This window comes from Xenopus laevis, chromosome 4S (genome assembly GCF_017654675.1).
Source record: "Xenopus laevis strain J_2021 chromosome 4S, Xenopus_laevis_v10.1, whole genome shotgun sequence".
NCBI classification, from domain to species: Eukaryota; Metazoa; Chordata; class Amphibia; order Anura; family Pipidae; genus Xenopus; species Xenopus laevis.
Genome location: NC_054378.1, coordinates 126,411,274 through 126,483,362, shown reverse-complemented (window position 1 = coordinate 126,483,362; position 72,089 = coordinate 126,411,274). Strand labels below are relative to the sequence as shown.

The following is a 72,089-nucleotide window of genomic DNA, read 5'->3' as shown; positions in this document are numbered from 1 at the left end:
GTGCCACTGTTGATGAGACAGAACCAGATAAAATGGTACCTTCAAAATTTCAAAATTATGCTTATGTGCTGTATAAAATGTGTCACTGTGGGTAAAAACATGGTGCATTGTGCCAATATTTTGTTCTTTAGAAAAAAAAGTTGTTTTGCAAATGAGCCCTTAGACATTGGAGCTAATATTGGAGCACTAAGGGGTACACAACTGCACCTCTTAGGACCCATGTATGGCACTCTTGCATCCATGGGATTTTGGTGCAGGGTGTGCTTTGCATCATCTGGCAGAGCATTCCCCAACCTCACTGCCCTCCCTGTGAAAAAAACACCTACATTGCTTCAAATAAAGGTTATTTTCCTCTAGTCTAAAGGAGGGGGGCCTCTGCTGTGGTGGTCCATTTTATGAAAAAAATATCTCCTGCTATAGGTCTATAATGTCTAATGAACTTATAAAGAGTAATCATGTCCCCTTGCTCGTGTCTTTTCTCCAGAGAGAACAACTCCAACATTGGCAATCTACCCTCATAAGCTAAATATTCCATCCCCATAATCAGTTAAGTTGCACTTAGTCTTAAGAACTGGAGGTGAGGCCAGGTGAGGCCTTACAGGGAGCTACTGTATATAGAGGCAAAATTATGATAAAGAGACAAAAGCATTTGCCAAGAATGATTTAATAAATCAAGAATGAAATTTGGAGCTTCAAAGAAGATCATATACAATTGTAATTCTGACAAAAATGATGCTGACTAGCTATTCAGCTGCCTTATTGTTCTGGGCGAGCATGGTTACAAAATTTTTCCACTGCAATTTTTTCCCGCAGATTCATGGAAAAGTTTAACCATAGAATTTTACCGCGAATCCATCCCGGCCGAATAAATTTACTCATTACTACTAACCTGGCCTGGTTATGGAAAGGATTGACAGAGTGATAGCTCTGTAGGTGAAATGCAACATTCTACCTTAGGAATGTGGCAAATATAGGACTATCCTGTGTCTTACTTCCTCTGGGATACCTAGGTTCACATTCACTAAGGGTCGAATATCGAGGGTTAATAAACCCTCGAATTCGACCCTCGAAGTAAAATCGTTCGACTTCGAATATCAAATATGAAGGATTTACCGCAAATCCTACGATCGAACGATCAAAGTAAAAATCGTTCGATGAATGATGAAATCCTTCTAATCGAACGTTTAGAAGGATTTTAATCCATCGATCGAAGGATTTTCCTTCGATCAAAAAAAACATAGCAAAGTTATGGGGAAGGAACCCATAGGCTAACATTGTACCTCGGTAGGTTTAAACTACCGAAGTATGTAGTCAAAGTTTTTTTTAAAGAGACAGTACTTCGACTATCGAATGGTTGAATAGTCGAAAGATTTTTAGTTTGAATCAAAGTCGAAGGTCGTAGTAGCCTATTCAATGGTCGAAGTACCCAAAAAAATACTTCGAAATTCAAAGTTTTTTTACTTCGAATCCTTCACTCGAGCTTAGTAAATGTGCCCCCTTGATTCACTATTAAGAAGATGCACAAGAGGCTAGAGGCTGTTATAGGAGTTGTCGTTATAGCCCCCCTACCTCACATGAATACAATGCAGGCCAAAGACAGAAACACCTTTCATTGGAAACTCAATGGTCTTTGCCCTCCATTCTGAAACACCGACCACTGATGATGGACAAAATGAGAACAAAACGTGCTGAAAGTGTGTAGAACTGTAATTAAAATAAATGAAATCTCAGTTATTTATCAGATGAAAATTGTGTTTCAGCAACAATAGAAGTGTTTCTGTTTAGCAGTGCCAAGTGTTTATTTCTCTGTTATTATCCTACTGTGTCGCTAATGCAATGCAATGTTTTGTCTGCAAGATCTACTTACTCCAAATCTATACTTGTTTTTTCTTTTCATCTTGGAATGTCATTTCGTCACATTGATGCTGCCAATAATGAACATAAGCACATCCGAAACAATAGGAATGTGGCCACAGTTTCCCTGCCCGAGACAATTTGCATCAGCTAAGAAAGAAACGTGTTCTTGTTATACAAATCAACAGTATCACACCCCTGTCGTCACATTTCCGTATCTACGAAATGTACCCTGATTGTGTTTTGCATCTATTTAAATTCCTTCCGCCTAGGCTTTCAACAAAAAGATAATATAAATGCATCACTAATAGATAACCCCCCCCCCCCATCGAGTGTTATAATTTTGTCCATTATTCATTAGTCATTATTTTGGAATGAATTGTAGATAGGGATCTTTGGATACATGCTGACATAGAGAACTCGTTTACTAATTAGGGAGGTTAAGGAGTAAAGTTGCTCTGAATGGTAGCAAATATTAGGGATAAACCCTCACAACTGTGTGGAGCCAGGGTGTTGTACAACTGTATACAGCTCACAATAATTGGGTGTCAGTGATTTTTACAACCTAACCGTATAACTTGTTTATTGAAGCACACAATTCACATACGAGTTCAGTAAGAGATCAGCAGGAACACAGGACAGCAGTGAACATAGGTTGAAATAGATTATGTGTGTTTTTTTCAACCTAACTTACTGTGGGGTAAAGGTATTGAAGGATCTCAGCATGTGTTGTCTGTATGTGGACAGGTTGTTCTCAATAGCCTGCTACATGGGAGCTACTGACGCTATCCAACGGAGAGGTATAGGGGGCAGGTAGCGCTACCTGGGGTATAGAGCTCTTGGGATTTTGACTGTGTATTTACCAAGAGTGGAGTGTGGGACTGTGTCCTGAGTAGAGACTGTGCCAGGAGTTGGACGAGCACATGGGTATTCCAAAGTAGGATCTACATTGCATGGTATAATTGCATTTTGCCTTTTCCTTTTCATATAAAATCTATTTGTTTTACTGCAGTAGTGTGGTTAATCATTTGTTCCTAGTGTGGCCACCTGTAGGTATATCCCCGGACCCCACTAGGTGGAGACACTGCCATGGAGAGAAATTCAGAGTACCCTTTCATTTAGCAAAGGGGATTCAGGACCTGTGTATGTCCATCAAGTTCAACCCCTTACATGCATACACACACCCCTCCATACTCTCATGTGAATTATATACCCATATCCATACTAACAATAGAGTTTAGTATCACAATAGTCTTTGATATTATGTCTGTCCAAGAAATCATCCAAGTCCCTCTTATAGTCATTAACTGAATCAGCATCACAACATCACCCGGCAGTGCATTCCCCAACCTCACTGTCCTGACTGTGATGAACCCCCTACTCTGTTCCTTTAAATGAAACTTCTTTTCCTCTAGTCTGAAGGGGAGGCCTCTGGTACGTGATCCACTTTATGGGTAAAAAGGTCCCCTGCTATTTGTCTATAATGTCCTCTAATGTACTTGTAAAGTCTAATCATGTCCCCTCACAAGCGCCTTTTTTCCAGAGAAAACAACCCCAACCTTGTCAGTCTCCCCTCATAATTTAACTCTTCCCTCCCTCTAACCAGTTTAGTTGCACTTAGTCTCTGCACTCTCTCCAGCTCATTTATATCCCTCTTAAGGACTGGAGTCCAAAACTGCCCCCATACTCCAGATGAGGCCTCACCAGGGACCTATAAAGAGACATAATTATGTTTTCATCCCTTGATTTAATGCCCTTTTTTATACAAGACAGAACTTTTTTTTTATTTGCTTTAGTAGCCACAGAATGACACTGCCCAGAATTAGTTGTTATCTACAAAAACCCCTAGATCCTTCTCATTTAAGGAAACTCCCAACACATTGCCATTTAGTGTATAACTTGCATTTATATTATTTTTGCCCAAGTGCATAACCTGCATTTATCAACATTGAACCTCATTTTCCAGTTTGCTGCTCAGTTTCCCAACTGATAGAGAATACATAACTTCAACAGGAGTACTCCCAGCTCATAGCCTTATCTCTAAGTGGAGCTCCAAGGGTGTCTCTCTAAATCCTAGCTCTGTCATATAGGGGCCTATTTATTATGCTTTGTAAAATGAAATTCGATGAAAAAATGGTGTAAAATAAATGGAGTGGTGGAACCCATTGAGAAAGGTTGCGGTGAAAAAGAACTGCCTGAAAAAAGGAGAGAAAGTGTGGATGCATACAAATAACAGAGGTTAACATATCCCACAAAGCTTATATAAAGTGTCTTTGGTAAAAAAGGAATCCTACACTGGGTCAGGGTTATCACTACTTGGAGTAATACAGGACCTGTATGTAAAGCAATTTTATTCTACGCTACTGTATATACAACTACAAACTATACACTGCAGTGGGTTTTGATTTGAACAGCCTCCAGTTATGAGAATTAAATCTCTAATGACTGTATAAAGATTTTAAAATTGAATGCAATGGTTGTATGTTAGGAATTCCTCCTTGATTGAACTTTTAGTATTTGTATTACAGCTACTAATTCTTTTAATCAATGAGGTACATTAAGGTAGGCCAATTTGGTATTATATGTATGATAGCATGAATTGTTGTTACCAATAAAATTGTTTAAGTAATTTATTTTACACCATGTGAAGACCATATTTGCCACCCTTATTTAACACTGCTTTAGACCTAATTAAAGGGATACTGTCATGGGAAAACATTTTCTTCAAAATGCATCAGTTAACATTGATGCTCCAGCAGAATTCTGCACTGAAATTTGTTTTTCGAAAGAGCAAATTGATTTTTTATATGTAATTTTGAAATCTGACATGGGGCTAGACATATTGTCTGTTTCCCAGGTATCCCCAGTCATGTGACTTGTTCTCTTTTAAACTTCAGTCACACTTTACTGCTGCACTGCAAATTGGAGTGATATCACCACCCCCCCAAGCAGCCCATCAGCAGAACAATAGGAAGATAACCAGATAACAGCTTCCTCGTAGATACAGCACTCAATAGTAAAAATCCATGTCCCACTGAGAGACCTTCAGTTACACTGAGTAGGAGAAACAACAGCCTGTCAGAAAGCAGTTCCATAGTGCAGCACTGGCAAAATGATCTCAGATTAGTGATGGGCGAATTTGCGCCGAAAAATTCGCGAAATGGCACGGCGTGTCGTTTTTGATGCCGGCACCCGTATTTGATGCCGGCGCCCGTATTTTGATGTTTTCGGGCGAATTTTCACAGGCGTTTCGCGAATTTATTCGCTGGCGGTGAATCACGCAAATTCGCCGCAAATTCGCGCCTGCCGAATAAATTTACCCATCACTACCTGAGATGGTCCCTACACACCAATATTACAGCTAAAAAAAAATAAACTTGTTGGTTTAGGAATGAAACTATTTGCAGTGTAAACAGTGTCATTTAGAAATAAAAACTACACCAAAATCATGACAAAATCCCTTTAAGTTCCGGAGGGAGTTGCTCAAAGAAAAAGCTCCAAAAATTACCCATTTTTTATGCAGTTTTTTAAATGGCAATAGCTGGTGAATTTATTCTGCTGTATTTTACGCCACATAATAAATCTGCCCCTTAGTCCCTACTTCTGGGCAATTAGTTCCCCGGGATCCTAGTCCCACTCAACACTCCTAGTTGGAGCCTGTGCTTCTTGGCTAAATAGCCCTGACTATCTATCACTCCAAGAGTGATAATTTAAGTTAAGTAGCCTATCACTAGCCTTGTCTAGGTTCCACTTCACCCTTCCTGTCTGCTCAGGTAAGGACTGACAAAATAAATGTAGGGACCCATAAGTGTAAAGGCCCTTATGGCTTCATTCCCTTCCAGTGGCTCCTTTCCCTGTTGCTGGGATACACTCATGTAACATATTATACATTGTTTGCATATCCATTTTATTGGCTCTAGGGTGTGACCACATCCTGCAGTGCTGCAACAAAATGCTTTGCAGGGTGGGGCACTTCCTCTTTGGCCTGCAGCAGTTGTCCTGGGCAGTCGTTCCACTGAGCCTGGAGTCAACAAGGCCCCAGAAGTGTAAGGCCCTAAAGGGACAACCCCTTTAGTGAAGTCGGGGTACAGGGACCCCGTGAACGAGGTAAAGTCAGTGTATAGGATATCTCTTTTCATAGCACTTTTTAGTGAGAATGAGTCTGAAAGATTTAGCTAGCAAGAGCAGCTCAAGCTCCACCAAGGAGGATAGAAAGGGAGTAGATCTTCCCCCAGGCTCCACCTTGCCTGAAGTGAAGGGACCACAGTACTGACAAGGGAATTCAGGCAGTGTTCTTAACCCTGATCCACGTCTGCTGTATGGGATCCGGCCCACATGAGGTATTGACACCCTGGAAGGTGATCCTATCAACTCTCCATGCTATCTCTACTATGGTGCCTTCTATGCTGTGACTTCTAATCTGTGAATGCACCTGGCATGTGCTGTAATCATTTGTAAGTATTACCAACCCTGTGTCGCTTTGTATTGAATAAAGCCTGTTTCATTTGTTTGCAAAGAACCCCTGGTGTCCAACATCTGTTATTTTACATCTTTGGCAGTAGTGAGTTGTAGTTTAACAACATCAACACATGTTTTCCATATTGCGAAAGCCCATCCTGGCTGAGGGTCGCATGTAGCCAATGCTCTGTCATACTAGTGGGTATTTGTCTGGTTACAGCCAAATAGGTGCTACATACAGTAGACATGCAGATGTATGCTCAACTTATAGATTATAACACAGTGCCATCTAGTGGCTAAACCTGGTAGCCTAGCTCCTGTATAAACTAAGGGGTCCTCAAGTGGCCAAACCTTAGTGGATTGCACTATAAATGGAGACTACATTTAACAGTCCCCCACACATGCAAGCCCCTTACTTGTGTCTCAGTGGGTACTAGTGTGTCATGCTACAAGACTGATCACCTATGGGTGCAAAGCAGGCTCCCTTCTGGTCCACGTCATTGTACTCTTCTACTTACACCACTAGTACTAAAAAATCATGGGGGCTGAGTGATTTGTCATTTCACTGGAGTCACAACTATAATTTGCACCCATACTGAAGTAGAAACTTTAAAATTGTTTTTAACAAATAGGTTGTGAAGTAGCATCCCAGTTTAATAAACGAGCCCCTATATCTCATAAATTATACATATTCTGAACACATTCTTTCAAAGCTACAGTCCTAATAGGAATAGAAACTGTAACTCCCACTAGAGTTAACATTTCTCAAGTGTATTTTGAAGGCTTGCAGGTACCTGCTCATTAGTGGGAGCGTCTGTACATATTTTGGATGCACATAAATGTAGCAAAACCAGAAATACAATTAAAAAGATGTCCGTTTTTGCAACTGATTAGTTTGTTCATTAATCAAGATAGTTCCTTGGCTGAAGTTCTGTAAAATTCCCAGCCTCCTGCCTAAATATTAATAAGTTGATGTTTATTTCCAATGCAATTACAGATAAGCATTCCTTAGCCTTACCATTATTAGTGCATGGCTTGAATAATGTATAAAATCTTTTGATGCCAATACCACAGGTATAGAAAACGTTATCCAGAAACTCATTTTTCAGAATATGGTGAATTATGGAAAGGTTGTCTCCCATAGACTTTATGTTGATTAAATAATTCAAAATTTTAAAACATGTTTCCTTTTTTTCTGTAGTAATAAAACAGTAGCTAGTAAGACTAAGATATAATGAATCCTTACTGGTGGAAAAACAATCCTATTGGGTTTTATTTTATTTGTTATTTAAAGGAGAACTAAACCCTAAAAATAAATGTGGCTCAAAATGCCATATTTTATATACTGAACTTATTGCACCAGCCTAAAGTTTCAGCTTGTCAATCTTTGGAGACACAGATCTTTACTGCTAAAGGGCTGTGGTTGCCTTCGGCTGGTACAGAAGCACAAAACATCATGTACATCATTTATAGCTACTTCTTTAGTTAAGCTTTAGTTCTCCTTTAATGCATTCTGGATAACAGGGTCCATACCTGTACCTCCAGTGCTAGTCCAAAGTACAGCTATCGCATATGTCTTTTATGTCTACCCCTATTCCAGCTCTGACTACATCTGCAGTACTATTGAAATAATTATTATTATACTCCCTTTTTTAATAATAATAATTTGATCAGATTTAGATGCAAAATGTTCCTGTTTTTACTTGCCTCAAAATGTTCAAGACTGGTTCCCATGAATCCCTGTAGAGCCTATCCTGCAGCCACATACTTTGTGAAGGGAACCATTTAGAAGATTTTATAAAATCTCGGAACTATTTTTATTTCTTGATTGAAACGCATTTTAGAAAATTATAGATGAGAGAATCTGTCTTGTTTTGCCAAAAAGGTGTGAAAATTTGCTAAATTCATTAAACTAAATGGGTGGGTTTTTTTTTTCGGTGGCCCCGCAAACTTATTTTTTTACTGTGACTATTTTTGCACAATACATCAGAGTCTATGCATGTGTTTTATAATAGCGAAACCTAAGGGGTTATTCACTAAACTCCGAATGCAAAAATCACGAAAAATTTGTGATTTTTTTTAAATAAAATCACAATTTTTTTCAGAATTTATCAAACCCTGATGATGGAAAAGTCAGAATCTGAAAATCCGGCATCTCAGACCTATTGAGGTTGCATATAAGTCAATGGGAGAAGTCCCAATGACTTTTTGATGTGTCCTGGGTTTTTGTGCAATACCCCAAAGTTTTCTGGTGAAAATTCCAAAAAAAATCGTGAAATTCGTGAAAATCGGATGAAGAAATAAAAAAATAAAACGTGAAATTTTGGGAAAATGTAATAATAAATAAGCGTAAAAAACCCGAGCGGATTTTGTAGCAGAAAATATTGAGATAAATTCGGCACTTAACCCCCCTAGTGTAAAATTTCACTCATTACTATTAGAAATCATCTTGCCCCACAATCATGGACAAAAAGAACATTCTCAGTGACAAAAATATGATAAAGAAAAACATTTTCTGTTATTATTTATGTGAATTATGGCAAGACATGATACCAAAAACTAATAATCTTTCCAACAGTGTCTTCAGTCTGGTCTGAAATCACTCTCTAAACCAACAGCATCCTTTCAAATCTTAAATCTACAATATATACTGTCAGGTTAGGAATTCAGCACTCTGGTTATTAAGAAGTACCGTTTTATCACATAAAATGAAGGAGGAAAATGTTAAAAAACAAAGACATTTTGAACTAGTTTCCAGTTAAATAATAGATTTTTCCCAAATTTCCGCCTTGATTTCTAGGATCCAACTCTCTGTCACCCCCTTCATATATTTAAAAAAGAAGGCATTACCCTAATATAATTATTCTGCACACAACATTTTGTAGCACAATCCAGATTTTTACCATTGATGGTAAGTTATTCTTGGCGTATCTGATCCTCACCCACATGTCTTCATGAGTTTCATGGCTGGAAGCAAACAAAGGACCCAAATCCTACAATGCAGTAATGCTAACTATTTCGTTTTGGGCAATTTTAATATATTTAAATACATTTCAAAATAATGCATGGAATAAGGGCTAGTTTACAGACGTAAGAGACGTAAGACAAAGTGCAAATTGCCACCACCCTTTTTGCCAGCAAAGTAGCAAGTAGACAAAGAAAATTTGATTTATCTATGGAAAAACATCACTGCCCTACTCCCAACTGAATGGTGTCATCTCAATGGTAATTAACAGACCTTTGATGTTATGATTGGCATGTAGCAGATGTCTTAGAATCTTTTTCAGTTCCAACCTGATTAATCATCATGTCAGGTTATTAGTAGGGCTAAATATTTCTAAAGGATGTAGCAAGAGACAGACCATGATGCTTATTAGGTCACAGTTTATTGTTGACAGGAGGCATATAGATCCTGAAAAGTTTATAATGCCACTTACAGTAGTTTACAACTAGTCAAACCAATATGAAGTCAGATATCCCTAAAGAGAAGATCATGAGAGGACGTATTAGTAGGGAAAAGGGAAAACTGTAAATATAAATAATTTTTCCCTTTATGTGTAATGGTCCATGTTAGAGAAAAGGAGGAGAACAACAGTGGTTGTCATGATGTTTTGAGTTGCATTCGCAGAAACAAAACACATGGAACCAGAATAACAGGAATCGGGTGGGATTTCCCTTTGGATTCTTTTATGGTCCTTCTAACCCTGAAAACCCATGGTGATAATTAGTCCAGCAGCGATTACAGTAAGTAGCGTTTGCTTCAGAAACACTATTTAGATCCCATTTAATGGGAAGTCATAATAATAAGTCATAAAATTTTGTTTTTAAACTACTAGCCTCCTACAGATTCCTTAATGCGCCCTTAATGCCAAATAACCAATCAGTATGTTAGCGCTGAACTGCTATGTGAATTGGTCATGCAAGTAGATAGCTAAATACGATTTTAGGCTTAAAGAAGGATTCAATACATCTTAATTAGGTGAACACATGCCCCAAACAGTCAACCTTCCAAGAATCCTTAGTTGATAGTTAACAGGCTATCACAGAACTGAACCATCAAGGGTAAGTGGTTCAATTAAAAAAATGTATATTTCAATGAGAGAGCATTATAAAAAAAGAGAAAGCCTTACACGTTTCATGCCAGAAAGAAACAAAGAAACAACTGCAGGCCCTCTCACTGTCAATAATTGGCATCAGCAGTTTAGTTTAAATTTTAGTTTGAAACGAGTAATTGCTCTCCCCGAGTGTTGTATATAACCAAATATTTAGGCAGTTAATTTAAAGTCAGCCAAATTGCATAACAATTTTTAACCACACATGGCCAACTTAAGGGAAATGGCATTAATATCTAATAAGAAATTTAATTTATTGTTAAGGGAATGGTTTGACAGGAGCTTTGCCTTTAGAAGGGGGCGTAGTCATACAACTGGTCATCTAACATCTAGCAGGCAACAAATAGAGGTAACACCATCCTACACAATCCTAATGAATCTCATGATACCATCCAACAAGGCAGGGCACAGGGAAGATACCATTCTGTCAGGCAGACAATCACATGTACAGCTTAGTATTACACAATAGTAATGGGCGAATTCATGGCGAATATCCATGTTTCGCCACTGAATTCACAACTCCCGCGAAAATTCACTGACGTCAAAAAAATTTGGACGTGCGTTGGAAAAGTCACTCACATCAAAACCGTTGCGTGTCAACACTATTCCTTGACTTTAACATTGGCGCCAAAATTGACGTGAGTGTCAATATTTACAAGAATTGACGCTCGCATCAAAATTCAAGTTTCCCAAATTTTTCACAGTTTCCCGAATTTCGTGGGAAATTCACAAATTTTCCGGCAAAGAGAAATGGAAGAAATTTGCCCATCAGTATTACACAAATATAAAAGATGGTTTGTTGGGAAACTTGATTTTTGGAGATTCAAGTAGAAGAGAGAGAAAAAGAGGAGACAAATAGTAGAGGGATTTGGAGGAAACCTATGCCTTAGGAAGGAATACTTAACCAACAGATACAGTATATTATATTTAGTGCCCTATTAAATAATCTTATTAAATTGGTATGGTCACCTGACAGGAAATTATGCAGTTCTAACTGTAACAGGAAGGAGTATGGAAGTAAATCTATTTTCCTTTTTTTTGTTTTTACATTCATTTGAAAATTATTCCACTGGGTTGTTAAATGAATAACTATTGTTTGATTAATAATTATAATAAAATAATATTGAAGTAATTAACATTTTAGAGTGGATAAAACCATGTTACAAAAGCATTTTATGCAAATTAGAAGTGTTAATTATGCAAGACACTGGGCAATTTATAAAGCCGCAATGCACTTTCCTTTTGTTTAAGCTAATTGTAAGCAAAGAACTTCAGTTATGGGTTTTGATTATTCAATTTTGAATCAGACAATAATAAAAGCACTAAAGCATTTTGCACATTTGTTTTCATGACTAGTCAAACACTTTTTGAAAACATGGCACAAAATAACACTTTTCCCCTTTTATAAATTTCTTAGGGCTCGGCTAATGAAACAATGAGAGTTTTGCTAATGGCACTTTAATTTCCCAACACCATAAGAGCAGGTTTATTAGCAGGTTTATTAGCAGGAAGGATTATATGACTCTCTGACAATAATATAAACATTTGGGGATGGTAAAAGTTTAGATTTGTATACACTTACATGGATCCATATAGAAAGATCCACCTGTAAAAGGTGCAGTACAATAGGTTTCTTGTAAGTTGTGTAGATGTTGTGCTGTTAGTTTCTTGTTTGTGGCATCTTATTTTACCATTTTAATGAAATATGGTAGAAACTAGTGATGGGCAACGCTTTGAAGTGAATGGGTGTCTTTTCACGTTACTTTTTTTGTCTCTATGGGCATTTAATGGTGGTGAAACCTGGCAAAATATTTTGCCCATCCCTAGGGGCAACTCCTTCGTTTTAACCAGGAAATGAACAAGCCTGGGGCTGTGGTAGAGAAAGGGCTGTCAGAGCAAAAAGGTAGGTGGTAAAATATATTAATAATTATATAAAATGCAAAAGAGTTAACTAACCCTATGGTACAGAACGTCCCATTGAGGTGACCTATGACCTGTGGGAGGCAGGTATTCCAATTGACCCATGTGTATTAAGGGTATTCCCTGGATTCCGTAATCTATAAAAGAAGTTGAATATCTCTCTCTTTAGACTCTACTCAGTGAACAGGTGGATGTTGCTGGAGAACTTTAACCAGGAGGCCTCAGTGAGGAAAGCCAGGACCATAAGGAATGGAGAACACCTTAGTAGAGGTCAGGTGAAGAGACCATGTGAATAGGGATTTGTAAATCTTAATAGAATAGCAATAGTCTACTCTATGGACAGGTAGATGTTGCCGGAGGCAGGAGGCCTCCGAGAGATATGAAGAACACCTTAGTAGAGGATGGGTAAAAAGACCACATAAATATCTCTTATAATAATAACAGCTTGTATTGTAGAGCATTCTATGTCCTGGAGCTGACTCAATTCTCACACATTCTAGAAGTGCCAAATAGAATGAACATTGAAGAGTGACAATTCAAGGAGAGGGACATTCCTTTAGCAGACACTATTAGATGTCGAGTATAATGGGGCTCTTGCTTGTGATGAGTAGTGATGGGCAAATTTGTCCTGTTTTGCTTCGCTGAAAAACTCTTGAATTTCACGTGAAATATCGAAAAATTTGCGAAATGCAGATTAGTTTTTGCCGGCAAATTTTTGCAACAGTTTTGGGAATTTATTTGCCGGCGTGAAATGTGGGAATTCGCCACAAATTCTCTAGTGATGAGCAAAATCTGTCCCATTTAGCTTCGTAAAAAATTTGTGAAAATGCATAAAAATTCTCTAAACTGCGAAAAAATTCTTAAAACTCATTGAAGTCAAAATTGTTTTTATGCAACAATTTTTTCTCATTAAAGTCAATGGGAGTGTTTCTTGTGGCGACTTTTTTGTCTTGGAAATGTTTTGTCCAAATTCAATGGCTATTTTTTCCTGTGGCGACTTTTCTGTCTCGGCAACAATTGAGATTGTTGCAGCACTTTCGAGTTTTCATTTATCCAAATAATCCAAATTTTAAAAAATGATTACCTTATTTTCTGTAATAATAAAACAGTACCTTGTACTTGATCCAAACTAAGATATAATTAATCCTTGCTGGGGGGTCAAAACCAGACTATTGGCTTTATTTAATGTTTCAATTATTTTTTAGTTGGTTACGATCCATTATACGGAAAGCCTCAGGTCTCGAGTATTCTGGATAACAGATTCCATACCTGTACCTTCTTTCCCTATATTTGTGAGATATATTGTATCCTTCAGCATAAAGATTACAAACACTATGTTTTGACTGTGAGGGCCCATCTGATTTAGAGTTGCATGTAGCAATGCTCTACCTGGAAAGATCCTGGAGTTGAAGCAACCCATGTCCATACTGCTAAATAACAGTCAATTTAAAGGGATACTGTCATGGGAAAAACATTTTTTTTCAAAATGAATCAGTTAATAGTGCTGCTCCAGAAGAATTCTGCACTGAAATCCATTTCTCAAAATAGCAAACAGATTTTTTTATATTCAATTTTGAATTCTGACATGGGGCTAGACATTTTGTCAATTTCCCAGCTGCCCCGAGTCATGTGACTTGTGCTCTGATAAACTTCAAACACTCTTTACTGCTGTACTGCAAGTTAGAGTGAGCTCCCTAACACAAGATAACAGCTGCCTGGTAGATCTAAGAACAACACTCAATAGTAAAAACCCATGTCTCACTGAGACACATTCAGTTACATTGAGAAGGAAAAACAGCAGCCTGCCAGAAAGCATTTCTCTCCTAAAGTGCAGGCACAAGTCACATGACTGGGGGCAACTGGGAAATTGACAAAATGTCTAGCCCCATGTCAGATTTTAAAATTGAATATAAAAAAATCTGTTTGCTCTTTTGAGAAATGGATTTCAGTGCAGAATTCTGCTGGAGCAGCGCTATTAACTGATTTATTTTGAATTTTTTTTTCCCATGACAGTATCCCTTTAAATATGTGAAGCAGACTACATGTTTTATGAATGCAGGAAAAACATCAAGGCAACTTGCAATTAGCAGTATAGTTAGTTATTTATTAGTGGTTAGCGATGGGCAAATCTAACCCTTTTCGCCTTGCCGAAAATTTGCAAAACACCCGAAATGTATTGAAATCTACGAACGACAAAATGTTTTTGATGCAACATAAATTTATATTCTATAGGTGTCACTTTCAAAAATTTAGCTCATTACTATTAGGGATCATCCCTTTTTACCCTTAGACACCTATCCATCTCATTTTGTTTCACTATATGAGCAGGTGATGTGTCAAACTCATCTTCCTTGAAATGATGCTGTTTATGTGGACTCCAGTTATCTAACATAGAGCTTTATCACTTATAAAAGAACCAAACTTACATTTTTACCACAGACTTTGTTTTTTTTTTCATCAGTATGATTCTCCTGTCATCTGTTTGTGTTCCTTCTGTTGCAGGAAGAGATTTTTCACTGTGTAAAAGGAATACATAAATTATTAGTATGACAGTATGTGAATGCGCTGGTAAATTATGCAAACTGAAAAGGTACCATCATAAACACATAAGGATTTATTTATAAAGATGCCGCCACAATTGTTTGTTTCCAAAACCCGGAAATAAATTCAGCAACTTGAGTGTAGTGGAAAACAATTTTTAAACATCGCACTGTAATTTCCATTTGTCGTTAATAGAAAAACTTAGCAGCAATAAGAAAAAAAGAAGGCAATGGGCACTTTAAAAAATAATAAAGTCATTTCATGTAGTCACACTTCTTAAAATCTGCCACCTTGAAAGAAATTGCACACAAGGAGGCATAAAAATTTGTTTCTGGAAAGCTAAGTGGTTCTTACTTATATAAAAGGTTAAAGGGATGGCAGATTTAAATGATGAATTATGGACCTTTCTGTTGATTCCTTCAGGCAGCTAAATAGCTAGTCAGCATCATTTATGTCTGAACTACAATGGAATGTGATCTTCTTTGAACCTCTAACTTTCATTCCTAATTAATTAAAATATTTTTGGCAAATGCTTTTGCTTTTGAATCTTTATCAAAATGTTGCCTCTTTACAGGTCCCTGGTGTGGCCTCATCTGGAGTATGCAGTGCAGTTTTTGGGCTACAATCCATAAGAAGGATATAAATGAGCTGGTGAAAGTGCAGAGACTAAACTGGTTAAGGGGATGGAAGATTTAAAGTATGAGGGTAGACTTTCAAGGCTGGGGTTGTTCTCTCTGGAAAAACAATGCTTATGAGGGGACATGATTACTCTTTATAAGTACATAAGAGGACATTATAATGAGGCAACAGGCAGTGCATATTCCTGTCTCATATCACTTAAAGATAGGCTAATAAAATATAAGACAATACACCATCTTTATGTAACTCCCACCCGACTTAGACAAATGGGGCGAACCCCTAATGACTTTTGCCCAAGATGTCGGGAACCAGCAGCTGACTTTTTCCATCTGATATGGGAATGTCCACAAATTTTTACCTTCTGGTCCCAAGTTGTAACTTACCTGGCAGATAATTTAGATTTCCCAAGGGTAATAACACCAGCTATCTGTCTCCTGGGGGTTGTAGAGGCTATAATCCCTTCCAAACATGCCAGGCTACGGTCACGTATCCTATTATTCTATGCAAAGAAAACAGTGGCAATGCACTGGATGGGTAGTTCTCCTCCCTCCCTCAGAGTATGGAAGCAGTTGGTCAACAATGCTCTCCCACTTTTCAAACTTACATATGAAATTAGAGGTTCACCCACCAAATTTGACAAGGTCCGGGGGCCGTGGTGTGATATCGATCCGATCCCTGAATTAGTGTAACCTACATAAGACAATTAAGCAACTTCACAATTTAGTTTGGAGCAAATGGTGGCTCAAAAATAATTCATAAAGAATACTTCTAAGAGTGTCCAATTGACCCCAATACAGGGTTCTTACTGTTACAATACTGGTAATTCATGTCTGATTTCATGTAATGCATACGAGATGTGCTGTTATGTCTTGTTTTACGTGTTTAAAACAATAAAACTTACCTTTTAAAAAAAAAAGAGGACATTATAGACAGATAGCAGGAGATTTTTTTTCCCATAAAATGGGACCTGAATCAACTTTGCTGTGTAAAAGATATTGGGAATTTTAAAGCAGTGCCTCCACCCAATGGGCTCTGATGAATTACACCTCCGGGAAATTCCACTAGGACAAATAAACATAAAAGTGCAACAAACAGATAGAACTTTATATGAGAATGAAGAAATGCAAATTAAATTACAACAATTTACCCCTGCCCTGGAGAACCTGTGTGATAAGTCCAACACTGGCACAGTCTTTACCATGACACAGTCCCACACTCCACTAAAGGTGAAAAAAACAGTCACAGTTCAGTCCCTTCCCACAAGAACTCTTAAACTTTCCCAGGTAGGCTCTACCTGCCCCCAAGTACCTCTCCCTTTGGACAAGATAGTTGCTCCACTGTAGTAGGCACACCGACAATGCCTGTCCTCAAGCAGGGGACAAACACTGGATAAAACATCCACAGTGTCTCGACAGAAATCTTAAATCTTCAGCATGGACTCTCAAGCTCTCTAGCTGAGCACACAAATCACCTTTCCTTATCTTCAGGCTGAGCTCCCAACACTTATCTGAAGTGCAAGCACACCAAAGCCTCTTTAACTGGAATCCACCCACAGGCAGCTCCTTTTGCATTCTCTGTTGCCTCTGAGTTCCAGACATCTCCCTAGTCAAGCTCCACTTGATTATTGGGGTCCCGGAATCCCCTCCTGAATTGAAATGGGAAAGAGGCAAAGCACATGGCACCTTTGCTATATAAATGCATTTGCAACAGTGATGCCTCTGGGCCAAATCTGGAACTGCTAGGACACACTTCTCTATGGAAAAGGAATTACTCCCCCTCCCATATCCAATTAAGTCCCAAATCTTAGCTTGCAACAACAGGGGATTTTCAACCTGTAGGAGATTTCCAGAACAGAGGGGAAGATAACCCTATAGGCCCCTACAGATAGATAAATAGAAAGACAGACAGACAGTGGATACTGTAGATATAGTTGTATGGACATTTGTAGGGGTTGAACTTGAGGGTCTTTTTTCAACCTGAATTAACTACTGTATGTAACAATGTACTATTTTCTGCACTTTAATCATGTAGTAATACTACAAGGAAACGCAAGAAAATATATATAGAGTAGAAATACATACTACATGAGGTATACCCATGGATGTTAGCAAGTAGCTAATTTTTGGCAATTCTTCATGTGAAAACCTGAGGTTCTTCTATGCAAGTAATAGGAGTTGAAGTAAAACGTAAAATTGGATTTTACTGAGAATTCTGATATTGCCTCATTCTTATTTAGTTCCTGTGCAGTGGCATAACTACCGGGGGAGCAAGGGATGCGATTGGGCCAGGGCCCGCACCCCCTCAGGTCCCCCCGGCAGCTCATGCGCCACTGCACACACGCAGAAAACAGAGTACGGATGGGGGCGGGGGGCCCGGCAGCAGGTCCCGTGCCAGGGCCCACCCCCTCTAGTTATGTTACTGTTCAGGTGAGTAGGCTGGCTCACTTTTGGTTGGTGAAGGAAGAGGATTGCCTTGTTGTCACACTTTCACAGTGTTATGTGTGTCTTACACTAACTAATTGTAATATGCACACTTTGTTGTGCTTTCTATGTGCATATGAGTTTACATATTTTGGCCAAAGTGTGGTACTTACACCTTATTTTTTGTAGCAATTGTTTTTAAAGACAAAATGTGCAGTGGCACTCATTCTCCTTCATTTTGTATAAGGATTGAAACTGTACAATTTTTTTTAAAGTAGAAGATCCGGGGATTTTTTCTAACAAGCACCATGGAACGGTCATCATCCTTCTTCTTTCTTCACTCAGGTGCGCATTAGCGCAAAAAAACCCAAATTTTAATTATGAAGTCTGCTATTTCATTCTACTGCGCATGCGTCTGCCCTATGAAATTTGAAGAAAAAAGAAGGAAGCCAATCGCTCCGTGGTGCTCGCTGGAAGAATCCCTGGACCAGTGCGGTTTTCTCCTAATAGGAGCACCGGCCCAGGGTTTCAGGAAGTATATACAACCATTTGGGCGTACCTAACTTTTGGCACCCCACATAAATAGGCCTTTCCTTCTCCTGATCTGTGTCTCCTACATAATTATTTCTCAGATCTTCTATTTACAGTATTGGACAAGTTGGGATATTTGTCGTTGCAACAGCTTCCCACCTTTATTTTCATGTCTATAGCCAGTGGTATAGAACATGGGATAGAATCTTCTCTAGTCCTCAGCAGATACTTCCCTATGGGACATGTTTAATGAGAAAAAAAAAAGAAAATTTGATTTAATTAGGTTTCCTATTTTTTACCATTTGTATTTGTGCTGCTGTTTTGATATTTTCTTTATATGACAAAACCTTACAAAACCCTATTTTATCATCATCTTCACAAAAACAATCTTCCTTTTGCTGTGAGTGGCACTTATTCTGTCTGCCTAAAACTATGGAGAAGGTAATTTTGCTGCAAATTGACGGATATTGGTTAGAATCTATGTAACATTACTTTTTGAAAAATAAATTCTTTATTCTGATGTTGCTGAACCAGTGACAGGTGGTCTATAATAACTTTTAATTTGTATGTATTGAGTTAATATTAAAAGAGCATTTGAAATCAAGTTAAACTCATCTTGGCTGGTTTTCTCGCAGTAATTAGCTGAAGTACTGTGTTGGGTATCACTACGAAGTAATTCAACATGAAAAAAAAAAAAAAACAATTGGACAGTTCTCAAATCTATAAAATGACTTTATTGCACTGGTGAGATAGAATTTGAATGACTTTAAAGAAACAGTGTAGTGTATCCCATGAAAATTAAAGCTTGACATGCACAATTCATGCTACAAATAATTTAACTTGTATCATAGCAGATCCAGCATTTTTTACTGGGCATGCATCTCATCTTGATAATCAATATTTCAATATACTATTAATGCACTGTTTTGGGATTTGGACAAATGTGAATGTTTCACAAAGGATTAGGGTGAATCCCAAATTGAATTGAAACCCTAATTAACATATGCAAAATAGGGCAATAAGTAGTCAAAAAGAACAGTCATGCAGCACTTGTGAGTCGCAATCTCCTTGTTCGGGTGACAAAAAAAATTGCCCAATTAAGGATTTGTTTTGCCCGGGCACCTGGATCTGAATCCTGCTGAAAAAGACAGAATCCCGGACCAATGCCAAATTAAATCTTGAGTTAGTTGCATCCCTACAACGTACTATGTCCTAATAAATATTTTTGTATTTTTGATAATCTTTACTGTTTTTGGAGGGACACAACTATTGTTGCACTTTCTTGGATATGCACCTGTGGACTGGGGTGAACTGTGAGTATATCCCTCCCACATTAAAATGTCTGCTTTTTAGCATAATTTATTGAAAAAAAAATTTGATTGTAGTAGTGAATACACCTTTTTCTGGCACCCTTTCTGTTGTTTTGTTATCCCTACAACGTACATCAATATATTTGCAACATTGGGCCAGATTCCGTTCAGTGAGAAAAAGGTTTATCATGTGAAAAGTAATGGACAAGATTGAATTTGAGATGCAATTCAATTCAGAAAAATGGATCTCACAGGTTATCACATGAAAACACATGACGTGTATGGGAAAAAGATGTTGTCTATAAATGTTCACAATATGGTCAAAGCTGATATTTAGGGGGTTACTTACTAAAAGGTACAAGAGGAGGGTTGTGGGTGCACTCCTAAGGCCATATCAGAAAATATTTAAATACAATAATTCCGTGTCTAAAAAAAAGAAAAACAGTGAATTATTGTATTTAAATATTTTCTTATATGGCCTTAGTAGTGCACCCACAACACTCCTCTTGTTACTTACTAAAATCCAAAATTATTCTGATCAGCATTTTAAAGGGGAAAACAAATTTTTTTGTAAAATGAAACTCACATTTTTTGAGATTTATTATACCCCGAGGCTGATAAAAGTCTGAATCCAGAAATACTCCATCTCAAACCTGCCAAGGTCATGTAGAAGTCAATGGCAGTTGTCCCTTTTACAATTGGAAGATATGATCTGTGCTGGGTTTCATACAATAATCCAAAAAATTTTGGTTTTTGAGTGATAATTCAAAAAAAAGTTTATACGTTTTTCCTGATTTTATTAAGATTTTATAAAGTGTTTTCCTGCACCAAATTGTTTAAATTATTTTATTGATAAATAAGGTAAAATTGTGGATGGTTAGAGTTTGGTTAAAGGTGTTTTAATAAAATAATGAGAAAAATTCAGGTTTTAGTTAATAACCCCTTTAAGCATTTTGATTTATCTTTGCTAAGACTCAGAGGTCTTTCAAAATCTTGACAATTCTGCATACGCGCTACCCTAAAAAATCCTGCCATACTTAAAAACCTTGAATACCTCAAATTTACCATGTTTTTAAGGGAAAACTTGTGTCAAACACCCCAGAACTCCCAAAGTTAGTCTTCAAATGGTTAAAGGGACAGCTGCCATTGACTTTTACATGAATTCAATGGGTTTTAGATGGATTATTTTTGGATTCTGACTTTTAGCAGCTTCGGGCATAATAAATCTAAAAGAATTCTATTTTTTTTCCCTCTAAAATTTGTGAGTTTTTTTAGTGAAAGGCTTTTTAGAGAAAATAATTGCATTTTAAAAAATAACCCCCTTAAAGGATCAGTAACATCAAATGTCTTTATTAAGAAATAACTTATGAAACTCCGCTTGTGCTCCTCTTCAGAAAAGGCGATCCAGTGATCCATCGTGCGGCGCTCGATTTCTCCTCTCTGCCTTGCTTGTAGCCAGGGAGGAGAAATTGAGTGCTGCACCTTGTAGCCTTTGCTGAAGACGAGCACAAGTGGAGTTTTGGTAAGTTATTTCTTAATAAAGAATAAGCGATTTCAAATTTTAATTTGTCTTTGTGTTTTATTTTTCGTTATATACTAATGAATTTTATGTTACTGGTCCTTTAATCTGTATTTTGATCACATTTATGTGACAAATTATTACAGCTATACAATGAAGTGAAGACTTTTACTGGAACTCTGAAGCTGCCATATGTTCCAAGATTTAATGGAGAACATCAACTTACTAATTGTAAAGTGCAACACTAATTTATGTATAATGTACAATCTAATTTGTGAATGTCTGACTAAGCAGCTGCCAACTAATCAAGACAGCGGGCCATTAATCAATACATACACACAGTATGTTAGGTTCTCCTTTGAAAGGCAGAGCAGGATACCTTCCGTCCAATGAAAATATAGCAAAGACAAACCCAGGGGAGTGACACAAGTACAAAAGTAGGTACAAAAGTAGGTACTAAATTAGGTCACCTAAGGAAATTTGACACACACGCTACTCTTGTCACTTGTGGAACGATTAAAAAAGCTATTAAAAAACATACAGAAATATTTGATTGTGTCAGGTACTTACCATTCTTCAGGGAGATGCGGCTCTTCGGCGTGATGCGTTCCAACAATGCGTTCCAGTGATGTCACAATGTGTGTGCCGTGACGCTGGCACAGGGGATTCGCTGGACGCAGCGTATTGACGCAGGTGACACTATTTCTTTCGGTGCAGAGTTTCTCCCAGTGCTCGGACATCGTTTTCCTAGCTAAATTGAGTAAGTAATCTGATTATTCTTGAACTTTGGTTATGACCCTGTTTTTGCCTGTTTGACTACATCCTGTTTAACCCTTGTAACCCTGCTTGATATTTGAACTCCTGTTGCCAACTCTGCTTGCCTTTGACTACGCTTCTGTGTTAACCCTTTGAACCCTGCTTGATATTTGATCTCCTGCTGCCAACTCTGCTTGCCTTTTGACAATACTTCTGTATTGCCGAACTTTTGCCTGTCATCGATTAAGTCTCCTTGCCTTGACTCCTGTTACCGTCTGAACTTTGAATACCGTTGCCGACACAGTTTTGTCCTACCCAACTATGCTTCAGCTTTCACCCTGGGAACCCTCTTCCTGTGGATACTTCCATCAACGTGACGCCGTCTGTTCAACCAGTGTGTCTAGTGAAGCGGTTAATTGTATCATCTGTGCTGAACGTCATATCTGCCAACTACTCTTCCATATTTGCCTGCAGTTGATGCTAAGGCCCTCTCCTCCACAGACCGGCGCATCCTGCCAGAAATCTCAGGCTCCCATTCTACACCTTCACTGATCTCCCTCTGTATCCAGTTGAGGGTGTATCGGTAGAGGAGCTGTAAGGGTTATCTTCCTCACCATCCGTGGTCCCTTACGGTTTGGTAAGTCTGACAGATTGACATTTATTTTTCAGGTGATTGTGTAAGTACATTTCTGAAGAAGTTTAAATCATCATCACCATAATCATCATATCATGTAATATCTGTAAATGCATTTTGTTGTTGAAGGCGAATACCCTCTTTAATAACATACACCATCCATGATATCTGTTTTGCCTTACTCCTTGCTTGCTCTTTGTGTCCATGATAAATGACTCAGTGGCCTATGTATTACCATTGAGATAATGAGTCTTTTTTATAGAACATGAAGGTTAGAGCCTAGGAGCCTTAAAAGGAACTTTCACCTACTACATAGAAAATAAAGGAGCCAAGGTGATGACCTCGGGGTTTGCAAATACGTGTGAAACAGAACAAAACAATTATTTATTAGGAAAGCATTTTTAAGGACTTTTATGGTCAACCTGGCTAAAGATAAGCAAGGCATCTAAGCATGGTTTTCAAAAGTTTAAACTCCAAACACAAACTGTAGGTGAAAAAGTTTTGTCTGTATTTCGCAAAGCATTCTAGGGGTCATTTATAAGTGGTAGCACACATTTTCCCATAGACTCCATTTTATCCAAATAATCCAAATTTTAAAAAATGATTTCCCTTTTCTCTGTAATAATAAAACAGTAACTTGTACTTGATCCCAACTAAGATATAATTAATCCTTATTGGAAGCAAAACCAGACTATTGGGTTTAATTAATGTTTAAAGTATTTTGTAGTAGACTTAAATTATGCAGATCCAAATTACAGAAAGATCTGCTATCCGGAAGACCCCATATCCCGAGCATTCTGGATGATGGGTCCCATACCTGTGCTTGTATCAGAAGGGATGTTTGCATATCCATATAATTGCATTGAGCATCGATCAGTCCATATCTGTAAGGATTCATAGATAGGAGCCTATGTGCTGAATAACTTCAAGGTGTTTATTAAACAAAAATGTGCACAGACAAAAACAAGTCCAGGTACAGGCTGAAATTCCAGGGCAGGCAGTAGACAAACAGATGAGGGACAGGCCAAAGGTCGGGATGAGCAGAGTTCATACAAGTTCAAAAGCAGGCTGAGGTCAATACCGGGAGATCCAAAAATCAGGATTTACAGGGAGCAGAGATGAAATAGAGCAGGGAAACAAAGCAGGAACAAGAAAAGATTTACAAGAATATTTCAGGAGCAGGAGTACAGGATCAAGAACACAACCAGGATATCAAAAGGTTTGGAATCAGCAGTAGGGGTAATAATCCAGCACAGGGAATCAGTCTTAAATTGCCCTGAAATGAGCAATTGCCCTCAGCTGGTTAGAGGGCGTTTACTTGCAGAAACTGATATGAAGGCATCAAAACAAAAGGCATCCTGTCAAAGATAGGGTGACACCACGCTGCCTCCTGTGGCTCAAGCAGGAAGAGCAGCGCATGGAGCATAACAGGTCCTTGGTTCGAAACCAGAGAGTTTCTCACAATATCGCCTCTTGTTACAAATCAAATTTAGTTGTGATTATTGATGCAGCAGAACTCTAGAGGTGACTCGACTGTGTCAATCAACACAGTGCAGTTTTGCCAAAAGTATTGGGTGCTCACCTCACCCCGTGACATAATACCAGAAAAGATGGCAGCGGGACTCCTAAAATTTTCGCTACTATTGCACCAGACTCACTGCAAAAGGGTATACAGTTGCCCTAAACTTAACATATTGGCTACAACAAGCCAGGCACACCTCCCCAATTTCTTGGGAAAATGCTGAATTATGGGAAGAAAACATGATTACCGGACTCAAAATTGCACAGTACATTTGTGCTCATAAATTACATGTTCTGTATTGCAGAGGGATTATGATTTGGTTTTAGATTTTTGTGGACACTGCTTCTGTCCTGTTTTCTATAATGCACTGCTGATATGAATAGGTGCAGCCTGGGACACAAACAAACAATGGATAGGGACAAAAAGGATTGGACTGGGCCGATGGGACACCGTCCAGTCGCCCAGTGTTCACGCATGCATGCGGCGTGCCAGTATTTGCAAATGTGCACAGGACCCCCGAGGTTTGGAACCTGGTGGGCCCCAAATGTGCCATTAAGATGCTGGGCACAAACAATAGGGGAAAGGGATGCAAAACTTGTGATCTAAACCAAAACCTACATCTAACTTGTGATAAGCTACTGACTGATAAGTACAGAATATGTAGAGTTTTTTTGCCTTCCTCTGGGTCAACTGGCAGTTAGTCAGGTTAAAATAGAGTCAAAAGGTTGAACTTGATAGACGTGTGTCTTTTTTCAACCTAACTTACTATGTTACTGTGTCTGAAAACATTTGTTTATGTAAGTCTCCACTTACCCCCTCTGCATGCAAAAGAAACAGATTTTCAGTGTTAAAAACAGACTTGTCCCAGCCTTAATAGAACTAGTATATATATATGTGAAATCCACTTGCTGCATGTCAACTTTAAAATAAATTGAAATGGATTCTGTTGGCTCCAAAGAACCATATGGCCTGCAGAATGAAGATATTTGCAATCATCTGTGTAGAAAATATCCTTTCCAGACTCTCTCTCCAAATGGATATTGAAGTTTTTGCACAACTCAAGATCATGAGTCCTGAAAGTGGTGCTATTTCTCAATCTCTTATATGGGGCTTAAATAGTCTATAGACCTTATGTTCTCCTGCTGAAATGATGCACATTGCATTGAATTCGTGTAAAAATACAAGGTCTTAAAGTAATAAGTGACCCTCTACAGAAACTTGAAAACAGTTGAATGGAGAATAACACCAAACAAAATAACTCAATGAAGTGGCTGTCAGTCACTCAAATTTATTTTCATTGATTTTTGCATATGTAGCGCTATAATAAACTTCAGTTGCACCGGCTCTATTATAAGCTTACTTTCATATATTTGTGCCACGGGTGAGACCTTTCCTTCAGGGAGTAAGCCCTCGCAACGGTGTGGAGGCAGGGTGTAGTGCAACTGTAACAGTGTGCCAATGCACAAGAATTGGGAGCCAGAGGTTCTTTATGCTTAACCAAGGAACTTATTTATTTAAAAGGTCAATCCACAAAGGAGCATATAGAGAACATATAGTACAAAAGATTAGTTTATACTCACAGTACCAAAGAACACAGCCTGATCCCTACAGGCAAGGGAATAGTGACAGCAGTAGTTAAGCAGCAATGAAGAAGGTGCCCCAGCTTTCAGCCTTTTCCTTAACTGGAACCCAGGATCCCTTCTGTACACTTAGTCCCTTCTTCTGGGCAATTAGTACCCGGGATCTTAATCCCTCTGACTGTCCTCGTCGGAGCTTTGAGCTGCTCAGCTAAATAACCTATCTATCACTCCTAGAGTTATCTATTAATGAGTATAGCTATCCACTTTACTAGGGCCTAAGCACCTAGGTTCCACTACCCATACCCTTCCTGTCTGTCGAGTAAGGGCTAAATGTAATGGACCCAGACTGCATGGTTTCCTAGACCTTTATACTATAGCACAGTGCCATCTAGCGTACACTGTGAGAACTACAGGGGCTTGCATAAGCAGAGCAGGGACACAGGTTCCAATTAGGACCCATATAGGTGTCTATAATACTGAGGATTTGCCTGCCAATATTATGTGAGGTTATCTAAATTATCACATCCTACACATAAATAAAGAAATAGCATTCTTAGTGTCTAGTTGGTTCTTGTGGAATGTTTTGCTTATTTGGCATAATGTCACTTGGTGTTGATATACTGTACTATCCTTTTTGTCCTCAGAATATAGTTAGAAGACTGAAGTCTATATAAATTTATTGATTCTTACATCTTCCCAGATTTATTAAGTTAAGCTTCGTATGAAAGACACTTTGTTATGATAAACATAAAGCACACAAGTTTAGCATTGACTTACTTTTTAAATTCCTTTTTTTCCTCATCTGAATTGTTACAATTTGCTATATTTAGTTGATAAAATTAATTGATACATTTATAGCAGCATCTGTGGAATATCAGCAACTATTGTATCAATTCTAACAGCTGCCTTTTATGAAACTCAGGGAGTCTATCGGTGCCCCCCTCCCCCAGATCTACTTTAGAAGGTGAAAAGTTAAACTTTATACTTCAATATTAGAAAAACTGTCACAAATAGCATATTATTAAAGATTTTAATAATTAAATTCCAAGTAATTGAAAAAAGTCTTTATTTCTGGTAAACTGTCTGAATCAACCAGAACTGAAAAAAGTGTCTGAAGGTGAACAATCCCTTTAAACACTTTGGGGCCTATTTACCACAATTAAATATGGTGTTTTTTTTCTGCAGTTTGAGAAAGCTGCATCAAAAAATGGTATCTCATATTTTTCTCTAATTCAGGTCTTTTAAACTCCCATTTTAAAGCTGTTAAAAAAGATCAATCTCACATACCTGCATGAACACCCTGAAACTATGGGGGTTATTTATTAAAGTCCAGTTTCTGGTCTGACTTTTAAAGGAGAAATTATAATAGGATTCAATACACTCAAAGTTTGTTGAAATGTTTTCAACGTCCTAACGTCATGTGACTTGGCATGAACCTTAACCACAATTTGAGAAAAAAGAAGATGCAGTCAAACAGCTCGATGCAGTGTACCCAAAGTACCTCCAAATATTTATTTGTGCAGAGTACAAAAATCAAATGTTCCAGGGGCCTCACACCCCCCTTCATCAGTGATATAGTACACCAAGGGGGAGTGAGACCCCTGAAAACATTTGATTTTTGTACAAATAAATAATAGTCAATATTTGTGCTCACCCTATCATAAATAGCAATTGCATTTGTTTGGCAAGATCAGTAATGCATAAAACCATGCTGGCACAATCTCAGTAGTATTATGATTTGCAATGAAGTCATTTATCTCTTAGTATCCCTTTGAAAAGCTTTCTGTAGCATCCTGCCTGGAGTTGAACCAGTGCCCTAGCATTTTCTGGCTTCATGCATTTCCTCTGCTCTACATGAGCAGGCAGCTATGGTCCTGATTCACTCCTATTTCTATCTTTATAATTGCAAATAGGCATGGCTTGTTTAACCTGTTGCAAATCTAGCCACAGGTGATCAGTGTAAGCTGTAAGTCTGGCTATAAAACCCCCTGCTCTGCACCCACTGATTGCCCAATGTAGGTCTATTCTCAGATACAGTAGTTCCTGGGTGTGCTCATGATCTGATTTGCCTGTTGTTTATCTTTTCTGATTCACTGCCTGAACTGACCTTGCCAGATGACTGACTAATCTTCTGTATCCTGGTTCTGTACCGTGCTGTTTGTTTGACCCTGGCTTGTTAATCCTGACTACACTCCTGGTTCTGAATAGTATTGACCCTGTCTGTTCCATGACTACTTTCTCTCTCTTCTCCATCCTTCCTGTATACGTTGCAGTTCACTTGCCTGTCCAGAACTCCCCCCTTGGTCCTTTCACTTTAAGACCTGTAAGCATTTGAGTAGCGGAGGGCTACTCCCAAAGCAAAAGGTAGAACAGTAAACCAAGAACGGGACCTTGGGGCTTGCTCTTGGTTTTGGGATACCATATGTTACACTTTCCAACCACTGATATCAGACTAACTGGCCTAAAGTTTTAAGGCCGAGATTGGGATCCTTTTTGAAGAGAGACCTCAATAAAAACTCAAAAATTAAGTAAAGAGGATTGGCAATCACAGAGCTTAGTTCATTTAGTACCCTGAGATGAATACCATCCAGTCCTGGACCCTTGTTTATCTTTACATGTTCTAGTCTCTTTTTAATTTCCCCCTGCATGCACCAGGCATCATTTGTCGTATTTATAGAATTGGGACTTTTTAGAAGTAGACCTTCATTACTTGGTTTCTCATTTGTGTATGATGAAAAATAACAGTTCAGAATTTCTGCTGTATTTCTGTTCTCATCAACCAACTTACTCCCCTCTGACAACAAGGGACCCACCCAATCCTGCTTCATTTTTTTTTTACTATTTATATATTTAAAAAATTATTTTATGTTCACCCTTTTATATATTGATGTTAGTTTGTCTGATTTTTGCAAGAGTTATTGGCCTCCTTATATGTGACAAACATTTCAGCTGTTCCAGCTAACTTGAAAGCCTTGAAAAAAGCTGGTGTTGTTTCCAATAAGGATTAATTATTTCATAAGCTGGCCATAGATGTTAAGATTTTTTAAAAGATCTGATCGTCATTGTGAGACCACGATTATCTTGAAACGATCATAGGATCGTACGAATTTCAGGTGATATTGCCAGGCAAAACAAAGGGTAGCTGCCTGCTTGTCCCTGCAAACATAGATATATTGCACTGGGACTGATAAGGATTTTTTAACCTGGCCGATCAATTTTCTGACAGATGTCGGCCGAAAAATCTAAGATGTACGATCTTTCGAATCCCACTAACCACACGATAATTTTGAAGGATTGGTCGGACTTCACTAAAATCGGTCGTTCGGCAAGAAAATCTTTGCGTCTATGGGGACCTTTAGTTTGGATAAAGTACAAGGTACTGTTTTATTATTACAGAGAAAAAGGAAATACTATTTCAAAATTTGGATTATTTTAATGGAGTCTATGGGAGATTGCCTTTCTATAATTCTGAGCTTTATGGATAATGGGGTTCTGGATAACATATCCCGTACCTGTATTATTATGTATCAATAAAAAAATCTCCAACATTGCAATGAAAAAAATCTGTACAAATTAATGAAAGGTATATACAGTATTCAACATTCAAGCTATTTTTTTTTCTTTCATTTTTTAAATAGAAGAATTGGTAAAATGTGAATGTGATTGGGATTTTCATTGCAACCAAGTTTTTTTTGTGAGTTAAAACAATATCATTTTCCAATTCAAGAAATATAATAAATTTGCTCTTGGCATTATGTTTACAAAGAATAATCAACCTTAGCAAAGTTTGTGAAGACTATAAAGCCACATTCAAAGTAAATTTTCTGATACAGATACAGATACAGCAGACTTTGTTTTGACATCCCACTCTGTACAATGCAAACCCAGTGCAGCAAGTAACAGCATTAACTTTGGTAGGAAATAAGGATCTACTGTATTTAACTGAAGCATTATGGCAGGAAATAATTTGCTCAACCATGAAAAAATAATTTTCTGAATGCTTTTTTTCCAGAATACAATTTGCATCAGCAAATAAGGATTCAGATGGCCACTAAGCAGTACTAAGCTCTCCCATTTCCTTCTACAAATGTTTCCCCAACAGAATAGGCAGGGGAAATCACAAAGGGAAGGATATCAAATAGAATGTCTAAATTCTACCCTGGTTAAAATAAAATCAAGTTATACTTTCCTTTCAGAGCAATCTTATGGAGTAGAAAAATTGCAGTTATGTACTCATTCATGTAACATTCACAAAGTTAATACAAATTCACAAAAATGAGAACAAAAATTTGCATTTCGAAATGAAATATTCTTTGTTAGTCTCTTATTGAATTTGAGAATTTTGACTGAGCATTGCTTGAAGACGTGCTTGAAGGTGACATAATCTTTTTGTGTAAACATAATATTAAGTAAAAATTTTAAGTTTTATCAATTACACTATTCACTCTCACCAACTTTAAAATTTGCAATCTTTCTTCCACTGTCCGGGTTTCCAGGTTAGCAAAAGCTAAATTAAATTAGTGCAGAGGAAAATTTATTTGACAGAGGCGTACATTTTCACATTGCAACTATTTTTAGCTTTACCATCTTTTATTCCATTCCATTCAATCTACGTGCTGCTCAAGATGGTCCCATTAATTTACCAGAGCAGGATATTTTACATTTTTTACAAATTTGTTTGGATCTAACATGGAAAGATAAGGATGGAAAAACATAGATGGCAATAGTAACATAGGTGGCAAATTAGAGATCAACGACTGAAATAATCTTAATTAAAATTGCTGCCTGCTGCTTAGCCTATTTGCATCAGATTGTTAATTTAAAAACAAAGCTTTTTTTAACCCAAATAAGATAATTTCCTGCACATAGAGCGGCATGAAGACATATTTAACATATATTTAAATTCTTACATTTAAGAAATAGCAGTAAAGAAGAAAGCAATAATGTAATGCAGAGAATGAAGCTTCATTAAAACAGAATCACTCACAAATCAAATTCTCATTTTCACATTTCAGCAATGTGAAAATCACTTAATAACACCCATGTCCTTTTTCATAAAGTGCTATTAGACATTTTTTCCCCATTGTTGAAGGCAATGTGAGTAATTTCAAATTAACAACATGATGTTCACAAATATTTTATTCTAAACACGTCTGGAAGACATCTGCCTTGGTTAACGTCTGCCTCTTAAACCAAGTGCTACTGCTTAACTGAGACCCAGTGAAAAAAAGAAAAACATTGACCAAATAACTGAAAAGATTATTTACCTCCCTCCTTTCTCAATATTTTTTTTCTTTCTTTCATAAGCTAACCACTTTACATTTAAAACAGGGATATATATATTATAGATATAATTGAGAGAAATAAAGTGATTGTATATTATGCTGTAAGTTAATTCTACAATTCTACAATTAATTCTAAAAAGGAAATTAGGGGGTCATTTTTATGATCGGACTGTTGCAGTTTTTGGGTGTCAAATCCGAAAATCACAGTTTTCTGTGACAAATCAAAAAAAAATTGCAAGATTCTGATTTCTTCCATGATTTTATTGAGTCTTTTCCTGCACAAGATTTTTTTGTGAAAATGTATTGATAAATACAGTAAAAAAGTGTGTGGGAGTTTGGCTGGAGTTGTTTTAAGAAAATAGTAAGACATGTTAAGCGTTTAATAAATAAACCCCTTAATTTTACAAATTACTTCTTCATATATAAATTTCATCTTTATATAGTGTAGCAAAAGTATAAATGACATACCTTAAAGGCTGGAAACCATCATTGTTTCAATAACTAACCATTACAGCCCAACCCAAATCATGGTGTGGTCTAATCATGACAAAATGGAAAAAATAATTATTTGTAACTATGGACATATATGTCTCCTAAACATGGGATAAGCAAACACTATATTTTATTTTGATTATTTTCCTTGCAAAAGTTATGCATTATTTTTATTCAGTATTATAGCTTTAAGTTAACCCATATTAAGTTTTTAAGTTAACCAATATAAAAAAAATGCTCATCCCTTTTCATAAATATTCTAGCAGTTGAAAAAAGAAAACTTTGATTGTAGAGAAAACTTGATTGAGATTTTTTTCCTTATTGAATTAAAAAAAACCTCAAATTTAAAAATGGATAAATTGCTCTCCCTGGAATATTTTTAATATATATCATCTTTTTTGTTCCCATATATCTTGCAACAGGACCACCATGGGAGGCCTATTTATTAAAGGTCGACTTATAGTGCTTTTAGAGTTTTTTTGAAACTACAATTAAACTCCTTTCCTTTAAAACTACAAATGTCATCAAATTTTCAAATATAAAAAGTATGAACGGAAAACAATTCTAAATGATGCACTAAAAAATACAAAATTGTAAAAAAGTTTTTAAGATAGTTACTAGTGAAAAAACCTGAAAACTCTAAAAGTCCAAATTAATTCAAGATCTGTGCAGCTTTGGCTGACTTCTATGGGACCTCAACAACTTTTATTTTTACAGTTTTTTCACAGGTTTTCACACATCAGAGACCTATTTACTAAAGTGCGACTTTTTCTCACTCTATTAAAAAAATGTATTTCGACCAAACTTGGAAACCCCAATCCCCTTAATTTAAATAATTATTTTTGAAAAAAAAAATCAGTGCAAAAAAGTCTCGACAAAGTTGTGAGGCAATTCAATTTTGAGTGCAGACCAGTGCAAACAGCCCTAAACTATCAAGAATTCTGAAGGTGAAAAACATGTTCCTATTGTTAAAGGGACCCTCTGCCATTGACTTCTACAGGATTTCAACAGGTTTTAGCTGGAGTATTTTCGGATTTAAATTTTTAGCAGCTTCTGAGCATAATAAATCTCATTAAATTTTCCCTCTAAAATAGCCCCTTTAAAAAACAAAATTGAGTTTTAATAAATAGGCCCCTTTATAAATATCAATATTTTTTAGAGAAAATAAAAAATATGATTTGTGGAAAAAAAAAAACAAATTTGAGTAAATCAGCCACAAAATCCTACCCAAAAAATTAAACCATGGTCTGCTTAAATTGGTGACCAACAATGTGATCACTTACTCAAAAATATGTACAAATGGAGGCAGTTTAACTGTGAACTATGACTTTAAGGAATATAATGTACTACAATAATATAAATTATAGCTTTGTAATCTGCACGTATTTTTTTCAAGGTTTTAAAAGAACAGTAGTGTATTTCCTATTCCACTCATGTAAAATGTTACATTTTTATTGTGAAGAAATGATTTTCTTTGGGGTGAAAGTGAACAAGAGAAGACTCCAATAAGTGAGTCAATTAAACTGCAGGAGTTCAAGTGTCACAAATGTGCAAATGGATAACCTATTCATTGTTGTCAAAGGTGAACAGACTAATACTTAAACTTTAATGGGTCTTGGTATATTTTATTTATTAAAATAACTCATTCAAGTCCTCATATTATGCGTAAGATGTTCCAGTAGGTCAAGAAGCTCCATTATCATTCTTGACTATAAAGTTTTTTCTTAAAGTCTGTAGGAAATTTGATAAGATGTATTCCATTTCTATTTCAAAATCATTTTTTCAAATTTATTCATATTTATTGAAGAAATGTCTTTGTGCTAAGAGAAACATGTCTTCCTATTAAAATTAGAATGTGACATAAAGGACCCAGCCTTTTCGTCTTGAAGGTGAAACTGTTTTAATTACTTGATCCAATAATAATATCTTCATATTTATGTAAAGGCTCATTAGGAAGGGATAAAGTGTTTTGGGACCTACAGCAGAGATGTACAATTAAAGCAACTCGGTATGGTAAAACTTTTTCCAAGCTCTCCAGGTTCATAGGATGTCCCACTCACTAAGCAGTTCAAACTGCATAATGATTGGCATATTATTACCCAAAATGCAGCATTCTTACCCAGCATTCAAGCATAATTCTATATGCTGCAATATTTGTAGCCACTAGTGATGGGCAAATCTGGGCCAAAGATTTGCGAAACGCACTGAAGTCAATGGGCATCCAAATTATTTTTATATGCGCAACAATTTGTGACGCATTTATTTTTTCCAAATGCATTAAATTTGATGGGTGTCCGAATAATTTTGATGGCAAATGTATTCGCCCATCATTAGTAGCCACCTCTACAGACTAACAAATGTTAGCCCATATTGGTAATTGAAGAATGCAGTGTTCATGGATCCTTTGCATGTGTCAAAGTAAAGAAAGCATCACATACTGTAAAAGGTGCCCTTTACTTATTGTCTGTTCATAGCGGGTATAGTGAAAATGATCCCCTTGCACCACAGTGTGCTGCACCTCGTGCATTATGCATCAAAGCAGGACAAATGGCAAAGTCCATAACTCTTGGGCAATTTACTGAAATTGGAAGTTTTATGCATCAAAACTCATGTATTTGGATTAGGGCTTCCATAACTCAAATGTTCCAGTTTCATAAAAAAAACCAAAAAAAAAACCAGTAACATCAAAAATGAAAGTGTATTCAATGAATGAATAGATAATGTAGTGTTGTTCTGCACTGGTAAAACTGGTGTGTTTGCTTCAGAAAGAAAAAAAACTATAGTTTATAGTTTAAATATGGCTGCCCCCATGGCTACACAGTAGCTTGTTTATATAAACTATAGTAGTACTTATCTGTTATCTACTGTGTATCCTGTGCTTGAATGGCTGCCCCCATGGCTACACAGCAGCTTGTTTATATAAACTATAGTAGTACTTATCTGTTATCTACTGTGTATCATGTGCTTGAATGGCTGCCCCCATGGTTACACAGCAGCTTGTTTATATAAACTATAGTAGTACTTATCTGTTATCTACTGTGTATCTTGTGCTTGAATGGCTGCCCCCATGGCTACACAGCAGCTTGTTTATATAAACTATAGTAGTACTTATCTGTTATCTACTGTGTATCCTGTGCTTGAATGGCTGCTCCCATGGCTACAGCTTGTAGCTGATAAATACTTCGAAATTCGACCCTCACATTGAAATACCTTGCCTTCGAATATCGAAGTCGAAGTAATTTTCACCAAATTTGGCCATCGAATGATCGAAGTATCGAACAATTTAAGTGTACGATAAAACGATTTTACTTCGATGTGTGAAGACTTAGAAAAATGGTCTAGAAGGTCCCCATAGGCTAACATAGCACTTCGGCAGGTTTAATTTGGCGAAGTATTGAAGTCGAAGTTTTTTTAAAGAGGCAGTGCTTCAATTACCAAATGGTCGAATCGAATTTGAAGTAAATTTGAAGTCGTATTATCCTATTCGATGGTCGAAGTATCCAAAAAAAATACTTTGAATTTCGAATTTTTTTACTTAGAAAAAACCCTCGAATTCACTTCGACCCTTGATAAATCTGCCCCTAAAAGTAGCATATATACAGTAAATATAAGCACTCGCTCTAGATAATGTTATGCATATATTTAGAATTCATGTTTTAAGATGTAATTATTTAAATAGGCTCTCAACACTAACCATATTGATGCAATTTAATCTCTGAGAATGTAATATTCTTTCAAAAATGCACAATATTTTCAGTACTTATGAGCCAATGGTCTATTAAGGCAGAGAAAATAATGTTACTTTAGTGGCAACAAAATTGCTAACATAATTATAAATGCAAAAAAGAATATATAAAAAGTTGTAATTGAACTGTTTTCATTTATGTTACTAAAACATTATTTCAGAATAGTAACATTCTTTTTAGGGAGAAAAAAAATAGCATTTTATCTGTGGATTAAATAAACCGTCTTGATGGTTTTGTAAAATTATGAATATTAATTTTTTTAATATCTACATATGAGTTTTACTGGCTATTTTGTGCAATACATTTTTTGGTTGTTTTCTTTTTAGAAATAATTATATTTTAAGACTTAAGTTGATGAAATTTAGATTTTTTTTAAAAAAATGGGATTGTGAAAAAGATTTCTATTTTTTTCTGTCGATTTATTGGTAAAATGGCAAAATGAAAGCAAGACAGATAAGGAAACCTCTTAATTGTGTCTCCCTTTCACTGGTAGAAATGGGCAACACACTCACACACTACTACAGACATGCACATTAAATTAAGCAGTTAAAGAAGAAATAAAACCTAAAACCAAAACTTGTCAATAAATTCTATACTTTGTACTACTATTATAATATTATAGTATAGAATTGTACTATACTTGTAAGGTATTATAACAGTCCAGGTGGATGGCAACAATAGAACACTAAGGGGCTGATTCACTAAGCTCGAGTGAAGGATTTGAATGAAAAAAATTCGAATTTCGAAGTATTTTTTGGGTACTTCGACCATCGAATTGGTTAAATTCGTTCGAATTCGAACGAAATCGAACGATTCGAAGTAAAAATCGTTCGGCTATTCGACCATTCGATAGTCTAAGTACTTTCCCTTTAAAAAAAACTTCGACCCCCTACTTCGGCAGATAAAACCTACCGAAGTCAATGTTAGCCTATGGGGAAGGTCCCCATAGGCTTGCTAACCTTTTTTTGATCGAAGGATTTTCCTTCGATCGTTGGATTAAAATCGTTCGAATCATTCGATTCGAAGGATTTAATCGTTCGATCGAACGAAAAATCCTTTGATCGATCGATCGCAGGATTAGCGCTAAATCCTTCGACTTCGATATTCGAAGTCGAAGGATTTCAATTCGAGGGTCGAATTTCGAAGTATTTTTAACTTCGAAATTCGACCCTTAGTGAATCTGCCCCTAATAGTCTATGCTCCAGCTTGCCATTTTGTCTTTGTTTGTTTTTTATCCATCTTTTTAATGCCAGCGGCACTGCACATGCTCAGTGTGCTTTTCATCACAAATCAGCCAAACATTAGCAGAAAGGGAAAATTATTTTGTGTGAGGTGCAATAACCATGGAATTCTGAGGAAGACATTGCAGGTTGAATTTATTTTGCTCCATCTACAACTAAACTGCTTTTAATAATGTGTGTAATCAAAAGTGCATGGTATATATACAGTACAGCAAATGCTACTGTCAAGCCAACTGAAGCCAATGTAATTCATCACAAAGAATGGGTTTATTATCATCTGGCCTCACTTAGCCTTTTCAGAACAAAACTCAAATTGGGTTAAGGAATAAAAGGCCCTGAGTTTGAAAGCTGCCTCCCTACTTTAAAGAAAAAAATTCCCTGCCCTGCAGAACCTGAATTCTATCTATTTCTTATTTTCCACTTTCAGTAGCATTGACTGTAATTGTAGTGCTTTATGTTTTGTAATTGTAGAAAAAGTTGCAACAAAATCAAGAGTCAATTTGAGTCCTGCAACTTTTTCAAATCTGCTCCGAAAACTTGAATTTATTGAGTTGTCGCAGAAAAGCATGAATTTATCAGATTCAAAAAACCAGAGCAAATAACCCTGAAACTATCGAGAATCCTGAAGGTAAAAAACATGTTTCAATTGTTAAAGGGACCATCTGCCATTGCGCGTGACTTTTGGCGTATGCGCAGTAGATCCGTACCGGCGAAATGCTCCTACTGCGCATGCGCCAAAACGCCGTTCACAGCAGGAAGAAGACCGCGTGGAAGAAGATGTCGTCTGTGAACTCCCTGGACTGGACCTGCGCAGAAGGGTAAGTAACAAGTTAGGGGCATTTGCCCAGCGGGACGGGTAGGCCAGGGGGGAGGCGGGAGGGTGGGCAACACACGGGAGGGGGGGTGGGGGCTTTGCGCCGACTAGGTTTCCTTCACCTTTAAATTCAACCAGAAAAATGTGAGGCTTAATAAATAGGCCCCTAAATGTATTGTTTGATAATAAAGAGAGTCCAACAAAAAAAGAAAGAAAAACATACCCAAAGATAACCTATATCAGATTAAAATTACTATAAATGTAAATACACATGCAAGTTACTATCTACTCCCAAGAAATATACAGTAGCAGCCCATTGCATGCTGGTGGATTAGACATGTAGGTTATCTCCCTCTCAGTCCCTGATCTCCATATTACATTTACACAACTACATTTGTTATCCTTCAAAGCACTGTATTCTGTAAATTGTGGACAATTTTGGATTTAAACAGTTTACAGAACTCTGCTATCTCCAACTCTTCTACCATGCCAATAAAGCTATTTTATGTCATTCAAAATTTGATTAATGACACTCACCCCAACCAAAACCAGACGTACCTAGAGAGAAGCTGACCCATTGCCTTTCATGTCTCCATAGATGCAACTGTATAATCGTACCATATATGTGACCTATTAGCTCCATTGGCCTTTTTAATCTTTTCTTTCTTTTCACCTTTTTTATTTCCTCACTCTCTGTATAAAATTTAAAATGCAAGAATGGAAAATAATGCTTTACATTCTTTTGTGTGCTTATTGTGAAAGGTCTATATGAATATATTTATGAGTTTCATCTATTGTACTTATATTTATACAGTAGATATACTGCAACCTGGAACAGAGGTACAACATGTTCTTTGGAGCTGTACATTCAATGTCTTTCTTTTTTTTCCTTTTCCCTTGTTGCATAGAGATTTTTTTGCATTAAAGTCATAATGACATTTCCCTTGATTGTATTTGTGGGCTAATTTGGGGAGCTGTTGTCTGTTACAGGTGAAGCCATCAAGATTTAACATTTTGTCTAACCAAGTCCAGGCACCATTTTTCAGTACTAAGTCCTGCCTCTAGATCAGGGGTCCCCAACATTTTTTTACCCATGATCCAAATTCAAATGAAAAAAGAGTTGGGGAGCAACACAAGCATGACAAAAGTTGCTGGGGTGTCAAATAAAGGATACAGTTGGCTATTTGTTGGCCTTTTGTGGAATGGCAACCTATGGGAGGCTCTTTTTGGTCATAAACTTGTTTTATATGCAGCCAAAACTTGACTTAAAGTCAAAAAATTTAAAAAAAAATCAGCATCTGCTCTAAGGCTACTGAAAGCAACATCCAAAGGGTTAGTGAGCAACATGATCACTGCTGTAGTTGATGCTAGATGCAATGCATTGCTTCTGAAGGACTAAAGTCATTGCACTCTATCACCATCTAAAGGCAGGACGTTGCACTAAAAAAATAACACGGTGCAACAAAAGTGGAGAATTCTTTCATACTTACCGTAATTCTCTTTTCCTGGCCACTCTCCATATCAGCATTCCCCACCCTAAGTGGGACAGCAGAGATAAAGGGGCAGAGATCCATCCCCTGGTCTCTGAGTCCTTGAATGTATACAACTTTGAAAATCGTGTCCCCGAGAGACAAAAGAGACTTTCTTGGCGGCTTTTTGTAATTCAACTTTTATAAGGTTTGTGACCTCTTGGAAGAATGGAAAAGCTTGATGCGTCTTAGCGGGGATGGTAGAACCTTTAGGGTGACTGACCCTTCCCAGTTCTCCTCTACCCCTAAAGTCTGTCTGACAGTCTTGATAAGTCGGATGACCAAGGAGAAGTCAAAGGAGTGCTTGGCACTGTCTGCTTCATCCTCAGAGTCGAAAAAGACATCAGAGAGCAACTCCAGAAACAAAGCTTCCTTTTCAGAGGAATCTTCCGCTCTACCCAGAAAATAATTTTCCTCCAAATCCATTGGGCTTAAGCTAGAAGGACCAGAAGCAGAACTTCATAATTTTTCCAACACAATCTGCAAAACATCTTGCCTGTTAGAGGAGGGCTAAAGCAACCCATGCATTCTGGAGGGCCTGTATGAAGACCTTTTAGTTTGCGCTTCTTAGAAGATTCATCTTCTGGCAAGCTGGAAAAAAGAAAGAAAAACCCAATAATGAGAAAGAGAGAGTGACGGAAGGAAGAAGAAAAGGAAGAAAGTAAAGAAGAAGGAGGGACCTACCTAGCTTGGAGGGCAGAGGAACCTGAGGCTGTGGAATCCATACACCTAAGGTAAAATGGAGAGTTAAAACTGCATTCTGACAGGATGGCAGCCCAGAAACTGCACATCCCACTAGCCACCTACCTATCCTGAAGCAAGAAAGAGAGAGAGAGAGGTCAGCTCGAACCTGCAGAGGGAAAGGATCTACCAAGGGGAGAAGTGGGCAACACAAACGCTACCCCTGTCAGACCTTAAAAACCCGTGCACGTGAGTTCACACAGCGAATTTTCCCCAATCCAAGATGGCGGCGACCACCTTATAACAACTTGACCCATCATCTGTCAGATCCCCAACTTAGCAAGAAGGGGAGGAAGGAGAAGCCCCCTGCCCTGGATTCATCTAAGGAAGCTTGCAACCACACAGGAAATAATACAACAAACTAGGAGAGGATCCCTAAGGTTGAGACAGAGCAAGGCAGAAAGAAATGCTAGGTGGGCTCATGGGGTTCCTTTACATTTCAGAGGGGGAGGGACATTCTAGTCTATGGGCAGGGATGGGAGGAGCCCCCCTGGTTGTAATGCTGATATGGAGTGGCCAGGAAATGTGAAATACTGATGGCTTCATCTGTATATGTTTAACAATTTTTTAACATATTTCCTATTATGATGTGTATTTTTATATTGTTTTATTTGTCTTCATTTCACTTTGTTGACCATTTCCTTCTAGTGATAATTATACCAGCAAACAGGAGTATTTAAGTATGTACAGTATTATTGACAATATCCCTTTGACAAATATCCCATGCATGCATGCAATAGAAGTATCAGAAGCAGTGATTTTTTATGTACATTGTACCATTATGGTTTATCATTTTAGAGTGTGGATTCCTGTTTACATAATAATTAGGGATGTAGCGAACTGCCGATTTGGTGTTCGCGAACACCGGCAAAAAATGCGAACGTTCGCGAACAGTTCGCGAACTTCGAACACCCGCTAAAATCGTTCGATTCGAACGATCGAAGGATTTTAATCGTTCGATCGAACGATTTTCATTCGAATCGAATGATCGAAGCATTCGATCGAATGCTTACAATCGTTCGAACGAATGGAAATCGTTCGATTTTTAGCGGTCGAAGGAATTCAAATGGTCGAATGGTCGAACGATTTGTATTCGAATCGAACGCGAACTCAAAATGCGAACGTCGCGCGACGTTCGCGAACATTCGGCGGACGCGAACGGTCGAAGTTCGCGCGAACAAGTTCGCCGGCGAACAGTTCGCTACATCCCTAATAATAATGTGTTTGTATTGTTGATGTTCTTACTTTGACTCTCTGGCAATTAAATTCACTCACTCACTCATCTGTTCTCTTTCCAGGGTTAATGCACAGGCTCCATCAGCCTGTGGGGTTAAATCCCTCGAAATTCGACTGGGGAATAGAATCGAATAGGCAATTTGGGCGAATTTACACGCTGGTGAATAGTTGAATTGGCGAATATTCGCCAGGCAAATAGGCGCACTATTGAATATTCGCTCGAAGGATTTTCATTCGATCGAATGCCTTTTTATTCGATCAAAATCTTGGAAAACAAGCCTATGGACTTTCCCATAGGCTTTTAAAGCAATTCGGTAGGTTTTAGGTGGCGAAGTAGGCAGTCGATGTATTTTTAAAAGAGACGGTACTTCGACTATCGAATGGGCGAATAGTCGCAGCGTTTTTGCGCTCGATCTATTCAAATCATTCTACTTCGATAGTCGAGGAGCACAAAAAACTACTCGAAATTCGAGATTTTTTCCCTCTATTCATTCACCTGAACTTGGTGAATGGGCCCCTAAGAATCAAGAGTTGGAGATAGTCAAGATCTCTTCATTAACACAGGATGTGTTGTGTGGCTGGCAGGAACTCGCAAATAAAATCTGAATTTTGTATAACCAATTCTAGACGTACTTGGAACTTTCATAGTTTTTTTATTTTTATTTCTGTATGTGACTTTAATGGATACATGGCTACAGAGAAGGTTGTATCTTTAAAGTATATTTTGATCATAATGGGAGTACTTTGCTAGGGCAAACAGTAGGTTAGAGAAAATGTCATTACAACAGTTGCCTGGTAACGGCCTTTGAAAAGTCTACATGACCAAGAGGAACGGAAAATGACTCCACTGTGCGACTTACATTGTCAGATCCGCATTCTAAAGTAATGGGTCACTTTTCATTAATATGAGAATGGGTGCATCTCAATAGCATTACCACTCGTTATATTAATCTGCCTTCCCTTGCATTAAAGGAGAAGGAAACCTAGCACCACATAAGAACCTGTCTCCTTGACAACCTAAAAGCTGTATAATAAAGAGGAAAATTTTCTGGCCAATGCTATTTTTCTATGTAATGTTTAATAAATGTTTATTTTTTTTTTGTTTGTGTGTGTCTTGTTGATTTTTCTTTTTTAATTTTTAAACACTTTGCTGGGGGATTTGAACATCTTCGTGGCTCAGTGAAATACATAATATATTATTTATTTACTTAACATTAAAAAAGAAGAAAGAAAATGAAACTTCAGGATAACATATTGTATATTGTACATGTTGAACACGTCTGAACAAAAAAAAAACAATCTACAATATGTTTTATGTGGTTTGACTGCTCTTTAATAAATTACTTTCTTTAGTTATTTAATGCTGTTGTTCTTGCAGAAATGGCATGCGAAAGGATTTCAACCGAACCCCTCCAAGGTGTTATATAAAATACATGGGTGGGAGGACTGATTCGCTATTACAATGCTGTATTTTACAGTATTTCCTTTTCAGTTGCCAACATCCTATAATATGTTGTGCCCATCATACAGTTATGACTGAGTCCAAGAACTGTTAAACATCAACTTTCTATCATCATCTTTCTTTATAGTGACCTTGGTTTTCTAATCTAACCAATAAGGCCACTGCTATAATGTTATATAGGAAGGCCATTTAAGGCCTTGATGGGCCCTTGGCAAAGATGCAAATAGTGGGCCTCTATTATCCTGCTGTGTGCAGCATGGCAACATTTTTACTAAGCCCTGCTCAATTTTGGCAATACCCTCAAATACCATACCCACATTACTAAAAGACAACCCAGATGTGCCAGTATAATTACTATACACAATGGATAATGAGCATATTAATCCCAGACATTCGGAAATAATTTCAAAGTAAAATGGATAATGGGCATGTTAAAGGGATACTGTCATGGGAAATGTTTTTTTTTTTTCAAAATGAATCAGTTAATAGTGCTGCTCCAGCAGAATTCTGCAGTGAAATCCATTTCTCAAAAGAGCAAACAGATTTTTTGATATTCAATTTTGAAATCTGACATGAGGCTAGACATATTGTCAATTTCCCAGCTGCCCCAATTCATGTGACTTGTGATCTGATAAACTTCAATCACTCTTTACTGCTGTACTGCAAGTTGGAGTGATATCACCCCCTCCCTTTTCCCCCCCAGCAGCCAAACAACAGATCAATGGGAAGGTAACCAGATAACAGCTCCCTAACACAAGATAACAGCTGCCTGGTAGATCTAAGAACAACACTCAATAGTAAAAAGCCATGTCCCACTGAGACACATTCAGTTACATTGAGAAGGACAAACAGCAGCCTGCCAGAAAGCATTTCTCTCCTAAAGTGCAGGCACAAGTCACACTGATTCATTTTGAAATCATTTTTTTTCCCCATGACAGTATCCCTTTAACTCCACTTTAATACTACAGAAAATAAATAGCATATTAACCCCAGGCATGCCAGTTTAAATTCTACAGAAAATAAATAATCATACAAACCACAGGCATGCTAATACAATCACAAACGAAAATAGATAATCAGCATATAAACCCCAGCTGTGCCAGTATAATCACTGTAGAAATGGCCAATGAACATGCCATCAATCTCACACATGCTAGTAAGATCACTGAAAAATGGCTAATGAACTTTTCATTTACTTCAGACACCCCAGTAAGATCACTGAAAAATGTCCAATAAGTACAATAAATTCACACATGCCATTGAAAATATCTAATTAGCAATAAATGAACTGCACACTCTATACAACTCCATACATGCCAGTAAGATCAATGAAAAATGTTCAGTTTGAATTTGGATAGACTGAAAACCTTTCCTGCACTTGCAGGAGCAGAATACCACTAGTAAAGTTGTCTGTTTCTTCCTTTACTCCTTGGGGCACTCTCTCTGCCTGGTTAAACACCAGTAAAAAAAAAAAGTCCAAGATGGCCATGGAATGCATGGTCATTTTGAATTTTCTACCAAAAGCAAGGAGAAAACAAAAACAGAGCAAAGAGCACAAAGTGAATGGTGAATGGAGAACGAGACGGGAGCAAAAAGATAGTCAATGTCTAGGGTATAAAAGGGGGAGTTCAGTCTTGTGCAAACTGCCCGTGATAGGATCTTTTCCTGTGGTTCCTGAGCCTTGTGCTGTAATTCTGTCTTGTTATTCTGATTCTGGTTTTGACCCCTGCTTGGCTACACGACGATCCTGACCTCTATATCTGACACTTGCCTGAATTTTGACTACCTCTTCTTCTGAACCCTCCTGTCTGATTGATTACCCAGTTTTGAACTCTGCCTGCCTGATTACGATTGACATCTGTCTGCCGCGACCCGGCCTGTTCTGACGACGATTCTGGTTTCCTGTTTTGTACCGTGACTCTCGGCCTTAAGACTCTAGCTAACAGTTGTGCCCCTCTGTCTATCCAGAACCTCTAGCCTTGCACCTCTCGTTTAAGTCCTGGTGGCATCCAAGAAGCTGAAGGCTCCTCCAGAAGCCAAAGGTGGGCACACTACAGATGAAGCACGAGCCCAGACCAGGGTGCTTGGCATTTGTTCTGGTGTTGGGTGCCGACCGTGACAGTGGCACAGTGGACCCTGGGCAGCTGTCACATTGGCCCAATTATTAAAACCATCCTGTATCTTAGGGTCAGACTGACTTTCCTATTAGGAAGCAGAGTGCCATGTAAACATGAGGTTCAGAGAGTTTTTTTAGTTTGTAACATTCATTAGAACATCCAATGAGACAGTACTCCAATCCTTCATTGCAATACCACTTAATTATAATAAAAGTTGAACATTAATACAGAGTAGCACTAAAAGACTTTGTTATTGACTCTCCCAAGAGATCAGAACTGCAGAACTATTTCAGAAGAAACATATTTAGAAAATCTTTATTTTCTCTTGAATTTTGGGTGCCCGTGACATTTCTTTTTATACAGTGTATAGATAAGGATAAGAACATATCTTGTCATGAATGGCTTGTTTGGAAATAAAAAAAAAATATATATTTTTTATTGTGACTATGGATACCAACAAATCACACAGCAATCAAGGTTGACTGGATACCGAAAAGTCTTTAAATAGTATTGCCCAGTCTTCTTGTGAGGCACCTCCGCCGTAGGTGCAAATAAGTAATCCACCAAAAAATAGAACACAAGAAGATAGGCGCTGAGGCAGGATTAACTGCTAAATCATCAGTGTTTATTTGCCAACACTACATGTTTCGAACCATAGAAGGCTCTTTGTCAAGTGTGGAGACAATCAGTGCATCATTACTTAAAAGGTGTTAGACAGGAAGTGACACAATATAATGGAAACGAACTTTCCAATTATTAACCCTTGCCTAAAAGATTAGTGAAAAAATTATTTAGAAAAACATACTGAAGCGTGACAATGTCCAATACAGATTTTTGTTTGGTACAAATAAAGTCTTTTGAAGCGTTTCAATGGTGTCTGTTGTGTGTCTTTACTTTTTGCGATAAGTCTTTAAGGTGGAAGTAGGAAAAACAGTGACTGTGAAGATAAAAATATCATAGGGAATAAAAAACAATTTATTATCCAGGTTTAGTACTGCCTAAAAAAGCCTACCAAGCCCTCTTTTCATCACAAATTCTTAACAACAGAGTTCCATTAGTACGAAAAATTACTAGGCCTTAAATGCCATTGGTTTATTATATATATGTTTAACAAATTTATTGAGCCCATACGTTACCATTAGAAGTTTTCAAACATATCTTGGCTATTAATACTGATCAATATCTGGAAGAGAAGAGTAATGCACATATTAGGACCGTTTATAAAGAACTTTTTATAAGAAACTTTTTACGCTCCAAGACTCATTCAAGCCTTTTGGATTCATAGTGTTTAGTTTCTTAATCCAGTACATTTCCCGTTGTAACAATTTGGTTTTCACATCCCCTCCCCTAGGAGGGTTTTGCACTACTTCTAGAACAAGCCATTTCAACTGATTGACATTGTGTTTCATTTCTGCGAAGTGCCTCGCAACTGCTGTATCTGTGTAGGTGTCTTTTTTATAATTTCGGATATACCCTCGATGTTCCTTAATCCGTATTTTTATTTGCCTAGCAGTTTGCCCTACGTATGCCATTCCACACGGGCATTTAAGTAGGTAGACTACGTTGCATGTGTCGCATGTTGCATAATTTTTTAAAAACAAGGGGGTGCCATATAAGGGGTGATTAACCCTATCTCCCTTGATAATAGATGCGCAACACACACAATTAAGGCAAGCAAATGTTCCCTTTTTAGGTTTTCCCAAAAATCTTTGTGTGCTGCTCTTTGGGGGGTCAATTTCAGATGGGCATAATATGTCCCGTATGCACTCGCCCCTTTTATAGCTAAACATAGGATTATTAGGGTAACACTTCCCTATTGTTCTATCCTGCTGGATAATGGGCCAATATTTTAACACAATTTTTTCTATGGCTTTACTATGTGACCCATATGTAGAAACAAATGGTAAACTCTTTTTCTCTTCTTTTTTGGTTTTATACATTAAAAGGTCTTTTCTATCGACTTTGTTAGTCTCTTGTATACAATTATGTATTTGCTTGCGATTATAGCCTCTATCTAGAAACCTTCCTCTCAGTGTTTCCGTGGCACTAATCAGGCTCCCTGTGTTTGAGGATATCCTACGAGCCCGTAGGAACTGCCCTCTAGGGATAGCCTTAATTATATTTGGTGCGTGAAAGCTGTTAGCATGTAAGACATTGTTCCTGTCAGTCTCCTTACGATACAGGCTGGTGCATACTTGGCCCTCCACAATTTCAAGGTGTACATCCAAAAAATTCAGCGTTTTACCTCCTACTTCCAATGTAAATTTAATGGTGTTATGTGCCTTGTTTGCTTCATTTACCATTTCATGGAAGATATCTAGGGGGCCTTTCCACAGAATCAAGACATCATCGACATATCTATAATATTGGTATATGTACCGCTTAAAGCGACTTTCTAAGAATAAGGTTTTCTCTAAATGGTACACAAACAAATTGGCAAAAGAGGGTGCTACCGCAGCACCCATGGACGTGCCCTGGCGTTGCCAGTAAAACTCTCCAGCAAACCTGAAGTAATTTCTTTGTAGTACCATTGTAAGGGAATCAAGTATAAAGTATATGAGGTGTGGAGAGAGATTAGTTTCTAAAAGGGCTTCTTCCACCACCCTTAACCCCTCATTCTGTGGTATAGATGTATACAGGCTCTGTATGTCTATGCTTACAAGCTGGACATCCAATGGTAGATTCTGTATTTCATTCATTTTTACAAGTAATTCTGTGGTGTCTTTAAGGCAAACCGGTATCCCCTTTACCAACGGTTGCAAATAAGAATCTACAAACTTAGATAATGGTTCCAAGACTGAGCCCAGCCCTGATACTATTGGTCTACCTGGGGGGTTTGTTAGACTTTTGTGAATTTTTGGGAGTAAATATAGTACTGGTATTCTTGGAAATTCAGTAGTTAAATACTCTTTAACATTTGTGGATATTATGTTACTAACCCATGCCTCATTTATCATTAGGTCAATATCTTTCTTAATCTGGGCAGTAGGGTCACAGGCTATTTTTTCATAGTGGCCAGGGGTAGTTAGCTGGTTAAAAGCTTCAGTTATATAGCTTTTTTTATCCATCACTACTGTAGCCCCCCCTTTATCAGCTTTACGTATAACAATGGTGTTATTATTTTTTAAAGCAGTTAAGGCCTTGCGCTCTATATATGAAAGGTTTGCCTGTGGTCGTTTATATTTAGAAGACTCCCAGACTTTTTGAACTTCATGTAAAACTACGTTTTCAAATGTATTGAGAGAGACATTATCAAGGTCAGGTACAAAAGTACTATGTTTCTTAAATATGTCCATGGGCGCAGCTATATTCAAGCTTTCACTTGGTGCTTTAGTTGAAAAATAAGCTTTCAATTTTAAGTCTCTCAAAAATCTTTGAAACTGGATTTCCCAATCAGTATAGTCTGAGATATAGGAGGGGATAAAATTTAAACCCTTATTCAGCACGCTCAGTTCTGCATTAGACAGTTCCAAAGAGGAAATATTAATCACAAGGTTCTTTACCTGCTCTACTTGCGATTCCTCTTTGGGTACTGTGTTCTCCCCGTATTGTCTTTGTTGCGGCTCTTTTTCCGGTCCCCGTCCTGTGTATTGTTGCGCTGCTCTAAAAAACAAGAAGACGCAGAGGAGCTGGATGATGCCTGTGATGCGGTCAGTGACTCCTCGCTGCCTGTACTTAGGCCGGGTAAGACGCTGTGTTTCTTTCGTTGCGCGTTCGCCCCTTGTTTGCCAGCGTGTTCTACCATCGGGTGCAGGTTTCCTCTCTGTGGACGGTCGGAGGATTCGGGCAGTCCGAGTCGTGATTGCCTCTGTGTCCGCTGCCATTTCCGTTCCTCCTTCCACGAATACACTCTGCCTTCCCGGTAGTCTTTGGCGTCTGTATTGGACATTGTCACGCTTCAGTATGTTTTTCTAAATAATTTTTTCACTAATCTTTTAGGCAAGGGTTAATAATTGGAAAGTTCGTTTCCATTATATTGTGTCACTTCCTGTCTAACACCTTTTAAGTAATGATGCACTGATTGTCTCCACACTTGACAAAGAGCCTTCTATGGTTCGAAACATGTAGTGTTGGCAAATAAACACTGATGATTTAGCAGTTAATCCTGCCTCAGCGCCTATCTTCTTGTGTTCTATTTTTTGGTGGATTACTTATTTGCACCTACGGCGGAGGTGCCTCACAAGAAGACTGGGCAATACTATTTAAAGACTTTTCGGTATCCAGTCAACCTTGATTGCTGTGTGAATTGTTCCGCCAGACTGGTAACCGTTATTACGAAAGAAAAGGTATGTCAGAAGACACTGCTTCCAGCCCACCTAATTTTGGAGCCGTGACATTCGCCTATAAGGATGAAGACATCGATAGGATCTTAGCGGAGGTAAATGCAGAAACCTCGCTATTTGAAAACCAGCCCACACAAAACAACTTGGCGAAAGAACTATTATACTATCAAAGAAAAGAAACTCACCTAAGTTTACACGTGTGCACATTGGCTGAGTACATAAAGGTCAGACGTATTCCCAGAGGTTTGCGATCGGAATTAAAACCTAATCTATGTGCAGAAGATACAATCCTGCAACAAAAGTGGCAAGAGATTTGTAACAAATGCAGTATTGACCTAATGGTGTTAACCGTTGAAAGACTTAGCATAAAATTACAAGATATCCGTACAACAATCTCAGAACTGCAGACCAAGCTGCTAGAGGAACGCGGAGCAGAAAAGGTTAAAGAGTGCCTGCAAGAGCATAACCAACTGCTGGCGAAATTACGCGAGAGTATCAAAGAAAAAAAACGCGCAAAGTTTGAACGGGACGCCAAAGACTACCGGGAAGGCAGAGTGTATTCGTGGAAGGAGGAACGGAAATGGCAGCGGACACAGAGGCAATCACGACTCGGACTGCCCGAATCCTCCGACCGTCCACAGAGAGGAAACCTGCACCCGATGGTAGAACACGCTGGCAAACAAGGGGCGAACGCGCAACGAAAGAAACACAGCGTCTTACCCGGCCTAAGTACAGGCAGCGAGGAGTCACTGACCGCATCACAGGCATCATCCAGCTCCTCTGCGTCTTCTTGTTTTTTAGAGCAGCGCAACAATACACAGGACGGGGACCGGAAAAAGAGCCGCAACAAAGACAATACGGGGAGAACACAGTACCCAAAGAGGAATCGCAAGTAGAGCAGGTAAAGAACCTTGTGATTAATATTTCCTCTTTGGAACTGTCTAATGCAGAACTGAGCGTGCTGAATAAGGGTTTAAATTTTATCCCCTCCTATATCTCAGACTATACTGATTGGGAAATCCAGTTTCAAAGATTTTTGAGAGACTTAAAATTGAAAGCTTATTTTTCAACTAAAGCACCAAGTGAAAGCTTGAATATAGCTGCGCCCATGGACATATTTAAGAAACATAGTACTTTTGTACCTGACCTTGATAATGTCTCTCTCAATACATTTGAAAACGTAGTTTTACATGAAGTTCAAAAAGTCTGGGAGTCTTCTAAATATAAACGACCACAGGCAAACCTTTCATATATAGAGCGCAAGGCCTTAACTGCTTTAAAAAATAATAACACCATTGTTATACGTAAAGCTGATAAAGGGGGGGCTACAGTAGTGATGGATAAAAAAAGCTATATAACTGAAGCTTTTAACCAGCTAACTACCCCTGGCCACTATGAAAAATAGCCTGTGACCCTACTGCCCAGATTAAGAAAGATATTGACCTAATGATAAATGAGGCATGGGTTAGTAACATAATATCCACAAATGTTAAAGAGTATTTAACTACTGAATTTCCAAGAATACCAGTACTATATTTACTCCCAAAAATTCACAAAAGTCTAACAAACCCCCCAGGTAGACCAATAGTATCAGGGCTGGGCTCAGTCTTGGAACCATTATCTAAGTTTGTAGATTCTTATTTGCAACCGTTGGTAAAGGGGATACCGGTTTGCCTTAAAGACACCACAGAATTACTTGTAAAAATGAATGAAATACAGAATCTACCATTGGATGTCCAGCTTGTAAGCATAGACATACAGAGCCTGTATACATCTATACCACAGAATGAGGGGTTAAGGGTGGTGGAAGAAGCCCTTTTAGAAACTAATCTCTCTCCACACCTCATATACTTTATACTTGATTCCCTTACAATGGTACTACAAAGAAATTACTTCAGGTTTGCTGGAGAGTTTTACTGGCAACGCCAGGGCACGTCCATGGGTGCTGCGGTAGCACCCTCTTTTGCCAATTTGTTTGTGTACCATTTAGAGAAAACCTTATTCTTAGAAAGTCGCTTTAAGCGGTACATATACCAATATTATAGATATGTCGATGATGTCTTGATTCTGTGGAAAGGCCCCCTAGATATCTTCCATGAAATGGTAAATGAAGCAAACAAGGCACATAACACCATTAAATTTACATTGGAAGTAGGAGGTAAAACGCTGAATTTTTTGGATGTACACCTTGAAATTGTGGAGGGCCAAGTATGCACCAGCCTGTATCGTAAGGAGACTGACAGGAACAATGTCTTACATGCTAACAGCTTTCACGCACCAAATATAATTAAGGCTATCCCTAGAGGGCAGTTCCTACGGGCTCGTAGGATATCCTCAAACACAGGGAGCCTGATTAGTGCCACGGAAACACTGAGAGGAAGGTTTCTAGATAGAGGCTATAATCGCAAGCAAATACATAATTGTATACAAGAGACTAACAAAGTCGATAGAAAAGACCTTTTAATGTATAAAACCAAAAAAGAAGAGAAAAAGAGTTTACCATTTGTTTCTACATATGGGTCACATAGTAAAGCCATAGAAAAAATTGTGTTAAAATATTGGCCCATTATCCAGCAGGATAGAACAATAGGGAAGTGTTACCCTAATAATCCTATGTTTAGCTATAAAAGGGGCGAGTGCATACGGGACATATTATGCCCATCTGAAATTGACCCCCCAAAGAGCAGCACACAAAGATTTTTGGGAAAACCTAAAAAGGGAACATTTGCTTGCCTTAATTGTGTGTGTTGCGCATCTATTATCAAGGGAGATAGGGTTAATCACCCCTTATATGGCACCCCCTTGTTTTTAAAAAATTATGCAACATGCGACACATGCAACGTAGTCTACCTACTTAAATGCCCGTGTGGAATGGCATACGTAGGGCAAACTGCTAGGCAAATAAAAATACGGATTAAGGAACATCGAGGGTATATCCGAAATTATAAAAAAGACACCTACACAGATACAGCAGTTGCGAGGCACTTCGCAGAAATGAAACACAATGTCAATCAGTTGAAATGGCTTGTTCTAGAAGTAGTGCAAAACCCTCCTAGGGGAGGGGATGTGAAAACCAAATTGTTACAACGGGAAATGTACTGGATTAAGAAACTAAACACTATGAATCCAAAAGGCTTGAATGAGTCTTGGAGCGTAAAAAGTTTCTTATAAAAAGTTCTTTATAAACGGTCCTAATATGTGCATTACTCTTCTCTTCCAGATATTGATCAGTATTAATAGCCAAGATATGTTTGAAAACTTCTAATGGTAACGTATGGGCTCAATAAATTTGTTAAACATATATATAATAAACCAATGGCATTTAAGGCCTAGTAATTTTTCGTACTAATGGAACTCTGTTGTTAAGAATTTGTGATGAAAAGAGGGCTTGGTAGGCTTTTTTAGGCAGTACTAAACCTGGATAATAAATTGTTTTTTATTCCCTATGATATTTTTATCTTCACAGTCACTGTTTTTCCTACTTCCACCTTAAAGACTTATCGCAAAAAGTAAAGACACACAACAGACACCATTGAAACGCTTCAAAAGACTTTATTTGTACCAAACAAAAATCTGTATTGGACATTGTCACGCTTCAGTATGTTTTTCTAAATAATTTTTTCACTAATCTTTTAGGCAAGGGTTAATAATTGGAAAGTTCGTTTCCATTATATTGTGTCAATTCCTGTCTAACACCTTTTAAGTAATGATGCACTGATTGTCTCCACACTTGACAAAGAGCCTTCTATGGTTCGAAACATGTAGTGTTGGCAAATAAACACTGATGATTTAGCAGTTAATCCTGCCTCAGCGCCTATCTTCTTGTGTTCTATTTTTTGGTGGATACCAACAAATGTCATCTTCATATACTGATAATGCCTCAAAGAGAAAAGTTATTTGAGCAGTGATATTTACGGAACAGAAATTCTAAATTCGAGAAACAATAGCTCTAGCAAAAATTATTTGAGAAACAGAATTAGTAATTCTTGTAGATGAAATAATGTAGTGATGAGTGAATAATTTTTTACTTTTTTCTCACTCAAAATGCATTAGTCAATGGGTGTTTTTTCTTGTGGCCACTTTTTTATCTTGCTGACTTTTTGTCCAAATGCATTAAAGTCAATGGGTGTTTTTTCACAAGCCTTCTCTCACTCCAAATGCATTAAAGTGCTTTTTCTTATGGCAAATTTTTTGTCTCTGCGACATTTTTGTCTTGACAACTCTTTGTTGTGGCAAATTTTTGCCTCAGTTTTGTGTAAAAATTTTCAGATGGCAAAATGCTGAATTTCACTACAAATCCATGCTTGACAAAGAAATTTGCTCATCACTAGAGATAAGGTGAAACAAATCCAGAATGCTTCTAAAACCCTACAACAAGAAAGAAAATGTGATAAATCTCAAGCAACTTTTCTGAGTGATTTCTGAGTGTAACCCTGAGGAAGTGTCGTTTACCTAGACACGAAACGCGTAGGTTTGCACAGCACACCCACTGAAATTGTAACTCCGCACTGTGTGTAATAATAAAGCCGGATTGATATTAAACAGTGGTATTCCTTCCGTTGAATGGCCGGCGCTGCTAGCGAGGAATCTATAGTGTGATGATTGCATTTTTTGCCAGCTTATTTTCTTGACATGTTAAAACATGATTTTAAATTTTAATAAATCAACCCTTAGTGTATACTTAGCTAAATTATATGTGAAAACATATTAAAACAAGAGGCAAGGTGGAGTCTTCCTAAATGAGTATCCCAGATGCTACTGAAAGTTTGAATAAAAAAATACTCCATCTCAAACCTGCCATTGAAACGTTACATTGAGTGACTGAATAAACATGCAGGGGTTCTCCCCGTTACACTGGCTTTTGTGTTTGGCATCCTTTCTATTTATACATATTGGGAGAGGCGCCGACCCCTCCAACCAAACACAGGCCATTCGCTTATTGGCAGGGCCGGATTTATATAGTGGGCGCCCCTAGGCCCACTGCCATTCGTCACCCCTGTCCCCTCCCCTTTATTCGTGCAAATTTTCATCATCTGTACCGGAGCAATGGGGATTGGCGCATTGGAAATTTAAAAAAATTATTGTATCCCCAGTGTTTTTGAACCAATGTGGGTGTGGTTGGGCAGCATGCCGCCCCCTAAAATCCTGTCACCCTAAGCTCGGCCTAGATGGCCTTTCCACAAATCTGGGCCTGCTCATTGGAGAGGATTGGGGAAATAGGATAACTTGTATATTACATGTAGAAGTCAGTGGCAGATGTCCCTTTTACAATTGTAAGATATCATGTGCTGAGTTTTATACAATAATCCGATTAATTCATGGTTTTCGGGCAATAATCCGAAAGGTTTTTAGGCATCAAATAAAAAAAAATCAAGTATTTTCCCCGTACCAGATTGTTTTGAGTAGATTTATTGATAATTTATTGATAATCTAAAAATGTGGATGGCAGTTTGTTCAAAGAAAATTGAGAAGAAATTTAAGAAAATTGTGAGAAATTTTTGGATTTTTGTAACCAACCCCTCACTAGGAAATCATGTAAACATTCACAAACCAAAACTAGTTTGGATAAAGTACAGGGTACTGTTTTATTATGGGAGACAACCTTTCTGTAATTTGGAGGTTTCTGCATAACAGGTTTCCAGATAATGGATCCCATACCTGTACTTGATCAAATGCATTTTTTTCACATAACAGTTCATGGCACCTTTGTTGGTAGCATCCCAGCGCCAACAGCCTTTATAACCCCAGGCTGTAAACATTAATATTATAAACTGATAAACATTAATATTATAAACATGGTTTATTTTTATTTATTTTCGAACCTTCTTTACAAGTCACAATTTACCCAGACATGTCGGCAAATTAGCTACACATTTTCACCCTGAATATTCATAAATTACAAATTAGCAATATGTTTAAAACACTGAATCCTCAAGTCACTAAATCCCTCTACCAGCTGTTACTTTTGATTAGAAACTTTGTGTTCTGACACTTATAATCTTGTTTTTCACAAAATATTACTGAGAATTGTGATCTTAAAACCTTTGGCAGACACACAATAGCTGAAAAGTGCATTCATTAGCAGCACTTGGGGAGGTACATGTATCAAAAGGTCGAATTTGGAATTCATGTGAGTTTTTAAAAACTCTCCTAAACACCCATAAATTCGAAATCTGACCAAAATGTATTTAAAAGAATCAAATTTTTCAAACTCAGATGAATTAAATTGACCCGAAAACTCGAATCGAATTTGTATCGAATTCTATTCGAATTTAAAAAAACTTAATTCAAACATTACTCGAATGTAGGGGGGTAACAACTTCAAATTGATTCCTTGACGTCTCCCATTGACTTAAACATCAATTCGGCATGTTTTAGGTGACAAATAGTTGAATTTGAGGGCCAGAGTATGATAAATATCGAAAATCGAGTTTGAATTAAAAAAAAAAAAAACTTGAATCGAATTTGAATAACTATGTAAAACTTTCTTAATTGATTTAAGTTAAAAAGGGAAATCTTTACATTAGGAGCATTTATTTATAGAATGAGTATTTTAGTGCGATAAAAAATTGCATTACATAAAATTGTAATAATATTACCTGTGCGGCAGTCCTCCGCCACACCATCGGCGGGGATGCCCGCCGCGTGGTTCTGTGGCGCCGGATCCAGTGCCATCTTGATCTCTAGGGCACGCGTGGCACGCCTGCGCGCCTCTTAAAGGTACAGGCGCACTGGCGCGATTACGCCAGCTCGCATTGGCGCACGTTTTGGCGCAAAATTTGAATGTATTTCAGGCCCATTCATACTCCCAGCCAGTGCCCGTGATAGAACTTGTTTCTAGTGGTTCCTGAGCCTTGTGCGTTGATCTGTTCCGAATCTAGTCTGTTTGATTACCCGTGTTTGACCCAGCCTGTTCCTGACTATTCTGCATTTTGTATCCTGACCCTGCCTGCCTACGACAACTCTTCCTGCTTAACCCCTTGATTGACAACCCGGTTTGACCCTAGCCTGCCTGACGATTCTTGATATCTGCCTGCATCGACCTTGCCTGTCTGACGATTCTCTTGCCTGCTCCATTTGTACCGTGACCTTCGGCCCAAAAGACTCTGCTAACAGCCGTGCCCCTTCGCCAGCCAGAACATCTTGCCTTGCACCCCTCGTTAAGTCCAGGTGGCACCCAAGTAAGCTGAGGGCTCCTCCCGAAGCCCAACGGTGGTCACACTACTGGTGAAGCCGAGCCGAGACCAGGGTACTTGGCATTTGTTCTGGTATCGGGTGCCGGCCGTGACAAAAATAAATTGATGCAGAAATAGAAACATATATTGGGGGTTATTCTAAAAGGGATTCTCAGAAGTTTAACTCTAAATCCCCACTGGCATTTTTTTTTCTTGGACTTTTGCCTTTGCATGAACTCAAGAGAAACCTTGGAATGTATGCAAAATCTACTGTATGCTCTCTCTATAGTTACACACACTTGAGAATACTATGCACCAGACCACTGGCCCAGTGTAAGAATTTGTGTAATTTTTATATCTTACTTTCATCTATTATTTTGCCGTTAATAAATCATTCTGCTCCATAATATTACCCGTGTTATACAGCACTTAGGCTACTAACTGCTAGCCACTCATCTGCGGCTGAGCCTGACAAATATTATATTATAGGTCAAAACGCACAAAAGAAAAAAGGAGGGGTATTTGTCTAAATAAAAAAGTTAGCTATAGTTATGAAGCACCAATGCAAGATTTCGACAAAAGCTTCCCTGTACAAGATAATACAATATAGTATTAGCAAAAAAATGTCCAGATTGAAAGAACTTCACGTCTGATCCAACTTCATCAAATTGAAATCTCCCCGTTACAGTCTGTAAAGGCTCCAGATGGCACTGAGATCATTTGTAAGTATTTGCAAATAATAAACATTATACAGATAATGAAATGGGAGGAAACGAGATTCAGAAAAATCTGTTACAAAATGAATATCAAATTGCTGTCATTACAAGTTTCTGTAAACTGATTGTTCCGTCCTTAGCACAATGCTGCCGAATCCTTCTTTCAGCAAGGCATGAATCTCTAAGTAGCCCAACAAATAATGAAAATAATGCACATTGTGTTTTCTTGGTATTTTTATACCTGAAAATCTGAATCCATTGTGAACTATAATAGACAAGAAATTGCAATACTGAATGCATTTTTTTCTTTACAAAGTCTGCATAAATAGGACAACTGTGAAATATAAGCTCCATGTGCTCCACTTGGTTACTGGTTTAATGTTCAGCTGTTTCACACTAGTGTTTGATGAGCAAATCTGTCCCGTTTTGCAGAAGAATGAGTGAAACAGTGAAAAAAAAATGCGAAATGCCTAAAAATTTGCTAAGCGCATTGAAGTTCATAGGCGTCAAAATATTTTTTATGGGCGAAAATTTTTCTCACTCCAAATGCATTAAAGTAAATGGTCATTTTTTCTTATGGCGACTTTTTTGTTTTGCCAACTTTTTTTATCTCAGTAACTTTTTTGCCACAGCTAAATTTTTGGCAATAAATTTTTACTGTGGTTTTACGAAAAAATTTGCAGATGGCAAAGTGTGAAACTTTGCCACAAACCCATGCCTGATGAAAAAAAGCATCACTAGTTACAATGAATTCAAGTAGTTTTGTTCTTTGCAGTTTTGAGTTTAATCTTATATATATATATATATATATATATATATATATATATATATATATATATATATATATATATATATATATATATATATATATATATATATATATATATATATATATATATATATATACATACAGTATATATAAAATTATTTGAGTTACATGACAGGATTAAAGTTCAAGTTTAAGTCAACTGCTGAACAAGAATGTAGAAGAACTGATATAAAAATGCCACTAAATGCCACTACTTGCTTTCAGCTTATACATCTGGTTCTGTAGCTCTTGACATCAGCTCCAATTATATGAGGAACTCTGCTGAGTGAAATAATATCCAACTTACTGAAAAGAAGATTAACTTTTAAAACATTTATTTCAAGAAACTTCTGTAATCGTGCTCAATTTCCATGTAGAAACCACATTTATACACTGCCACACTGTTAAACAACAACATGAAAGATAGATTCTGCAATGATACCAGTGTACAGATGTGGTGGTCTTCATAATGGAGCACAACTAAAGCACACTATATTGGTCTTAAACAGATAAGGATGGAAATACTATTTTTAAATAAAAAAAACTCACCATAACTGCTTTGTAGGTCTAATTATAATCCTGATGAAGGACGCACTTTACTAGGATTGGAAAAAAATCTACCCTTGACTTTTTAGATCTTAATTTACACTCTTTTTATTTGAAAATATTACCAGGGAAGGCAGGTTTATCAAAAGTCAATTCATTTTTATTTTTTAAAAAATATGGGGAGGGACTCTAAAATTCACAAATCTTGATTGTTAGTGTAACCCTTTGATTGTTAGTGTAACCCTTTCCTTACCACACTTTTTGTAGAATTGGATCACACTCTCTTAAACAGCAATTAACTTTTTGCAATCCAGGGCCCTAAACTCACTTGTCTTATGAAAGATAATGGGAACTGGGTTTTACAGTGCTTCCACCTAGTGAGCACCGAGGATAACACCTCAGGGGAATTCGACTAGGAAAATAAAACACACAGTTTGCATTAAACCATAAGAAACTTTATACAAAGAATAAAGGAAAGAATTGGTTAAACAGTGCAATGCAATAATATTCCTACACTGTGGAAATGTGGTTCTGTCTAGTTAGTAACTAGCACAGTCTCTCTCCACTCCGGGTGGATAACACAGTTCAGTTCACATGAAATGTCCCTTTTCCCAGAGTTCTTTATTCGCCAGGTAGTGCTACCTGCCCCAATGTAAAGTTACCTCTGCTAGGCTGTAGCTCCTACATGGCAGGCTCACTAGAAACACCTGTCCTCACACCGGGGACACACCTTCTAGGCTGAAACTCAGATCTGTTCAGCTGAGCACAAAAGCACAAAACACAGTTTCACTTAGTACTGCAGCTCTGTCACATTAAATGCTGCACTCTCCCTCATGTCTCTCTCAACCTCTTTCTGGCTCTGACTGCTGCTGCAGCAGGGGCTCCTTTATCAGCTCTGTCTGTAACCCGGTGCATTTGGCTTCAAAGTCAGGCATTCCCCTGGGTCCTCCTCCTCTCCCAGGAATGCACTGGGATGCCCAGCCAATCTGATGACTAGCTAGCCTGTAACCGGGTTGGATGATGTCACTAACAGAAAAACAGGGGAAGGACTTGTCTGATCCCCTACATTAGCTAATTCATGAAAAAGCTGAATCCAAAAACTTTATTCACTTGAACACAGTGTGACTTTTCATTTTACAGTCTAATCACTAGTGATGAGCAATTCTGTCAAAAACAATTGTGAAACACATTGAAGTTAATAGGCGCAACAATTATTTACTGTACATGCACATTCATTTTTTCTCACTCAAAATGCATTAAAGTCAATAGGCTTTTTTGAGGCGACTCTTTTGTCTTGCCAACAATTTTGTGGTGACTTTTCATTGGTGCAGTGAAAATGATTGCGTTGGATTTTTGCCGCAGTTGAAAAAAGTCACTCCTCACTACAACTTTTAGCTGCTGATTTTTATAAGTTTTTTTCAGTTCAGTTGTTTCCAGATTGTTCCCCAGAAATAACAACTTTTTAAAATTAATTTCCATTATTTTTTTTTTATTTTTTTTTTCAAAACCTACCGTAAGTTTAAAGTTTAATGTCCCTGTCTCTGGTGTTTCAGTCTGGCAGCTCAGTAATTCAGGTGCAGACTAGAGATGTCGCGAACTGTTCGCCGGCGAACTTGTTCGCACGAACATCGGGTGTTCGCGCTCGCCGGAAGTTCGCGAACGTCGCGCGACGTTCGCCATTTTGGGTTCGCCATTGTTGGCGCTTTTTTTTGCCCTCTCACCCCAGACCAGCAGGTACATGGCAGCCAATCAGGAAGCTCTCCCCTGGACCACTCCCCTTCCCTATAAAAACCGAAGCCCTGCAGCGTTTTTTCACTCTGCCTGTGTGTGCTGAAGAGATAGTGTAGGGAGAGAGCTGCTGCCTGTTAGTGATTTCAGGGACAGTTGAAAGTTTGCTGGCTAGTAATCGTTTTGATACTGCTCTGTTATTGGAGGGACAGAAGTCTGCAGGGGTTTGAGGGACATTTAAGCTTAGGTAGCTTTGCTGGCTAGTAATCTACCTTCTACTGCAGTGCTCTGTATGTAGCTGCAGTGGGCAGCTGTCCTGCTTCTGATCTCATCTGCTGACTGCTGCAATAACAGTAGTCCTTGTAAGGACTGCTTTTATTTATTTTTTTGTTGTTTTACTACTACTACTACTACTACTATAAGAGCCCAGTGCTATTAGTCTAGCAGTGTTAGGGAGTGGGACTGGTGTTCTAATCTGCTGCTCCTAGTAGTTCAGCAGCACCAACTTTAATTTTTTTTTTTTAATATTCATTTTTTTTTTATTTTACTTTTTTTTATTTTACTACCGCTGTAGTAGTGTATAAGTTGACCTTTTAGGCATTATTTGCCCTGTAGGCATTATTTGCACACTGTTTTCTTCAACCCGCCATCTAGCTGTGTGACCTTGTTCACATTCTGTCTAAATATCCATAATATTACCGTCTCCAGAAAAAACACCGGAGTGACTTTTTTCAAGCAGCCATAATATATTTTACGTAATCCGTATCCACCACTGTAGTAGTGTATACGTTGACATTGTAGGCATTATTTGCACACTGTTTTCTTCAACCCGCCATCTAGCTGTGTGACCTTGTTCACATTCTGTCTAAATATCCATAATATTACCGTCTCCAGAAAAAACACCGGAGTGACTTTTTTCAAGCAGCATTTATATATTTTACGTAATCCGTATCCACCGCTGTAGTAGTGTATACGTTGACCTTGTAGGCATTATTTGCACACTGTTTTCTTCAACCCGCCATCTAGCTGTGTGACCTTGTTCACATTCTGTCTAAATATCCATAATATTACAGTCTCCAGAAAAAACACCGGAGTGACTTTTTTCAAGCAGCCATAATATATTTTACGTAATCCGTATCCACCGCTGTAGTAGTGTATACGTTGGCCTTGTAGGCATTATTTGCACACTGTTTTCTTCAACCCGCCATCTAGCTGTGTGAGCTTGTTCACATTTTGTCTAAATATTGATAATATTATCGTCTCTAGAAAAACCACTTGAGTTACTTTTTTTCAAGCAGCATTCATATATTTTACGTAATCCGTATCCACCGCTGTAGTAGTGTATACGTTGACCTTGTAGGCATTATTTGCACACTGTTTTCTTCAACCCGCCATCTAGCTGTGTGAGCTTGTTCACATTTTGTCTAAATATTGATAATATTATCGTCTCTAGAAAAACCACTTGAGTTACTTTTTTTCAAGCAGCATTCATATATTTTACGTAATCCGTATCCACCGCTGTAGTAGTGTATACGTTGACCTTGTAGGCATTATTTGCACACTGTTTTCTTCAACCCGCCATCTAGCTGTGTGTATTATCGTTTCCAGAAAAACCAACTGAGTTTTTGTTGTTGTTGTTGTTTTTTTAAAAATAATGCCAGGCAAAGGCAGGCCGCCACGCAGAGGCCGTGCTAGGGGCCGTGCTGCTATGCAATCCTGTGGCCCTAGCAAATTGCCCAGTTTTAAAAAGCCAATGACCCTGAACTCCCAAAATGCTGAAGAGGTAGTTGACTGGCTTACACAGCACACCCCATCCTCTACCGTTTCTAACTTTACCACAACATCCTCCTCATCCTCCACTGCTATGGCCACCCCACGTAACACTTCCTCCACCACCGGTGCCCCTTCTTCACTGGGGTCAGAGGAGTTATTTTCCCATGAGTTTCTTGAACTGAGTAATGCGCAACCATTATTGCCAGAAGAAGATGAAGGAGATGAGGACCTTACACCAGATTTAATTCTGGCAGAGAACACGATAGAGATGGACATAATGAGTGATGAGGAGGAGGTCCCCGCTGCTGCTTCCTTCTGTGATGTGTCAGAAGAAATTGATGCATCTGAGGAGAATGATGATGAGGAGATTGATGTTTTGTGGGTGCCTAGTAGAAGAGAGCAAGAGGAGGGTAGTTCAGATGGAGAGACGGAGAGTCAGAGAGGCAGTAGGAGAATAAGACTTAGAAGAAGCAGGGAGGACAGCCCGCAGGGATCAGTAGGGCAACAACATGTATCGGCACCTGTGTTCAGCCGGCCAACGCACCCGCCATTGCCGCCAATGCCGCCAACTTCTACTGTTACCGCCAGATCGCACACTTCCAAAAAGTCAGCAGTGTGGGATTTTTTTAATGTGTGTGCCTCTGACAAAAGCATTGTAATTTGCAATGAGTGCAGTCAGAAACTGAGCCTTGGTAAGCCCAACAGCCACATAGGTACAACTTCTATGCGAAGGCACATGAGCGGCAAGCACAAAGCACTTTGGGAGCAACACCTCAAAGGCAACAGGCAAACTAAAAGCCACACTCCTTCTGGTCCAGCATCTTACTGCTCTACCTCTGCTCTCCTTGACCCGTCTGAACCACCCTCCACTCCGCCTTCCACCTTGACCACCTGTTCCCATTCCCAGTCATCTGCCACCAGCCAAGTTTCTGTGAAGGCCATGTTTGAGCGTAAGAAGCCAATGTCTGACTGTCACCCCCTTGCCCGGCGTCTGACAGCTGGCTTGTCTGCACTCTTAGCCCGCCAGCTTTTACCATACCAGCTGGTGGACTCTGAGGCCTTCCGCAAATTTGTAGCAATTGGGACACCGCAGTGGAAGGTACCCAGCCGCAATTTTTTTTCTAAAAAGGGAATACCACACCTGTACCAACATGTGCAGAGCCAAGTTACCGCATCTCTGTCACTTAGTGTTGGGCCAAAGGTCCATATGACTACTGACGCATGGTCCTCCAAGCATGGTCAGGGCAGGTATGTCACCTACACTGCCCACTGGGTGAACTTGGTAATGGCTGGGAAGCAGGGAATGGGTAGCTCAACAACAACAGTGGAGTTGGTGTCACCGCCACGGATTGCACGCGGTTCTGCCACCACCTCTACTCCTCCATCGCTCTCTACCTCGTCTTCTTCTTACTCTGCTGCTGGGTCCTCCTTCTCCTCCTCCACACCTGTGCACCCCCAGCTCCCCCTAGGCTATTCGACGTGCCAGGTGCGCCGTTGTCACGCTGTCTTGGGGATGACGTGCCTGGAAAGCAAAAACCATACCGGATCTGTACTCCTGTCATCTCTGCAGTCACAGGCCGATCGGTGGCTGACCCCACACCAACTGCAGATCGGAAAAGTGGTGTGTGACAATGGAAGCAATCTGTTGGCAGCGTTGAGACTAGGCAATTTAACACATGTGCCCTGCATGGCACATGTGTTAAATTTAATAGTCCAACGTTTTGTCTCCAAGTACCCAGGATTCCAGGACGTTCTCACCCAGTCCAGAAAGGTGTCGGCCCATTTCAGACGTTCCTACACAGCCATGGCACGCCTTGCTGACATTCAGCAGCGCTACAACATGCCAGTCAGGCATTTGATTTCTGACAGCCAGACTCGCTGGAATTCAACGCTCCTTATGTTGGAACGTCTGCTGCAACAACAAAGGGCCGTCAACGAGTACCTTTTTGAACTGGGTGGTAGGACTGGATCTGCACAGCTGGGGATTTTTTTCCCCCGTTACTGGGTGCTTATGCGCGATGCCTGCAGGCTCATGCGACCTTTTGAAGAGGTGACAAATAGGGTCAGTCGCACCGAAGGCACCATCAGCAACCTAATACCCTTCGCTTTCTTCCTGGAGCGTGCCGTGCGACGAGTGACAGATGAGGCTGTAGACCAGCGTGACGAGGAGCTGGAAGCGCACGATTTCTGGTCGGAATCACCAGAACGAACCCAGGCACCTGCTGCAACGCAGGGAGAGGTGCCAGAAGTGGAGTCAGAGGAGGAAGGTGGCTTTGTGGAGGAGGAGGAGGAGGACCAACAGGAGCAGGCTTCCCAGGGGGCTAGTGGTGACCTTTTGGGGACCCCTAGTCTTGTACGTGGCTGGGGGGAGGAGACCGTGGATGATGCAGTCCTTGATAATGAGGAAGCGGAGATGGATAGCTCTGCATCCAACCTTGTGAGAATGGGGTCTTTCATGCTGTCATGCCTGTTGAAGGACCCCCGTATCAAGAGGCTTAAGGAGAAGGACCTGTACTGGGTCGCAACGCTACTAGACCCTCGGTACAAGCATAAAGTGTCAGAAATGTTACCAACATACCACAAGTCCGAAAAGATGCGGCATTTACAAACCAGCCTGCAAAACATGTTGTACAATGCTTTTAAGGGTGATGTCACTTCAGGAACTCATCAACATTCCAGGGGCAGAGGTGCCAGTAATCCTGCCACGAGCACACCTGCAAGGACAAAGCCCTTTGGCCAGTCTGTAACGTCAGACATGCAAATGTTTTTCTGTCCAAGGCAGCGCCACAACCCTTCTGGATCCACCCTCAAAGAACGCCTCGACCGGCAGGTAGCGGACTACCTGGCATTAACTGCAGATATCGACACTCTGAGGAGCGATGAACCCCTGGACTACTGGGTGCGCAGGCTTGATCTGTGGCCAGAGCTGTCACAATTTGCCATGAACCTCTTGTCTTGCCCAGCCTCAAGTGTGCTCTCAGAAAGGACCTTCAGTGCAGCAGGAGGGATTGTAACTGAGAAGAGAACTCGCCTAGGTCACAAAAGTGTCGATTACCTGACCTTTATTAAAATGAATGAGGGGTGGATCTCGGAGGGTTACTGCACGCCGGAAGACTTGTTCTGACTTCTATGCAGCTGTCCTTCTCTTCAAGCCTCATGACTCCACACACAGCTGTCCTTTAGCGTCCTCCTCCTCCCTCCGCCACCGTTACAAACTAGGGTGCAAACCCTACTGGTTTAATTTTTTCTGGCCTCTGTGCTTCAGTGGCTGCAACCAAAAAACTGGGCAAACAATGTCTACAAGGTCAACGTATGGCAAAAAATGACTATTTTCAGCATTTATATGGCATATTTTTTCTGGCAACTGTGCTTCAGTGGCTGCGTCCAAAAAAATGCATATTTTCTGCATTTATATGGCATAATTTTTCTGGCCTCTGTGCTTCAGTGGCTGCAACCAAAAAAATTTATATTTTCAGCATTTATATGGCATAATTTTTCTGGCCTCTGTGCTTCAGTGGCTGCAACCAAAAAAAATGCATATTTTCAGCATTTATATGGCATATTTTTTCTGGCAACTGTGCTTCAGTGGCTGCGACCAAAAAAACTGGGCAAACAATGCCTACAAGGTCAACGTATGGCAAAAAATGACTATTTTCAGCATTTATATGGCATATTTTTTCTGGCAACTGTGCTTCAGTGGCTGCAACCAAAAAAACTGGGCAAACAATGTCTACAAGGTCAACGTATGGCGAAAAATTACTATTTTCAGCATTTATATGGCATATTTTTTATGGCAACTGTGCTTCAGTGGCTGCGTCCAAAAAAACTGGGCAAACAATGCCTACAAGGTCAACGTATGGCAGTTGTTTAAAGAGAACAGTAGATTACTAGCCAGCAAAGCTACCTAAGCTAAAATGTCCCTCAAATCCCTGCAGACTTCTGTCCCTCCAATACAGAGCAGTATCAAGCAGATTACTAGCCAGCAAACTTACTATCATCTGTCCCTGAAATCACTAACAGCTCTCCCCCTACACTATCTCTTCCAAGCACACACAGGCAGATTTTTCAGATACATTTTTGCCCTTGATCCCCCTCTGGCATGCCACTGTCCAGGTCGTTGCACCCTTTAAACAACTTTAAAATCATTTTTCTGGCCAGAAATGTCTTTTCTAGATGTTAAAGTTCGCCTTCCCATTGAAGTCTATGGGGTTCGCGAACCGTTCGCGAACCGCTCGCATTTTTGCGCAAGTTCGCGAATATGTTCGCGAACTTTTTTTCCGACGTTCGCTACATCCCTAGTGCAGACTCTGGCAATTTTGCAACATTTAGTTGATACATTTCTTAGCTCCTCTCTGGAGTATTAGCAACTATTGTATCAAGTCTAACAGCTGCCTGTAATGAAACCCAGAGATTCTGCTCAGCAGGGACAAAGATAAGAAATGTATCAGCTAAATGACCCCCCTTCTAGAGCTTTGGAAGGTGACAAATTACACTTTACACTTCAATATTAGAAAAACAGTGACACATAGAAAACAGAAAGTAATTCGAAAAAGTGATTATTTCTGGTGATCTATCAGAAAACAACTAGTTTAAAAGCGAACAACCACTTTAATAAATACCAAAAAAGGTTGGGGAGCCATGCAAGTAAAAACATTTCCTGGGGGGTTGTGAAACAAGGACTGCAATTGACAATTTGGTATGCCTATTGTTCTTTCCACCAATAGGGAGCTTTGTTTCACTGTGTACTTGGTCTTTATCATTTTAAAACTTGTCTCCAAGTCAGAAATTAAAAAAAAATAAGTCACTGGGACCAACACCAAAGGTCATTTGATGCTCATAACAGATCACTGGTATAAACACACAATTTACACATCCAGCCTTCCAGAATTCAACTGAGGTTTAAGCGGTGTGAAAAGTGGAAATCTTAATCACTTTCTGTACCAACAGACAGAGTTACTGATAACATTGCCCTAATCCTAATTCTAACCTGTGTGCAACTGTCCCAGTTTGGGAGAACCTTATACTGTGTTCTTCTCTTCCCTGACCCATTTTAATTAAGTATATTGCTCTAGAAATCTTTGATCTGTGGTACATCAAACAAGAAGAGACAATAATCTTCATTTCTGGTTCTCTGGTTTCTGAGTTCCCATTAAGTAATTTCTTGTAGTATATTTTCCCATATACATAGGATCTTACAAATAGTAAGAGCTTGAGTACACTTAGTTATAATTGCATTTTTGTATTATAAAAATAAAATTTAAGATACTTTTAGAAGACAAGATCATTCTTTAAAAAGTTCAGATTTAAATGTTTCTAGATGAGTTTGCTGCAATATATACACTTAAGGAATGTGAAATTAAATTTCAATACAGCTTGTGCAGTCAAGATAAATTTCTGAGCGTTTGCAAGCTGCAAGATAGATATTTTATGCGATTTTGTAAATAGCTAGAATAACCTGTGGCTATTTAATTGAATTATTTACAGTAGAAAACTATCTCAGGGTTTGATTTTACATCTCATCTTATTATGCTGTGAGTTCATACCATTCTTTATTGAAGACGCTTTCTTATTACTTTAAAGTTAAGACGATTGATCACAGAAGAAATGTTTGATGTTTTGCACAAACTCAGTAAAATATTCAACAAAATGTGGCATTGAAGAAAAATATAGTAAAATTATCTGATCATTTTGCCATTTGCTTTTCAGCCAAATACTGAAGCAATGTTTTGAGGCGGTAATGAGAAAGGCTTTGACAGATAAAAATGGTTTAATTTGTATCGTTTCACTTTGTGTAAATCCTAGAGTATTACAAAGTCTTTATAAACACGAGCAATTGCAAATACAATAACACACACGCGGCTTTGTGCCTTGCTGTATTCATCAGTAGCCTTACATGCAGAAAACTTGGCACCTTATGGAAATTTATAGGAGAACCATTTAGATGTACAAATATAGAAATCTAAAATTCAATTATATGTTTAAGAAATTTAATAGCTGACAATAAAATTAAAATTAACTTGGTGAGGGTGATTTACAGATTTGCAATATTTATTTCAAATCTCTAATGAAATCAAAACTCTATCATGTTTATTTTCTCATAGTTGATTGCATAAAATCTTTGTAGAGACAAATGATTTGCAACTTTTAGACGGTTCTTCTCTATTAAAACTCGACTTTTTGTCACATTAAAAAAAAAAAAAATAGAGCGAACTCCCAGACCCGAATGCCTTTAATTTACCAAAAATGTTGTCGATAAAATCGTTGTGACAAAAACAAGTGTCAATTTATCAAGCTGTGGTCCTGAAAAACTCTAATTTATCAGATTATCTAACAAAAACAAGCACAAACAGCCTGAAACTATCAAGAATCCTGAATTGGGATGGAAGAATTTGACCCAATCTATGGACGTAATTTTTGTGATGAAACTTGGCGAAAATTTTTGCTCATTACTAATCCTGAAGGTAAAAAACATGTTCCAATTGTGGGACCATCTGCCAAATTTCGAGGTGTAGTAAATAGACCAATTACCTGCAAATTGTTTTTTAAAATGAAACACTTGTCTTGAATATCTTGATTTGCAGGAAAAAAAAATTGACTTCTTGCTATCTGGTTGCTAGGGTCCTATTTAACAAACTGGCACTGGTTTGAATACCATACTGGATGATTTAAGAAAATCATTCTGTAAAAAACAATTGCTAATTAATAAAAAATTCTAGTAACAATTAAGTCTTTTTTCTTTCTTACTGATCTTCAGACCCAAATACTGTAGGTCCTTAATTCAATTCCATCCAGGACAATGTTCACAAGGAATTGTATGTTTACATCAGTACCATGTGGGTTTCCACTTAATCCTCCCATAAACTCCATTGTAATTTGGATCTTTATACTTTGTCTACTATCAAATAATGTAAATATTAAATAAACCCAGTTATTATTATTAAAGAGTGGATTATTGGATTAGTGGATTATCTGGATAAAATGGAGTCTATGGGATACAGCCCTTCCATAAATCAGAGCTTTCTGGATAACTGATCCCATACATGTACGGTAAAACTAAAGTAATAATCCTACAACTACTAAAGGAAGACAAATGTGAAGCGCATGTGATGGCGTGTAGGATCACATGTAGGAAAGAGTGGTAGCTAGATGATAATGGGGAGTCATGAAAAAAGGACTCTCATACCCTGACTACATTGCAATGAAGGAGGAGGGAGCTGTAAATGGACTCTTATCATGGTATAGTCTTTGGCATGCAATTCATTCATCAATTTTTTTGTGATTGGATTATCATAGTGTACATGTAAATCTTAGAATTTTACAATTTAAATATGCCACTGTGGATAGAATTATCATTATATTGAAAGAACTTTTCATATAATTGTAAGCCTATCGACACCCCTTCTATTGTGTCGCCCTCCACAATTAGCACTTACCTGATGGAATGGGACAAACATGAGCCACTTCTCAGTGGTATTGGGAGAGACTGGGTACTTAATACTTATTAGCGCAGTGTCTCCACCTAGTGGGATTTGGGAATGCACCTACGGGTGGCCCCACTAGGAACATAGTAATAAACCACACAGTATTTTTAATTAAATGTTTATCTAAAATAAAAGGAACAGCAGCTAATACAAACAGCACTACTTACAGGTGGCAATAGGGCCTCACAATCTAACTAAGCAGGCAAAACTGTCTGGATAACTAAAAGAATGTAAAGTTCTTTACGGCCCATGGGCAGTTACCTATAGCAACCTATCAGTGATTAGCTGTTTAAAGCCAGCTGCAAGTAAACCAATGAATTCAGCAATTTGATTGGTTGCCATGAATTACTGCCATGAATGCAGCAATTTGATTGGTTGCCATGAATTACTGCCCATGGGCAAATTTGCACTGTGTTGATAAATTACCCCATGTAACGGCGTCCAAAAAGGGCGACCCCTTGCTTCTCCATGTGGATCCTGCTGGTCGCAGCGCTATGACGCCAGCGTCTTCCCGCCTGCCGATTGGTCAGAACTTGCGCCGGCGTCTAAACGCCGGTGTCTGGACGCCAGTGTCAGCGTCATGACGCCATTGCGCCCAAACTTTGGCGCCAATCCTGGCCTATATAAAGCCTTCTGGACACTGCAGACATTGCCCAAGTATAGGTTTAACTTCGTGTATTCCTGGGTGTGATTCCTGTGTACCAACCTTGCCTGTTATTTCGGATTGACCCTTCGCTGCCTGGATTGAACTATTGCCTGGACTTTGACTACTCTCTTGCCTCACCCTTCTGATACCGCGAACTTTGGTTAACTACCTGCCTCCTCCTTGGTCCGCACTCCAACTGTGCCTTCTGGCCCTTATAACTAAATCTTCAAGCACTTCTTTAAGGTACTGTCTCTTTAAACAAGATACTCACTCCAAATGTCTCTTTGGATGATTCTCACAGATCCTTCAGTGAGTCCAGCACTTGCAGCACTGCAGTGCAACTAACAGCCCCTTTGGATTTGGTGACAATCTCTGTCACTCCAGGCACAGTATTTGAGGTTCCTGGGCCAGTCTTATCCTAATATTGGCTTTTGGTGGGGCCTTCAAGCTCTCTGGGCCCACCAGCAGTTCCTTTTCCTCTCTCTGTCGACTGCATGGTTCTTTCTGCCAGGCTTTTCTCTGCTAGGTTCTGCTACTTCCTCTTCCTGTTGGCCCCTCCCCAACTATGTGTAACTTTCTGCAGCACTGAGATCACTGAGTAGCCAGTTGCTAGGTAATATCTTACAACACACAGACACAGACTTTGTGCCAGCTGCCTTACAGAGATAAGGGCAAGGATTTTGCACTAATTTACTGAATAATTATAATATTATTCACAGCACTCACTTTTTTTTATAAATACATTCAATATCCTTGGCAATGAAAATATGAATGAAGGCTATACCCTGACTTTGCACTTTGCACCTGTTGAAACATTGTTATCTCCTTTTAGGAATAGAGATGTCGCGAACTGTTCGCCGGCGAACTTGTTCGCGCGAACATCGGGTGTTCGCGCTCGCCGGAAGTTCGCGAACGTCGCGCGACGTTCGCCATTTTGGGTTCGCCATTGTTGGCGCTTTTTTTTGCCCTCTCACCCCAGACCAGCAGGTACATGGCAGCCAATCAGGAAGCTCTCCCCTGGACCACTCCCCTTCCCTATAAAAAACCGAAGCCCTGCAGCGTTTTTTCACTCTGCCTGTGTGTGCTGAAGAGATAGTGTAGGGAGAGAGCTGCTGCCTGTTAGTGATTTCAGGGACAGTTGAAAGTTTGCTGGCTAGTAATCGTTTTGATACTGCTCTGTTATTGGAGGGACAGAAGTCTGCAGGGGTTTGAGGGACATTTAAGCTTAGGTAGCTTTGCTGGCTAGTAATCTACCTTCTACTGCAGTGCTCTGTATGTAGCTGCAGTGGGCAGCTGTCCTGCTTCTGATCTCATCTGCTGACTGCTGCAATAGCAATAGTCCTTGTAAGGACTGCTTTTATTTATTTTTTTGTTGTTTTACTACTACTACTACTACTACTACTACTACTACTACTATAAGAGCCCAGTGCTATTAGTCTAGCAGTGTTGGGGAGTGGGACTGGTGTGCTAATCTGCTGCTCCTAGTAGTTCAGCAGCACCAACTTTAATTTTTTTTTTTTAATATTCATTCTTTTTTTATTTAACTTTTTTTTATTTTACTATCGCTGTAGTAGTGTATAAGTTGACCTTTTAGGCATTATTTGCCCTGTAGGCATTTTTTGCCCAGTGTGTTATTCAACCAACTGCTATCTAGCTGTGTGCCCGTGTTCACATTCTGTCTAAATATCCATAATATTACCGTCTCCAGAAAAAACACCGGAGTGACTTTTTTCAAGCAGCCATAATAAATTTTACGTAATCCGTATCCATCGCTGTAGTAGTGTATAAGTTGACCTTTTAGGCATTATTTGCCCTGTAGGCATTTTTTGCCCAGTGTGTTATTCAACCAACTGCTATCTAGCTGTGTGCCCGTGTTCACATTCTGTCTAAATATCCATAATATTACCGTCTCCAGAAAAAACACCGGAGTGACTTTTTTCAAGCAGCCATAATAAATTTTACGTAATCCGTATCCATCGCTGTAGTAGTGTATAAGTTGACCTTTTAGGCATTATTTGCCCTGTAGGCATTTTTTGCCCAGTGTGTTATTCAACCAACTGTTATCTAGCTGTGTGACCGTGTTCACATTCTGTCTAAATATCCATAATATTACCGTCTCCAGAAAAAACACCGGAGTGACTTTTTTCAAGCAGCCATAATAAATTTTACGTAATCCGTATCCATCGCTGTAGTAGTGTATAAGTTGACCTTTTAGGCATTATTTGCCCTGTAGGCATTTTTTGCCCAGTGTGTTATTCAACCAACTGTTATCTAGCTGTGTGACCGTGTTCACATTCTGTCTAAATATCCATAATATTACCGTCTCCAGAAAAAACACCGGAGTGACTTTTTTTCAAGCAGCATTCTTATATTTTACGTAATCCGTATCCACCGCTGTGTATACGTTGACCTTGTAGGCATTATTTGCCCTGTAGGCATTTTTGCCCAGTGTGTTATTCAACCAACTGCTATCT

At 38.6% G+C, this 72,089-nt stretch overlaps 2 protein-coding genes across 2 annotated transcripts; one reads left to right on the top strand and one right to left on the bottom strand.

The window, feature by feature from the left end:
• Positions 1–45,062: 45,062 nt before the first annotated feature.
• LOC121393382 lies at positions 45,063–46,855 on the bottom strand. Its single transcript, XM_041561827.1, has 2 exons — positions 45,596–46,855; positions 45,063–45,396 (listed from the first exon to the last, which is right to left on the bottom strand). Exon 1 carries the CDS (start codon positions 46,760–46,762, stop codon positions 45,692–45,694), a length of 1,071 nt encoding a protein of 356 aa, XP_041417761.1. The 5' UTR covers positions 46,763–46,855; the 3' UTR covers positions 45,063–45,396; positions 45,596–45,691.
• Positions 46,856–50,749: 3,894 nt separating this feature from the next.
• Positions 50,750–52,313, top strand: LOC121393381. The gene is made up of 2 exons (XM_041561826.1): positions 50,750–52,009; positions 52,209–52,313. Exon 1 carries the CDS (start codon positions 50,843–50,845, stop codon positions 51,911–51,913), a length of 1,071 nt encoding a protein of 356 aa, XP_041417760.1. The 5' UTR covers positions 50,750–50,842; the 3' UTR covers positions 51,914–52,009; positions 52,209–52,313.
• Positions 52,314–72,089: the final 19,776 nt, after the last annotated feature.

What these genes read in the sequence shown, in the direction of transcription:
- LOC121393381 (XM_041561826.1), top strand. Translation starts at nt 50,843, where the DNA reads ATGGTAAATGAAGCAAACAAGGCACATAACACCATTAAATTTACATTG.
- LOC121393382 (XM_041561827.1), bottom strand. Translation starts at nt 46,762, where the DNA reads ATGGTAAATGAAGCAAACAAGGCACATAACACCATTAAATTTACATTG.